This window comes from Nuphar pumila, chromosome 5 (assembly GCF_984573655.1).
Source record: "Nuphar pumila chromosome 5, dmNupPumi1.hap1.1, whole genome shotgun sequence".
Lineage (NCBI taxonomy): Eukaryota > Viridiplantae > Streptophyta > Magnoliopsida > Nymphaeales > Nymphaeaceae > Nuphar > Nuphar pumila.
This window is the reverse complement of record NC_143253.1, coordinates 95,333,312-95,395,326: the sequence shown is the minus strand read 5'-3', so window position 1 is coordinate 95,395,326 and position 62,015 is coordinate 95,333,312. Positions and strand designations below refer to the sequence as shown.

Sequence of the window (62,015 nt, the reverse complement as noted above, 5' to 3'; positions counted from 1 at the left end):
TCTCTTTTTCTTTTGTATGATGAGGTTAACCCTTGCTGATCACTTAGTGGGCCTATCCTCCTGCCAGATAAACCCTGGGTGGGGTCACTGATAACCCCAATCCCTTACAGAGCCTGCCAGTTAAAGGCGCCTACACATCATTCTCTTACAGCTATGAAAGAATGATTCACATTTTGAGCCAAGTAAACATTAGATCGGATCACCTTAACTAAGGGTGCACAATGAACCTAGTAGCTCAAGCTCAGCTCAGGCTCGACTCGAGCTTGCTTTTGTATTAAACAAGCGAGCTCAAGCTTAGTTGTAGGCTCAAAAGAAAATTGCTCATGCATAAGTCACTATATGTGTTAAACCATTCCCAGTTTGGACATCACGATGGCGGAAGATATGCATTATCACATGCATTATCGTGTTATCTTTCTTCCTTACTGAGAGATGATAACCAAAAGTGCCAGCCGATATTGGAGATCAAATGTGTGTGATATATGTGATGTCTACAATCTGTATCCTATATTCAAGGCAGTTCCTGATTTCAAAAACTCCTTTTTGTAAAGCATGTTGTCATTTGTTATGTAGATAGTTTTTCTATTTTTGTAAAGTTATCAGATCCTAAAATTGTGGGACGATAGTTATATTGGTTTTTCCTGATTGTATCATTTTTGACACATCGAATACACTGGATGTATTTTTCTCTAAGAATCCATTCTCTAACATGGTATCACAACATTGACTCTTCACGCTGCTTATTCCTGCATATAGAGCTTTCTCTTCATAAAGAGCTTATGTTTTCTCATCCACATCAAACATGAGCAGCAAAGACTCAGTTGGCAAAAGCATTGTCAACATGCGCAGCCAATCAGACTCCATTGATAATCATTTCTTCTTGCACCATTCCGACAATCCCCGTCAAGTACTTGTATCGAGCTCGTTGACCGGTGATAATTATTCATCTTGGAGCAAGGCGATGACTGTCGTACTTTCAACCAAAAATAAGATGGACTTTGTCAATGGGACTATCATCAAATCGGAGCCGTTATCACTGAACCTTGCAGCCTATACTAGATGCAATAACATGATACTTTCCTGGCTCTTAAATTCAATCTCAAAGGAGTTATCGAAAAGTATCATTCATGGAAAAACTACAACAGCAGTATGGAATGACTTGCGAGAAAGATTCTTGCAAACCAATGGATCGCGTATATTTCAAATCCGGTGGGCCATTGTGACCTTACATCAAGAAAACTTGTCCATTGCGATATATTTCACCAAGATGAAAACTTTATGGGATAAACTATCGACTCAGATAGTTCCTCCTGTTTGTTCTTATGGGACGTCCAACAAGAATAACTCATTCAATTCTTGATAGGACTGAATGAGTTGTATACTAGAATGTGCAACCAAAGTTTGATAATGGATCTAATGCCAATCATGAATAAGGCCTATATTCTGCTGCTACAAGAAGAGTGACAAAGAGATTTGTGTATTACTCCTACTCTTGAAGGAAACATGACAGCAGCTATAGAAGGAGGGAAACCTAATCATTTCCCAAAAGAAAATCATAGAAAAAGACCCTTCAAGGATCGTCCCAAATGCGATCACTACGGAAAGCTCGATCATACTAAGGACCGATGTTATTTTCTACATGGATTTCCTTCAAAGAATCCAAGTGCAACGCACGTTCAGGTAAAGAATACGTCAAGTAGATCGGTTCCTCAACTTACCATGGACCAATACACCCAACTCTTATCTCTCATTTTGGCAGATAACACCCAACCAATGCCAAATATGACAGGCACCCCTCACGCCAATATTGTCTCCTTTATTTCTAATTCATGGGTCTTAGATAAGGGAGCGATTGATCACATGTGTTGCTCTCTTCAAGCATTATCTTGTCTAGAAAAATATCCTTATTCTAAACATGTCAAATTATCTTATGGTTATTTTCTCTTGTCACACATATAGGCAAAGCATGCATTACTCCTAATGTTGAGCTTGATCATGTTTTTCTTATTCCTTTATTTAGATTCAACTTAATATATGTGAGTAAACTCATAAAGTCCTTAAATTATAACATCATCTTCTTTCCTTATCATTGTGAAATACATGACCCTCGATTAAATAAGACGATTGGAGCGGGTAGAGAGCTAGTCAGGTTAAACTTTCTCAATATGTCATTCTGGTAATTTTGATTTATAGCATTGGATATTAGGTCACTTATCTAGACACTGTTTGAAACTTTTATTCCAGACATGTGATTTTATTAATTTAAATAATTGTTATTGTCATATTTGTCCTCTTGCTATGCAAACTCGCTTGCCTTTCCCTTCTAGCGAGAGACGATCTTTGTGACCTTTTGACATTATTTATTTTGATATTTGGGGTGAACACTCTATGTCATCCATGACTGAGGCAAACTATTTTCTTACGATGATTGACAATTTTAGTAGAACCACTTGGGTCTTTTTGATGAGGTACAAATCTCAAACCAAAGAAATATTGCAAAATTTCATTATCATGATCAAGACCCAATTTAACTCTCAAGTTAAGGGAATTTGATTTGATAATGGAACTAAGTTTTTCTCTTATGATGTCAAATTATTTTTTTAATCAAAATGAGATATCTCACTAACATACTTATGAAGCGACCCACAACAAAATGGGGTGGTTGAATGCAAACAAAAGCATTTGCTTGAAGTTTTACGGGCATTTACATTTTCAAGCAAATTTGTCTATTAAATTTTGGAGAGAATGCATCCTTAATGCTACTTATTTGATAAATCATACTCCTATTATCATTTTGGAAAAAAAAATTGAGAGAACACCTCACAAAATGCCTTTCAAGATCAAACCCATTTATAAGCACTTAAAGGTTTCTCTATTTTTAATGTCTGGTCATTTTCTTTTTTGGTGTTTTGATCGAGTCTTGAGTTGTTCGGGTCAAAGAACTTAATCGAAAAGGCCTGTCTAGTGAGTTCTGATTTATAAAAATTATTGTATGAATCTGTAGCATAGTTTGTTTTTATATTTGCTTTGATTTGATTAAGTTTAGAGTAGTTTTAAATTAGAACTATTTTTTTTATTTTTAGCTTTAAGTTTTTCAAAGAAAGAAATTAGAAAAAATTAGGAATTTTTAATTTCTAGTGTTTTTCAGGCATAGTTTTAGGTTTTTCTTGAAATCTATAGGTATAGATTGATTTATTTTTATATTTCACGTGAATTTTCATTCAGTTTAGTTTTAGATTTAGGTTAGATTAATTTAAATTAATTTTTTAATATATAATATTTGTTAGTTTTAATTTTTTAGAATTTCTAAAATAGTCTATTAGGGTTTTTATAATCTTTTTTATTATTTTATTATTTTCGACAATTAGATCTAACTTTAATTCATTTATTTATGTTTAGTAGGTTAATAAGTTCATGTTAATTTATGTTTCTTGCATATTAGATTAGTTTTGTTTACTTTTAATTATCGTTAAATAGTTATTTGATTAAAAATTAGAAATTGATAGTTAATTAGATAGAATAAATAGAATAGTTTTATTTCAATTAAATAGGATAGTTTATTTTATGTATTTATCAATAGTTAAATTGTTATTTTATTTCCAGAAATTACTTTTTAGCAATTAGTTTAGAAAATAGATGTTTTAGTTCAATTATCATTTTTAGTTAAATAGTTTTTAATTTAGCTGATTTAGATAGTTGTAACAATTCTTTTTATTTAGCAATTTTTAATTCTTGTTAATTTAGTTTTATTTAAATTAGTTAGATTAATATTGTTTTAGATTCACATCAGTGATTAGTTTTAATTCTTATCTTGCAAATAGCTTTAGTTTTGTTAAATTATTCGTACTTGATTTCTTTAATTTCTTTGATTTCATTGTTAATTAATTAGCTTAGGTAATCTAAGATAATTTTTATTATTGTTCAGATTTTGTATTAGTTAGATCTTAGATTTCGTATAGCTGAATTAGTTATTAATTAGATAAATTAGTTGGTAGATATTCTTGTTCGTTTCATAGTTAGTTAAATAGAATTAGCCGATTCTTTATTTCTTTGTTTATTGATTAAGTTAGATAGATTGGTTATGTTAGTGTTTATTTTGTTATTTTCAGATTTGTTAATCAGTTAGGTTTGTTATTTTTGTACAGTAGCTTAGTTAGATATTAGTTGTTAGTCAGTTACTTTCTTTAATTAATTAGTTAACATGTTAGTTTTAGTTAATTTCTTGAATTCGGTTAAATAGTTTATTGTTTTCTTGTTTCTAGTTTAGTTAATTAAATTTTCTTGATTGTTAGTTAGTTCTTGTTATTTTTTAATGTTAGATTCGTTAATTAGTTAGGTTCTTGTTTAGTTATTTTATATTTTTATTATTTAATTACATTAGTTAATTTTAACAATTTAGTTAATATTAGAATAATCGTCAGATCCTTAGTTATTAATTGCCCTCTTTATTTCATAGTTTAGTTTTGTTGAATTAATCTTTATCATCCCTTATTTAGTTAGAATATATGATTATTGTTTAGAATAGGATAAGTTTCCTTTTATTTTTTTTTATATTACAGGTCCCCATATTGTGCTAGCATAAGGACGAGGGTGGGTTGAGGTGGATGCAAAAGAATATGATCATAAAGCTCCTTGGATTTTGCTAGAGGGCATGAGTATAGTTTAGATTTTTTGTTATTTATGTCCCCTTTGTTTTTCAATTAGCTTATAATTAAGAATAGTGCAATTTTCTTTTTCAGTTATTAATAAAGTGAAGTTCAGTGAATTATTTTGCCTAATTTTTTGTTCTCTGAGGAGACAATCCGACTTGCTACTCTGCATTCAGTGCAAGAACTGGTTTTAATATTATTATTTGGTGTGCAGTTCTTGGTTTAAAAATATAATTTTTAAAAATCGCATCGATTCTCATGCTCATATATGTGTGTTTGTGGGCTATCCTTTTGGTCAAAAGAGATGCAAATGTTTTGATCTTGAAATGCAATCCGTCTTTGTTAGCTGAGATGTGATATTTTATAAAAATATGTTTTCTTTCGAAAATCGAATGAGCAAATTGATCCATAATATTGTTTTACCTTTACCCATAAATAAATGATAACTTTGACCCTCTTGAAATGGCCAGACCCGTTGATGATGACCAACGAATACAATGAGTCACCTAACTGTGATGACATAATTAATGATTCAATCAGATCACAACTCCCATCTTAGTCAAATTTAAATCAAAATCATCATGAGTCTATCCCTGATGAAGTTGCTCTTAGGCAATTCAGTCAAACTAAAATTAGACTTGCTTATTTAGATGATTACCAATGTAATCATGCTGCTCTCTATGCACAACCATCAACTTCTAAATTGAAATGAACTATGCATCTATTGTTCTCTTAATTCTTCACCACCCATCAAGCCTTTCTTGTCTCGATGTCCTTACATGATGAGCGAGGGGATTACCATACGACCATGGGAGATGAGAATTGAAAAAAATCCATAGAAATTGATAGCAAAGCTCTTGAAACAAAGAAAACTTGGATGCTCACTCACTTGCCTTTGGGAAAGAAAGCCATCAGATCAAAGTATATATATCTTCAAAATTAAGTTCAAACTTGATGAAACTATAGAACGGTACAAAGCAAGGTCGTTGCTAAAAGATATACTCAACAAGAAGTGGTAGATTATCATGACACCTTCGCTCCTGTGGAAAAATTGGTTACAAAGCGGTGTTTGCTTTTCGTTGCTGCTAAGTCTCATTGGCCTTTACATCAATTGGATGTAAATATTGCATTTCTCCATGGAGATCATAATAAGGAGATCTATATAAAATTGCCACCAGGATTCTCATGTGAGGGAGAGACGCGTGTATATCAGTTAAATAAGTCAATATATGGACTTAAGCAAGCATCAAGACACTGGTTTGCTAAGTTCTCAAATGCTCTCAAACAAGTTGGGTTTAAACAGTCGCTTGTAGATTATTCTTTGTTTTTTATGATTTCAAGAAATAAACGTACATTTGTTCTCATACACTGTAGATGTTCTCATTATAACAGACAATGATGATAAAGTCATACAAAAACTCAAAAGGGATTATTCATCGTCGTTTTCATATTAAAGATTTGGGAAAACTAGAGTGCTTTTTGAGAATTGAAGTCGCACATTCCAAGCAGGGTATTTTTCTGAATCAATGAAAAAACACCCTAGAGCATTTAAAAAATATTGGATATCTTGGATCCAAACCTAGGAGCATACTGATGGAGCAACATCTTAAGTTGGATCATACTGGGCAAATTCTGAAAGATTCAACTATTTTCTGATGTCTCATTTGTTTAACTATAACATGCCCATGCATTACTTATGTAGTACACATTATGAGTCAATTTATGCAAGAGCCTAGAAAACCATATTGGGAGGCTGCTATGAAGTTACTCAGGTATTTGAAAGGGACGCCAGGGCAAGGAATTCTTCTAAGTTAAGAAGAAAATATGCAATTATATATCTTGCTATGTTGATTCTAAATGGGTTAGCTGTCCCTTCACTCATAGATCCACCATCGGCCACTGCACGTTGCTTGGTGATAGTCTCATCTCGTGGAAGACAAAGAAACAACCGACAACATCGAAAGCTCAGACATAATCAAAATATCGGGCCATGGCATGAGCTGTGGTCGAAATCACATAGCTGAGGTACCTTCTCAATGATCTTGGATGCCTCCAAAATTAACCGGCTCACTTATATTGTAACAATCAATCGATGCTACATGTAGCCGCAAACCCGATGTTCTATGAACGCACTAAGCATATTGAGCTTGATTGTCACTTAGTAAGAGAAAAAATTACAGCAACAAGAGATTGTTTCCAAGTTCATTCCGAGCAAACATCAACAAGTAAATATCTTTACTAAAGCTCTCAATCAGGATAAAACTTACATATTTATCGGGCAAGTTTGGCATGATCAATCCTCATGGCCCAGCTTAAAGGGGAGTGTTAAACCATTCCCAATTTGAACGTCACGATGGTGGAAGATATGCATTATCATGTTATCTTCCTTCCTTACTGAGAGATGATAACCAAAAATGTCAGCCCATATCGGAGATCAAATGTAGTGATATATGTGAGGTCTACAATTTGTATCCTATATTAAGTGAGGCAATTCCTAATTTCATGTAAAGTGTATGCTGTCATTTGTTACATAGATAGTTTTTCTGTTTTTGTAAAGTTATCCTAAAATTATGGAACGATAATTATATTGGTTTTCCCTGGTTGTATCATTTTTGACACAGAGAATCCATTCTCTAACAATATGCATGAGTTCCACTTAATTCTTTGCAAATTGTGTCATGCAGAGTAGGGTGCGAACAGGTTTAATATGATAGACCTGAATCCAAAATATGAACATTGTACAGCTAGTATCAATCCTAATCCAAATTAGATTTGGTACATTAGAGTTGAATTTGGATCCAAATTTTAAATGATAATATTGGATAGGTTTTAAACAAGGGCTTTCCTTGTAAACGGTGCAAGTAGATTGTATCTGATCTGAATCCAAATATTGATAAGATGGAATGTACCAAGACAAGTTCAAATCCATACCTAGAAAGTCCAATAATGTAGATTTGAAACTGATCCGAATATACATTCATATCTTATTTTAGGACTCATACGACATATAAGATTTGGATCAGAGGACTCGGTTTCCTAGGAAGTAGGGTGTCCAAGATAGTGGTAGTGGGTGGGTCTGGGGAGATGGTGCCTGCAAGGACTTGATTGTTGGTGACACCCACCTGGAGACTACTCGCTTCCGCGCGCAGAGAACATCATCAACAAAAAATGGACAAGACAGGCAATATTTAGGGGCATAAGCAGGTCGGACTCAGTTCAGATCTATGCATTACTGAGTCCAACATAATTGGAACCGATTTGGAGTAGGGGGTCGCCGGCATGGCCAGCGGGGTGGTTGTGAGGGTGCTGAGATGAAGGCACCAGATCAAACCCTGGCCACGGGTGTGTCCATAGCTTTCAGAGGTGGACCAGGGTGGTCATGGTAAAAAAAAAAATGGGAATCAGCTAAAACAGAATTCAGATTCGACCAACTTAAAATCTGACGCTTACATATAATCTGATTTGGATTCGCATTTTACTCATATTCTGATGCAAAACTCTATACTGAATCTTGATCTTACTTTAGCCACTAAATCCAACTGAGCGGACTCAGATTTGGTCCGATGTCAGACCTGAAACCCCCCCCCCTAACCATCGACCATTTGGAGTTCCCAACCAATATCCCCTTCTGTATGCCGGTGGCTCGGTAATTCTGTATCTAATATTTTAGAAACTAGGCTGTATCCATTATCAAATCACTGACAGTTTGGCCGAGTGGTCTAAGGCGCCAGATTTAGGCTCTGGTCCGAAAGGGCGTGGGTTCAAATCCCACAGCTGTCATTCCTTTGTTGTTCCCTTTTAAAGGGAGAGGTTAAGCAGATCCCCACCAGTGTTATATAATTCAAGGTTACCATTGGGTTTTGAACTTGCAACGTCCCACCACAAGGAGAAGCTTCTACCAAGGTTACATTGGTTTTTATTAGCTTCTTTTTTTATGGGCACTTTTCTCAATACATTTCTCGTTTTCCATACATGCCCCCATATTTTTTGCTGCAGCCTTATGTTGTTTTTTTCTCTTATGAACTCTTTTTCTCACAGCATAGTTCATATCGCTCTTCTTTTAGCCTATAGCACATAGTTTTTTTTTTTTTATACGAACTAACCCTCACCAGGCTACGGCCCATCTCCCTGCAAAGTAAAACTTGGGGTTGAGGACAACCCAGCCTTAAGTGCCTCAACGGCAGTCCCCAGTGGGATTCGATCCTGAGCCTTCAGCAGGACCCCAACCACTGCGGTGGTGCCTATAGCTCATAGGCATTGAACAAAGTGTAATTTATAGGAACATAATATATGGTAAATTTACATTTTAACTTTTAAGGTTTGAATTTATTCAAATACGGATGCATGAGTTATTTTACCCTTTAAAATTACTTATTTGCCCTTAATTATGACTCTCCTTTGCAACCAAACGTGTTCCATAGTCATTCCAACCAACAATCACAAGCTTTGCTACGACCTAATAATTACACATATAAAAGAGGACAATCTCGTTTCCTCTTCCAAATGCATAAACCCTCATCCGAGCTATCATTTTCCAAACACCCACCCCCACCAAGGTAGTTTGACCATGTATTTACCAAATGCATAAACTCCTTCCGTTTGGATGACTCCCAAAACCCGATTTTTTAAACCAGGTTTTTACATGAAAACCAAGTTTGGTGCATGTCTTAATCACACCAAACATGGTTCCAATGAAAACAAGGTTTTGCAAAATCTGGTTTAAACTTGGTTTCTAAAAAACTGGTCCTACCTAGTTTTTTCAAGAAGGGGGGGTAACCTGGTCTATTGAGTTACCCCTTCCAATACCCTCAAAGTCCCCCTCCCCACCCCTCTCCCTTACACCTTTGAAACAACTTCAGGTTGACCATTTCTGGCAAGTGGCAGGCCGGAAAATGGTCGGCCTGCCACCGCCCAACACGTGTGGTACTTTGCCTGCCATTTTTCGACCGGTGATTGGGCTTTTTTTATGTCTGTGTAGCCATGGTTAGCCATTTTCAGACCATCTACTAGCGGAAAAACGGTCGGGCCAGCACTGGTTAACACCAGACTTGCTAGCTTTGAGTTGTGGTCCATTAGAGAATGATTTGGAATTTGTCTCAATCTTTTGGCCGCACACTTGCAGGTGGGATATATTACCAACACTATGGATCTTCCTTGAAATGGTGATAATTGTTCCTGCTGATTAGGGTTCATTGTTGGCTTCATATATATATATATATATATATATATATATATATATATATATATATATAGAGAGAGAGAGAGATGCAACGATGCAACGATGAGGCCATCAATAAAGGCATTCAAAAAGATGGTCATATTCATCTAGAGTTAATATAAAATGGGAGAAATAAGGAATGATCACCTCCGCAGAACGAGGAAATGAGAAGGACTCCGATGCTGGTTCTGTAAGAAGATACAATGTTAAGATTAGAGAGCCACCAATAAAGCGAAAAAAAACATTCACCAAGAGTATAACATTTAATGGATGTTCAAAAGAAACTTAAATTTGAACAGATGCTGGTTATAGTTCCTCTTATACTATGTCACCTGGGTACGGGTGCGAGTGCGGGTACGGGTACAACATGGCAATTTCAAAACATGAGGGTACAGGGACACGGCTATATATAAATAGAGAGAGAGAGAGAGAGTTGGATTTGTCCAAACCTGGTCAATGAAACCAACTTGGTTTAACCAAGTTATAAAAAGGGGAAGGGTGTGGCCCTCCCCCCTTTTCTCTCTCTCTCTCTCTCTCTCTCTCTCTCTCTCTCTCTCTCTCTCTCTCTCACACACACACACACACACTCGCTCGCTCTTTCGATTTACCCAGCGGACTTGGCCACAAAAGTGATCCTGTACAAGCAGTTTCTCAACCTTGTTAAACATCCTCCTTCAATCATATCAAAGCACTAAATCTCCACCAACCACCATCTCCAAACCTTTTTCCAGAATTCTCCTCTGCCCTTCAACCATGTTTGAACTAGGGGAATGTTATGAGCCTAGCACCAACTTATAAATCATTATCCAGCTCGTGAAAGGGAATTTCCAAAAGAAACTATAAGATTTGAGACCATCTTGGCATGCTTGCACATGTGACATCTGTCATAAAAAACAACAGCTTGGAACCTGTTGACTACCATGAGACCATGATAGAGAAAGTCCTTCGGCAAGAATGAAGTCCACTTTGTAATGAAATACAAAAAGAACAATAAGATGTTTCTTATGGGCTTTACAAACACACTAAAGTGTGCATAAACAAGGACCACTTATGGGTCAAATACAAGAACATACAGACAGGGCCACTAATGGGCAAGAGATAAAAAATATAAATCATTATTAGAATAATTACTTAAGACAAGCATAAATTGAGAGGAGGGGGAGATCCCCCTTATATACAAGGAGGCTCAATAGAGCTGTTGGGAGCTCTCAAATAGAGCTGTTGGGATCTCCCAATAGCTTTATTTGGTCATTTATTGGTTGCAGAACAAATATAAATGGCAATGCAACTATTAATGTGACTCCACAACAGTGTTCTACCCCTATCACAGGTCGGATCCGTGGAAGAAACGAATTCAGATTATAGTTTGAAATTTTCATTTTTGTGTAAATAAGACATCAAAAAATGGTATTGTCACCAAAAGGATTAATCCAAGTGTATCATCCATCTACAGATCATTTACATGGTACCAAGATTCAAACAACCAATCTAATCTAAAGATGAGGAAAAGCTCATCAAAACTTGGAACAAAAAACCGCTTTTTTTATGACACGAAGAAGCCACATCAAAACGATGAGACCTAGTTGCACTGGGTTAGCCTGTTGTACTTAGGGTCGCCATCCTGGTAGCATAAAATTATGTGGGTGCACCCTTGTCTTGAAACCATAAAATTGCAGAAAATTTTCTTCAACCTTCAAACCCACCAAAAATAAAATAATCAAAATCCACTGTGAAATGCAAAGAAAAAAATGAAAATCCATCCAAAATAAGCAAGTTTCCCTACTTGAAAATGGTACTCTTGTCAACTAGGGTGTCAACGACCCAAACCAAATCCTATAGGGTCCGGGTATGATGATAAATATGAATACCCGATTAAGACCCGGCTCCAGACCCAAAGATCCAATTAATACATGGATTCAGGTATAGTTTATGAAATTTTATACCAGATCTGGGCCCAATCCGAGTTCCAGTTAAGACCCGCACTTTTTCAATGTAAAAATGATAAAAAATATTGTTTTACCGGGTATGATCCAGGTCGGTTTCATGTAGCTTTTATCGGGTCCGGGTATGGTTTCTCTTATAGTGGGTTCGATTAGACTCAGGTCCGAACCCGATACCATACCTGAAAATCGGAGCTAAATCTGGTTCCATCTGGGTCCAAACCAGACCCGACGCGTTGACACGGGTATTGTCAAGTGTCTACTTCATTTTACTAGAATACAGTGCTCTTGTCACCTAAGTACAGTAATTATATACCATACAATCTTGCATCTAGAACAGCACTGGATTTGGAAAGACAGAGTGGTATCCATCCTCTCTTGATATATAATAGGATCGTTTCTCTTTTGTACCGGTAGAGATCTGCCTAACTCAAGTTTGCTTGTCCAAAAAACAACAAATAAATAAGCAATTTTGATCTATCAAAATTATAAAATCCTACATGACATAGGGTTTTAATAGTTCTTGTAAGCAATTCACATGAAAAATCATAAAATCAATGACCAACCTTAAGAACTGTTATAGATAGGCATATCCCATATGATAAGTTTGAAATTTGAAACCCTTCTAAAAAGCGTTTAATTAAAAAAATATCTGAAGATAGTAAACAACCACTCCTGATTTCATTTTTTATAAACCTATGTGAAACTACGACTCAGAATTTCTTTGTCGTACTGTATACACGTACATATTTACGGACCTCCTTGATGATCTGATATACTTAAAGGAGATTTGCATGGTAGCTCGTGAATATGTGAATGTTTTCACACATTTAAGAACCTCATTGACGATCTGATCTACTTAAAAGAGATCCACATGGTAGCTCGTGAATGTGGTACCATATATATATATATATATATATATATATATATATATATATATATATATATATATATATATATGTTTGTGTGTAATCATTGTCCTCTTCCTCGTATTCCAATTCCTGAGCTTTACTTTCAATCCCACTCTACTAGAGAGTAAAGATACAGGAAGACACTGACACTGGCCTCTATAAGTAGCATGTATTATTAACATTAAAAGATTGCTATTTAACCGCATGAAATCTTTCTGAGAAACACCAAAAGTTGGTTAATCCATCACACCGGAAGGTTTTACTACGAAAGGTCATTTCCCAGTTTGCATCGGGGGAAGAACACACATATGAGCTCCAGTCTTACAAGTTCTGATTTTCATAAATACTATATATGCTGCATGCAATAAATAACTAATCCAAGTGTGTGACAGATGGCGTGAATGATAAGAAAAAGTTGAGCATACCACTAACAAAATTGTTCACTTGTGTGTATCTGAAGAAAGGCAAAACAAAATTCCTACTTTTTACATCTTTCCGCAGTAGATTGAAAGGCTATAGTGGTGGGACACTCAGCGCCTCTTAAATTTCATAGATTTCTTCACAGAAGCAAGATGCTTGTCTTCCTCTTCTTCATCTCCCCCATTTCTTCTCTTCCTTCCAGCTGTTTCTTTAATTTTCTGCACAATCCACAAGGGATCAAATTAAGGTGCTGCTGAAAAACTGGGAATGCATTTTCTCTTTATTATTGTTTGTTTAGAAAGGCAGCCCATAATTTCAGAATAAATGAAAATTTTCAGTACATTATCTTCCCGGAAAATAAAAAATTTATATTTTATAGACATTAAAACAACAATGTTTGGGAATTGATCTTAATACTAACATACATATCCATTCAAGAATACCATCAAATATCGATGAAAATAATGAGAAGGTAGTCATCAGACCACAGCTAGCAAGTGGAACTTTGATTATCGATTAGGTCAAACTTGGCAATCCAGATTGGCAGCATGGTATCACAATGCTAATTCATTCAGACATGACACTAAGATGTTTTTACTGCTTTTGTGACCTTATCTAACATTAAGACCCTAAAGCCCTACTAGGCTACTACAAATAATTTTTCTGACAAGTATCCATTCATTTCACTGATGAATGAGCCTTCACAGCTGGGGTAGTTGAAAAAAACATTCAAATAATGATCATAAGTGACATAACAAATACCATGTGAGAAATCCGTTTAGCCTCTGTAACACGCTCCAGTAGCAGCAAGACTTCTTCCTCTTCAGCAGGATACTCGGGCAGTTTCTTGTCTGTAGAAGAGAACAAAAGAAACCAAAAAATGAAAAAAAATGAAGAGGTGATCATATTGCACACTTTTCTCAACATTGAGGCAAAAGACAGTCGTACCAATAAGCTTTTCAATCTGCAAATACCACTCCACTTCATACTGATCCACTAGTGAAATAGCAACTCCGGATCTACCAGCACGTGCTGTTCTTCCTACTCGATGAATATAATCCTGAATATTCATATCAGATAACCAATCAGCAAGCATCAACCATGAAGAAAGGCAGAAATAAAAGCATATACAAAGGCTGGAAAGGGTGGGCGGGAAACATAAATCAATATGGAAAAGAGGTATTTAATGAAATAGAACCCATAACAAAGAATACTGCTCAGATAGAGGAGTTTATAAACATTTAAACATTTTGAAATCAAACAATAGTCCGATTAATGTAAGAAAGAAAGAATTCAGTCGAATATTCTAGAAATGTTTATGATGAAACAGCATAAAGAAATGCTTGCAAACCGAAAACTTAGGCCTTGATTTTAACAGCATTTAAACATTTAGAAGTCAGCCACACAAATGTAACAAAAATCTACTTGAATATTTTAGAGCCATTTATGAAGAAATACCATAATCAGTTTCCACCATCAAAATATCAAATTTTAACCAAGCTAACCTTAGAGTTGGATGGAATGTTATAATTGATCACCATATCAACCGAAGGAATATCAAGCCCTCGGCTTGCAACATCCGTGCAAATAAGGACGTTGCATTCTCCTGCTTTAAATTTGTTCAAAGCTCCCAATCTTTTTGGCTGCAAAAAAATATCAAAAGATGATGTTATAAGAAAATACAAACTATGGCATGAACAAATATTGAGCTATTAAACAAAACCAACCTGGCTCATTTGTCCACTAATAGGGATGGCCTTCAACCCAAGGTTGCGCAGAACCAAGGCCAACAGCCTTGTTGATTCACAAGTACGAGTAAAAACCATTGATGTGCTTCCAGTCATCTCTGTGAGAATATACACAAGATATGCATCCTGGCACAAGCATTATTTCAAGAAAATAACCAGAACCCGTTTAGCATGCTTCACAAATCAAGGCAGAGTCCAGAGTCCAGGAAAGAGAAAGAGACCCTTGGGCACTGTAGACTGTTAAATATTATATATATATATATATAAAATTTATTTTTTTTGTATTTTATTTTTTTGAACTAGCCATTTGGCATCCTGGCACAAGCATTGTTTCTAGAAAAGAACAAAAAAATCACGAAAATAGTGTTAAAATAGTACATATTATAAATGATATGTCTGTAATTTACTTTTTGAGTCAAGGGTATTTTGATCATTTCCCCGTGCAATAAAATATCCACTAGGGACTGCGTGTAGCCTTTTTTATTTTTTATTTTCTTCTTTTTGTCCTTGACCAAATGACTAAGGGCTCTTTGGTCATTGACCAAGTTGTTGGGAGGGTGCCTAATGGTCATATTTGTGACCATTAGGAGCTCCCAATGGTCTCCCCTTTAAAGGGGGTTTTGTGTATAAATAGGGGTAGAACTCCTCTTGTTTCTTTAATGCTTGTGTTAAGCATTTGATCAATAAAAGGATTATTTTTTTTATATTTTTCCTTGTTAGGCTTTTGTAATGTCCCATAGTGGACTTGTGAATGTGCACTTGTATGATTGTGATCTTGTAAGCTCTTAGTGGCTTCTGTTTTGTGCTTCCGCATATTTCGTTACAAATAGCGGTTCACACATTAGTTCTCATATTTCCAGTTCTCATATTCTAGTGATTCTATATATATGGGCATCTCTCCTATCGTAATATAGGGTTGCTCAAGAGCATTTTATTAATAAAATCAATATCTTTTAAGTCTTCCCTCATGATGTTGTGAGCGCGAGACTTGGTGCTTTTGTATTTGCCCTTGGTGGCTTGAGACTTTGCCTTAGTGGCTTGTATTTGGCTCTAGTGCCTATTGTGATCTCTTGTGCCTTTTAGAAGGTTGTTTCATCACATAGATGATACATAAGAATGTTCTAATGGCCTCATTACTGTAAAGCAAAATAAAACTAGGGCAAACCTTATACTTTGCAGGAACTAAGCGATATTGCTGCTTAAGTGTGTCAACAGTAGAATATTTGGAAGATGCTTCAACCTGAAAAAAAAGGACAAACAATTCAAGACAAACAGCAATACACAATTGAATATGAGAAGATTTCAGTGATTTAGACAACACAGATTCATACCTTTACAGGGTTCTTTAAGCATGCCCTTTGGAGCTTGCTCACCTACAATCAAGTTTTTTCAGTTAAAAGGTAAGCCATTTTACTTACCCTCCAAAACTTCCATAATATTTAACAGAATCAAAGTTGTAGATGATAGAAGTAGAAACCTTTTTTGTCATTGTAGCTGAATATAAGTATGTTTTTCTCTCCTTGGGGATATTATTCAGGATTTCGTCAATTTCCTTCTCAAAATCCATATTTAACAACCTATCAGCCTCGTCTAAGACCTGTACCAGAAATAACCAGTTTATGTTTACACACACACACACACACACACATGCATGAATGCAAAACTATGCACACACATAAACACGCACACTGCAATAATAAAAAACACACCCTAAGATTTTGATATTATTAAAAACACATCTAAATTTATGCTCCGTTAGTTACAAACACGTTGACGTCAATTTGGCTTGGGTTATCATTAACCTAAGCTGAGTTAATATGACAAAGTTACTGATTTGCCCTCAAAACAACAAAAAAATAGAATTTTTTATAAAAACACACTACAGATTTGGTGATAATCATAGTCACAAATATCGATATCAACTATACCTCGGCGAGGCTATTTATCGCGATATTTTAGGTTTGGTGATAAATCTCCTAGGGAATTTAAAATATAAAAAATAACAAAAATAAGTAGAAAAGTATCATGTTTAGACAAAAAATACATAGATAATAAAATAAATAAGTAAAAAATATAAAAGAAAGAAGAAAAACATATTTAAAATTTAAAAAATAAATAAAAACAGTAAAACTAATTGATAATATTGTGATAATATCAATTTTCAAAATATCGTGATATTTTACGTATATTATCGTTTGCTAAATTTACAGCGATAATATCATGATATTTTGAAAATATCATCGATATTTGTGACTATGGTGATAATATAAAACATGCCTAAGTTTTGGTAATTACAACATACATTGAAAGGCAACTTTGATGGAAATAAACCTTGTCTTTTCTAATTGACCATGAAAAAATTTAGGTGCATTTTTAACAACAAAAACTCAGGTGTGCTTTTTATTAGCGCCAAAAGTTTAGGTGTGTTTTAGAAAATTTTCCTTTTTCCTTTTCCCAATGTTGGATTTGCCAACATACCAAAGAGGCTTAGTATTCATCTGGGTACTCCATTTCCTTAAGTACTTCCTGAAAACTAGGTAAAAAAGGCATGATCCCTATATCTCAAGCTCTACTTTATCCTTTAACCAGCATTACTGACATTTATAATTCAGATCCACTTTAGAATAATTAACACCATTTTTAGCAGTAGAATCATGTATACTTGAAGAATGTACCATTAAGGAAATGACTTTGCTGTTTTTCACATAACATCTAGATAATTATGTGTTTTGACATAATTAATCATAGAAAAATCATATTCAGCACACTTGTATATTGTGGCTTACTAAAACTCCCTGAATTGTCTAAGATTCAACAAGTCAGATTAGAGCACCAAAAAGAGTTTGGTTTCCAAATGGAATTTTAAAGGCATGTTCCTTTTATACATCTAATTAATATTCTACACGAAGAAAATACATATTATTTTGCTTGTTGGCTTCTTAGCAAGTAGCTCTCAGAAGGGGATAAGAAAGGGAGGGAGGAGCACCCAAAAAGAATTTTATAAAGACTACAGGTACTGGCCGTGTATATCTAATACACCAAGCTGAATGTCGTCTTAAAAATGAAAATTCTTGAATTTTAAGCCATAATGATAATAAGCATTCAATAATAAAACCAAGAAGAATTGCACATAGCAATGACAAATCTATATAAGAACAAAACAGTACCAAAATAAAGGACCAAGATTGTAAAAAAAAAGGGAATAAATTAATACCAGATATTTCAGTGACCGAAGGCTGAAACCCTTTGTACTCTCAAGATGATCTACCAAGCGACCTGGAGTGGCCACCTATACAAACATAGTAACAAAATGTAAGATTTCACATATTGAAATGCTTACTAATGTAGAATTTTTCATGGGCAAAAACTTTTTGTAAATGCTAAGATGCCAAAAAAGTTAATTTTTTTTAAGCCAGCACTCATAAAACAATAAGGTACATTAACTTTATGATATAGCTACTTCTCCAAAGGGTTCAAATATATAAGTAATGTGAAAAGAGAAACCTCTACTTGTAAAAGAAAATCAGTAAAATGGAAAAACAAATGAATCACCCCCAATGATAAATGCATAGCAAGTCTTTCAGAATAACCACTGTTGTCGGTGTAACATGATGCCACCACATTCATGCGGTGCATAAACTCTAGTTGCCTTCAAGTTCACAGTTGACATAATGTTTAGAAGAATAGGAATTCAATGGAGAAGGTATTTCATGCAGGCTCAAGTAGATTCTCCGATTAGTTCATTAGCAAATTCATGTCATCCCTTTTTCTAATTCAACAGAGCAAAAGGGGAATATAACACAAACTGTACTCGCCCCAAGAGCACCCACTCTTTTATTCTTTAGTATAATAAAAGGGTTGGAATTTGTGGTTTCTAGACTGTATGGAGAGAAAACAGCAAGAGTAAGAAGAGAAGGAGATGAAGAAAAGGAAATGCTAAAATATTTTATCATTTGTAAGCAAAGCAGAATCCTTGCATCAAAAAGTTGCTTTGCAACAGGAAACAGTTGTGCTCAAATGCAGTAGTAAGCAGCATTTTCTGGCAGATTTTGGAGTTCATACTTATCCAACAAAATGTTGCAAAATAATTCATAGCTGAGTTGCAATGCAGCCCATGAAAACTTGAAGAAAAAATTATGATATGAATATATAATGTAACCAGCCAACGACTTCTCCAAGAAACAAAAGCAAGATTATGGGATGACAAAATGTGCTTGTTACGACATGCTTTAAATGTAAATCTAAATTATGTAGGAACAAAAGCATCAAAACAACCATTATTCAAATATAGCAGAGATGTTCGAAATGCAATCCTGAAAAGTAGCTAGATGAAATCTATTCAACCTGAAATCCACAGTCAAACTGATGGCTTTGGAAGAGATCATCTGAAGGTACAGAAGAACAAGGCATCGGATCCAATAAAAAAGAGGGCAGAATTATGCTACCTATTCCCTTGAAATTTCAGGCATCCATCTTATCTTTGAAAGATGGTTAGACTTTAGACATACCAAGAAGCGATGAAGAAGTATAGATTACCTAAAGTAATGAATGTTGAAACACAATATGACAAGTACTAGATGTAGTACTGCGGGAGTAATTCAATTTGCAAATATAGATTGGCAGGAGATCCATTAACAAGACCAGTTTCAGGCTGTTGCAAGAATCGAGCAACACATTTCATATCAGGAAGTAGCAGGAAAAGAAAACTGTCATCACATCTCATGAAGAAACCAAATGCAGAGCAAAGAGATTACAGCCAAGATGTGCTTTCTTAGCTGCTAGGCAAGGAAATATGAGTTCTATTAGGTCTTGAAACCTCGGTTTGTGGATACATGTGGAGCGAGAGTTCCTATCAGGTCAACGACAAAGCCACCAACTCTTGGTGATAAAACAGGGTAGAGATGACAAACCCATAAACCATCGGCCTTTTTGGGATTGTGGGGTACGTCATGTCTGACCAATCACAAGTAGCAAGACTTATTTTTTATTTCTTTGACAATTCACCATTACATCATCTTGACAAAATTGCAACAAATAACCAGATATACATTGCAATACATCTATCATGATGAAGAAAAATCACATCACAGTCCTTTTCTTTTGTAGCCTACACATGATACTTTTATCATACTATACTGACAGCAGGATTTTGAGATAGAGCAGTAAATATTAAGCTAGAGAAGAAAAGACTTTTATCCTCACTCCTTAATTATGGATTTTGAAGTACTTTCTTGGTTTCATACAAGGAAAAACACCTTGTCCTTAGCCAACATAAAATATTCCATCAGCTCATTGAAGAGAGGTGGAATCTAGTAGACTAAACATGTTCTACTCCAGATTTTCTCATTGAAAAGACTTGGAGATGACAATGCTTTCAAAAGACATCTCAAGCAACATAAAAACCTTGTCTTCTGGAAGTTTTTCCAAATTTCAGATTTTCTAATGATATACAATTTCAAGTGACAATAGTTGCATGATCTAGGACCAAACAAAAACCTTGAAGTAGCAAGATGAACCAAAAATACGAGAAAGCAGATTCAAATAGTATTCTACTATACATGAAATGTCAATTATCCAACTCCTATGCCAACTTTCTAACACCATTGGGCCAACAATCAAAGAAAAAATTGATTATTGTACTTATGGAAAACTTCCTGATTTATTAGTTCAGTAAGAAACAAAAATGGTTATTGAATCTATTCCAATGGAAGAGATCAGCCTAGGTAGCAACCAAAGCAGTCATAATTCTTTGGGAAAAAATGCCACGACTGTTCTTGATCAGCCACAACCATTATCATGATCCTTAGTCTACTGATTCATAGTAGAAGAAAGCCTATGTTGATAGCACAAACAACATTTAAATGGCCATGTAAGAAAACTTTCAAATTTCTTGTTTCCATCCACTTCTATCAGGGGGATCTTAGCAAACATAAAGAAATTGAAAAACTACAAGATCAAATACAAATTAATGTAGATAAATAAAAAAATTTGAAATATTCCCAAGAAATTAATAATAAAATGGAATATAGCACAATAAATTGTGATATATTCATTTTTAACAATCATCAAGCTTTCATGAGTTGTATTCCATCATTCCTTCCTATGTAGAGCGCTAAAATCAATCACCTTATAATTGTTCACATCCCCTGCCACAGCCTCTCCAAGTCTTCAATAGTCTTCTTTTCTAATTCCTTTCACTTGCATCATGTCAACCTTTTTTATTGGTACCATGACAAGTCTTTGTGCTACAAGTCCAAGCCATCATGAACGACACTTTTTAATTTCTTTGTTAGAAGACATTATTTTTTGTTACTCCACCCATCCAGCTTCGCATATGCATCTTCGTAATATATATTCTCACTTTTGTTGTTATTCTGTTGTCTAACGCTCAACACCATATAAGAATGTCAATCTTACAAGAGTCTTACAGAAACATCTATTGAATCGTAAAGTCGTTCATCTATCATGAAACACTAAAGTAGTTTGTCATCACTTCATCCAACCAATACAAGTTTTACTAGTGATACCTTCCTCAAAGCCATCATCTTGTTACATCGTAGAGATTGAAGCTTTTGGCATTACAAGGCCTTGTATCTTGATTCTAACATTTTTTTAATAATAAAGCTACTAATTCTGCATAATAAAGCTAGAATTAAAACATGATATGCAGAATGCCAAAAGCTTCTGTGCATATCATGTTTTAATTCTACTAATTCTTTAACATTTCCTTTTAGCTTCTTTCAAAGTTTCAGTTTCATTTATACTCTTCTCTATTTTGATAGAAGTACTAAATCTACAAATAACATACCCCAAAAGACCTCACTGTGGATAAAAGATGTTATTTCATCTCAAGCAAATCCTTGGTACAGCCCAACCTTAATTAGAAATATACTCATCTCTTTGCATGTAATTCTCACAGTTGTAAGTTCTTACAACTCAAGGATGCATCTTAAATGGTTTTAATATATTTAATGGGATTCTTTCTTGTTCAATACTAACCAAATCAGTTTCTTTAGAAACATTAAAAGATGTTTTCAAAATCAATAAAAATCTATGGAAATTGGCCTTTGCAAACCTTATGGTTCATTTCATAGACATTGATGCATTATTTTTACTCAAGGTTGGTATAACTCATAATTTAACACCTTATAACTATTGCAATTTTGAATAATACCTTTGTTCTAATTGTTAAAATATGTTATACATATATATATATAGAGAGAGAGATTATGACACATACACATATATATTACATACATATGTCTATGTGTCTATCTACATATATAAATATATATATTTCTTTTGTAATACCCAATAGGGGCAAATTAGTCTTTTCACATTATACACGCATATCCTAAAAGATATGTTTTTTTCTCTTTTCTTTTTTCCTTTTTCTTTTTACCTTTTTTTATTTTCTTTCTTTATTGGTTGAGAGGGGTCCACAAAGAGTCGTTGGAGGGGCTCCAACGACTCTATGGGGGCCCCTCCTTGGGTCCCTTAGTGTGTATAAATAAAAGGCTTGGCCCCATGTATTCTTTAAGCTTATTGTGAAGCCTTATGTGAGTGGAATATATTTTTTCATCTTATTTTGTGTTTTACCACTTTTGTGGTTTGGTGCAATCTTGCTCATTGGTGGCTTCTTGTGTATGTGTGTGCTTTCGTGCTTGCTCTTGGAGATATTGCCTCACTCATTTGGCACTTCATTACATGGTATCAGAGCCTTGGTTGAGAAATCTTCGGATCCTCTCTTGACAAGTAATATCACTCATCTTTTTTGCTTTCAAACTCTTTTCTATAAATGGCCAACAAGGATGCAAAAATCGACCTCTCATTCAAATTGGATGGGACCAATTACCGAATGTGGGCGGTCGCTATGAAAAATAACCTCAAAGGTAAAAAACTTTGGGGTTATGTGTGTGAAACCATTCCGGAACCACAATTGAAGTTAACTAAGTTTGAAGGAAATGAGGAAAGAGCATTAAACGAAGAGAAAAAAGAGAAGGCTATTCTTGACTTCTCTTCAAAAATGGAAGATTGGGAAAGTGAGCATGCTAAAATTCTAGCATGTTTCATGAATAATGTCGAATTAAAGATTTGTGCAAATCTTGCAAAGTTCAAGAAGGTTAATGAAGCTTGGTTCTTTATGAAAGGCATGTACACTCAAAGAGACCTTGCTAGGCATTTCTTTCTACAAGAAAAGGAAAGAGCTACCAAGCAAGGTGATATGAGTATTAGGGACTATTATAGTGCCCTATCTTCTTTATGGAATGAACTTGTTCTTCTCGAACCTCAATGAGAAGGTAATGCTATTGCCACGAGGCAAGAGCAAATGGAAAAAGAGAGGTTTTTACAATTTATTCATGGACTTCATCTCGAATTTGAGCAACTTAGAGGGTCCATTCTTCATAGGGATTCTACTCCTCTAAGTGACATTTTGGCCGACTTATGTCAAGAAGAAACTCATTTGGCCTTGAAAAGAGATGTTGATGAAGTTCATGCCGTGTCTAGACCCGACAACAATGTAAGATCATATAAACCACCCCATTTTTGGAAGAATAATGGTGGTAGAGGAAGAAAAATTATTTGTCATAATTGTAATGAACCGGGCCATATTCGTTCGGATTGCCCCAAATTCAAGAAGAAGGTGGCTTCCGTTGGTAAAATCCCTCCAAACACAAATGAAGATTCAAAGAAGGATGGAGACATAAAGGAGTCCATCGCTCATCTTACCGAAACTCTTCAACAATTTATAAAGATGAATTCCTCTACATCATCATCCTCACCCTCCACTTCTGGTGCCGCCATCTCCTCTTTTCCAGATATGACATCTTGGATTCTTGACTCAGGTGCCTCCTTTCATATGACTCCAAATGCATCACTTTTGTCAAAACCAAGTCTCAATAAATTCAAATCATATGTTTCCACCGCTGATGGAACATCCTTGGATGTTGAAGGCATTGAAAAACTTGAGAAGACTTATGACCAAAACAAAGATTTTTTTGTTCCCAAAATCTGAATTATTCCAAAACTTAATTTAATTTTTTTTTTTCGTTTTTCAATTTACCGATTTTGAATGTGATGTCACATTTTCACTTACCCATTGTTGTGTGCAGGATCTCTGGTTCAGGAAGCGAATTGGGAAGGCCATAAAAGAGGGGATCTTTATTATATGAATTTTTTGTCTTCGCCATCCAAATCATTTTGTAATCATGTTCAATCCAAAGATATTGAAACTTGGCATAAGAGGCTTGGACATCCTAATGTTTCCAAGTTGTATCTCTTTCTTTTTGGGAAAAAATTTTGTAATACAAATACATTTACATGCAATGATTGTATTCTGGGAAAGATTCATTCGCTTTCGTATTCGCATAGTAATTTTGTGTCAAAAAGACCTTTTAAACTTGTGTGTTCCGATGTATGGGGCAGCGGCACCCATTATGTCCAAAGGGAGATATTCCTACTATGTTACTTTTATTGATGACTTTACTAATATACATGGGTATACATTATTAAAAACAAATCTGATGTCTTCACTAATTTTAAAGATATTCATGTTCTTATTCAAAATCATTTTCAAAACATTATAGCTATATTTAGATCTGATTCTGGAGGTGAGTACATGTCTAAAGATTTTCAAAATTATTTCAAAATAAATGAAATTTTGCACCAACAATCTTGTCCTAAAACTCCACAACAAAATGGTCTTGCAGAAGGGAAACATAGACATTTAATTGAAACTACAAGAACACTTATTGTCTCTAAAAATGTTCCTAAAAAACTTTTGGGCTGAAGCTCTTCTTACCGCAACATATCTTATCAATCGTATGGCCTCTTCTTCTTTAAAAAATGTATCACCTTTTGAAAAATTATTTAAAATTACTCCAAATTTTAATAGACTAAGGATCTTTGGATGTAAATGCTTTGTACTTGTTCAAGGACAAGATAAATTATCACCCAAACCTCTTGAATGTGTGTTCATTGGCTATGGTGAAAATCAAAAAGGCTATAGATGCTATGATATTCGAAACAATAAACTCTATGTGTCAAGAAATGTAAACTTTCTTGAAGAACAAATGGTTTTTATATTCACACATCTAGAGAAGACATTGATTATTCCTTCCTATTTGACTTAGTTCCTAGAATTAAGTCCCCTAATGCAATTATTTGTGATAATATGTGTGATGGCATTTTACATCATAATGATATACCACAACATGGTAATGTTTCTCAAAATGAGAACCTTAATGATATAAATGTATATACTCGGCGGTCAAGAAATGAACATCAACCTGCTCTTGAGAGATATTCTCAAGACTTCTCTTTAGAAGAATCTATTGATCCACCTAGGAGATCTTCTCGTAATAATAGGCCACCACAAAAAATTGTGTCTTATGAATCTTTTTTACTTAATTATAGGACTTGTCTCATGTTAATACATTTGTATCATGAGCCTACTTCATTTAAAGAAGCTAAAGATCATCCACATTGGATTGAAGCTATGAAAATTGAATTAGAGGCTCTTAACAAAGCCCAAACTTGGAGCATTATTCGTCAACCATTAGGAAAAAAGGCAATTGGGTGTAGATGGGTATATAAAGTCAAAACCAAATGTGATGGATCTCTAGAAAGATACAAAGCTCGCTTGGTTGCAAAAGCCTACGCCCAAGAATATGGGATTGATTATGAAGAAACATTTGCCCCAGTAGCTAGAATGACTAGTGTGCGAACATTAATTGTCTTAGCCTCCATTAAGCAATGGCTGATGTATCAACTTGATGTTAAAAATGCATTTTTAAATGGAACTCTATGTGAAAAAGTTCTTATGGATCATCCGCCAGGTCTTAAAATTGGTAAAGGAAATATTCTAAAGTTAAATAAAGCTCTATATGGTCTTAAACAAACACCAAAAGCTTGGTATGATCTTTTTAGCAAAGTAGTTCTCGATAATGGTTTTTCTTTAAGTTATACTGATACCAGTGTTATTAAAAATGTGCTTCAAGGCGCAAAAAGCGCGCCTAGCATTTGTGCCTTGAGGCGCAGTCATTCAGCGTAAAAGCATCGAGGCGTACGCCTCATACGCCTCGAGGCGAGGCACGCCCCACCGTGAGGCGCGCACGCCTCACGGTGTTGGTCAAGTGAGGGTCAAAGCCCTCATTTGACCAACATTAAAAAGTTACCCCCGACCCTAATGAGGGTCGGGGCCCCTAATTTGTCTCTCGCAACCCCTCTCTCTCGTCTCTCACAGTCTCTCCCTCTCTCTCTCTCGTCTCTCGCAAACCCTCTCTCTCGTCTCTCACCTCTCGTCTCGGTCTCTCCCACCTCTCTCTCTTGTCTCTCGTAGTCCCTCTCTTTGTCGTCACTCGCAGTCCCTCTCTCTCGTCTCTCACAATCTCGCCCTTCTCGGCCTCCTCCTCAGTGTAAGCAGCCACGGCGCCGACAGCCCTTGCCAGACCCCAGGTAACCCCGACCCCCTTTATTTTTTTTCCTTCGTGTCTGCCTCCCTCTCGTCAATCTCTCCATCAGGTAGGGGCACGACCCCTGCCGTGCGATTTATTCCGGCAGGCAGAGCCCTTGGTCCCTGCCGATTGTGGTCACTGTGATGCAGGGGCCAAGGCCCTTGCTATTTATTGTTTTAAGCAAGGCCCAAGCGAGACCTGCGTCGGGGGGAGCCCTCGGACCAAGGGCAAAAACTCTGAACCAGGCTCCACAACTCATCATGTTGGTTAATCTCATATATTTTTCAGTTATGTAATCAGTTTTTTAGTTACTTTTATATGTTAATCTCATATTTTTTAGAATAATCTCATATATTTTAACTTTTGTTGGTTAATCTCATATATTTTTCAGTTATGTAAACAGTTTCTTAGTATATTTTTTCTTTTATTGGTTAATCTCTTATATTTTCCAGTTATGTAATCATTTTTTTAGTGACTTTTATATGTTAATCTCATATATTTTAATTTTTGTAGGTTAATCTCATATATTTTTCAGTTATTTCAGTTATGTAATAAGTTTCTTAGTATATTTTAACTTTTTTTGGTTAATCTCATATATTTTCCAGTTATATAATCAGTCTTTAGTTACTTTTATATGTTAATCTCATATTTTTTAGTACTTATTTGAGATTTTCTATTTCTTATTGGTTGTTATTTCATCAATAAATCATTTCTTTATTTATTTGTATTTTTAGATATTTTTTATAATTTTTTTAAAGTTTCAAAAAGAAATTGAGGCTTGCGCTTAGCGCATCGAGGCTTACGCCTCGCCTCAGTTTTTGGTGGAGCGCCTCGCTACGCATCAACGTTTTTCATAACACTGATTGATACTGTTTTGTTTGTTAAAACTTCTAATGAGTACATAACAATTTTGTTGCTATATGTTGATGACATGATTATCACAGGTAATGATAAAAAGGGTATTGACCTCATTAAAAATATTCTCAAAGAAAATTTAGATATGTCTGACCTTGGTTTTCTAAGGTATTTTTTAGGAATTGAAGTTACATACTCCCCCAAGGGGTATGTTCTCTCTCAAATGAAGCTTGCCTCCGACATTATTGCCTGGTCTGGGCTGACAGACGACAAGAAGATGGAGACTCCAGAAGTAATCAACGCCAAGATGAGAGTCAATAATGACACTCCTTTAGCAGATCCCACGCCTTATCGTCAGTTGATTGGGTCACTAACAAATTTATCTATCACCAGACCTGATATTTCTCTATGCGGTTCATAATGCAAGCCAATTTCAAATTGCTCCTTCTACCATTCACATGGCCGCAGTCATGAAGATTATCAGATATTTGAAAAGCACCATAACTAAAAGATTATTTTTACCATCTTCTTCACCTCTTACTTTACTTGCTTATACTGACTCTGATTGGGGGTAACCCCAATGATCGTATTTACACCACAGGTTATTGTGTGTTTCTTGGAGAGTCACTTATTTCATAGAGTTGTAAGAAGCAACATAAAGTTTCTCTCTCTCCTACAGAAGCAGAGTATCGTGTGATGGCCACTACCACCACTGAGATTGTATGGTTAAAAAGCTTGCTTAAAGATATGGGCATCTCATTCTCAACTCCTTCAAAGCTGGATTGCATAACCACATTGATGGTTCCTTCCACAATTGAGGTTGTTTGGGTAGATGCTTGACTCGCTGAGATTTTATCTGAGTCGCTCATCTGTCGCTCCAGATGCTCAAATCGTTCCTTGAACATCTCCAGCATCACTGCAAAATTTTGATCCATCACGTCGAATCATTCGCTCAACCCATCGATCTTTTGCTTATTAATAAATCCCCCTTCTTCAACATGATCAAATCTTTTCTGGAGATTTTGCACGTTTTGATCAAGACGATCAACAAGTGCTTCAACATATTCTACAAGTTCGCTCTCTGAAATGTGTCATGGCAATCGTCGAGTGGTCAATCATGGGCTCTGATACCACTTGATGCAAATTGGTTGCCAGATTTACAAAAATCTATGCTACGATCTACAATCTACACTATCAACTACAAAAAGAAAACAAGTACAGTTTAGAGAGAAGGGAGAAGAGAAAATCCCATAACAATGTATTTATACTTGAAAGAGAAAACCTTAGCCCTACAACAGCTAATTACAAATCCCATAACAATGTATTTATACTTGAAAGAGAAAACCTTAGCGCTATAACAGATTTCGAATAAATCCAAAATTCAAACAAATCCAAATAGAATGCAAGACTAAAATGAAGCCATTCGGATTCAAATCGGATCCCGAGACTAATCCTCCTCCAGCTTCTTGTCTTTCTTCTTCTTTCGGTATCGACCTGAATCCAGCTCCGCCCTTGCATCATATTGTTTCCAATAACACTAATTTGTTCTGCATTAACACCTTTAAAGTCCCATCTATGTCACAGGGATATGGCCAGACAGGTGCCACACCCACGTCAATGCGATGCGACGCGGATGCAGGTGCGTCACCCGGTGCAGTCAACCCAACCCTGGGTGCAGTCAACGCACCCATGGTCATTTTGGTCCATTTTTGGATTTTTATTTTTTTTAAAAAAAAATTGTCCTATGAAATGGGCTGCGAAATTTAAAAAAAAAAAACTTCGGGGGGCGCTGCCCCCTATAACCCCCCGCCAGGGGCGGCCCCCTGGACCCCCGCCCGCTAATCGCGCAGCGGGAACCCCCGGACCCCCTTCTATATATATATATATATATATATATATATATATATATATATATATATATATATATATGTTGCACCCCCGCACCCAAGGTTTTTGAAAGTGCCGCACCCATGTGACATAGAGTCCCATTACCTAATTCTTGAGTTTTTCTTGATTTCACTTCTTAAATCTTACTCTTTATGTACACATCCAAAGCTATCAATCTATGTTGGTAGTAATACACTCTTCTAGTATGGCCTCATAATTCCTGCACATTGTTAATTCGTGTGTTAATAGAAAGCAACCTATCTAGGTCAAGTGATTTCTGATCATGTATGTTATAAGACAACAATAAGATCACAATGTATTTAACACATAGCAGTCTTATTGGAGTTCTATCATTTGCTAAAATGTTGTCTTTTTGTCTTTTCAGAATCTTGCAGTATTTATCATTATGGATCTCCAAAAACAAGATGAAAATGTATCTTCAAGTCCAATAAAATCAAAGCAAACATCAAGTGGCAGTGATATTAGTCAACTTCCGTTAACAGAAGAATATTTTCATTAAAGCACATTTTTCATAAATAGATGGACAACTTGGCAGTTGCAGAATGGGGCATCAGCATGATGGCATTCCACACAAGACAGCTGTCTGCTGCTATCTTGTACAAATTATTCCCATCACATAATGGAAACAAAGAATGTGATCAATTTTAATAAATTGACTAGTTCAGTAAGTATGTATGTATATTCAAAACAGAAATGGTTATTAACAAATGAATGAGCAACATACTACCAAATTATCAACAAACCAACAAGGAATGTCTGGATATATGACAGATTATACATGTCATTATGTATTATTTCAGTATATGACAAAATCATCAACAAACCAAAATACATGTGATAATTATGTCTCCACGTGACTCTCAAAGCATTTATAAGCACACTAAATGGAAGCCGTATATGCAACCAACCTATCTAATGCGCAAATGCAAGCAACTTTAGCTGATAAAATTGAACTCCACAAAGAGTGGCAACACAGGTATGTTTCAAACTGATATCTACAGGGCCCAATTATTTTAGCAATAAAAAATGCACGATAATCAAATAGATAAAAAGAATACCAAAACATGAGGCCTTTTCCCAAGTGAAATTGCTTGATCGTTCATATCTATACCTCCAACAATCTGCAGAGAAAAGATCAAGAGAAAAGCATTTGACAATCAGAAAGAACTGGAATCTAGTTCAGCTTAAAAATGTTAAGAAATTGATTCCATTGTGATGCAGAAATAACATAATCTATCAATCCTTGGGGGACCACTGCTGTCTAGAGACTAAAGAAAAACTCTACATGGCAAACCATAATATGTATTCGGGTCATAATTATGCAACGTTATCAAATAAACAAGGCATGGCCTATGCAATCACACAAGGTTAGCATGAAAATTGCAATCATATGATTAAGTATATAAATCTGTGCTATTAAAACTATCCAGTTATACAGAAGTATTACATATAGCAAAACTTCTTACATAAAGACAAAAGATTAAGGTAGCATTAATCATTTCAGACTAACATAGAAACGTCCATCTAATCAATTCAATGGTTTCTTATGCCTATAAGGCCACAATCTTGTTAAGGTGGTACTCCATAGATCTCCTTCTAAATCCATGACACCACCAGGAAATGCACGGAATTTATAAGGTTTTCTGCAACCTAAGAAATCTCTTAAGCTAAACATGTCACTTTGGCAGGATCCCCAGGAAAGTTTCAATCACTTTCTCATACCAATTCAGTCTAATAGAAGGTGTTATCCAGATCCCCACAACAAAACTGCTACCGTATTTGAGTCAAAAAACATAAATACAGCATAAGTTATATATTTATACAATATATGCCAGTTTAGTAACATTAGCGAGATAAACAAAATTACTTTTGATAAAAAACTAATGATAGGTTGGCCCAAATACATGTCTCTGTGTACATTATATATTTAAACTACATATGCCAGCTAAGTAGCATACCATCACCATTTTCCGTTCAAGTGTATAAAACATAAGAAGAACAGAAAGAAATTATACTCATCACCTTTGCAAGGATAAGATGTTACAAACATTTCCTTAAAAGAATAACTAACTTTGTGGGTTCATCAAGGTAGAAGGCTAGACAGGATGCATGAGAGGTTGTCGAGTGGCAACTAATCAAAATGGACTAAGCTCGCAGTAGTTACTGAGTTTCACCATGCCCAGTGCACCGAAGTCCTTGTTAGTTTAAATAGCACTACCCCAGTATGTCTTTAGAATTCAAACAACTATGATAACATAAAACCAAGAAAAACATGAACATGTGCAAGTAAGTCATTCATGCAGTTTAATGTGAGGTTAATTCCTCAATAAGGGCAAGAGCGAAGGTGCAAAGAAGAAAAGGTGTACCATACAGAACATAAAAGTAAAAGAAACGGTAATGTAGCAGTAAGAAACAACTGAATAGTGAATAAGCAGTATCTATAGGGGAATGAAGGAAATACTTCAACTTGTTTCATATTTCCTCATTTCAAATATATATATATATATATATATATATATATATATATATATATATATATATATATATATATCAATTTCAAAAATCAACCACACCCAAACTGGACCTATGTAACACTCAAGATTGAAATAATGAACCATGATAATTGCACCATATGGGTTCAATCTGCACTACAAATATTGCATGTGGACATGCATGCACAGATGCACACACATAGATTTCCTCATTTCAACTATATATATAGCAATTTCAAAAAATCAACCACACCCAAACTGGACCTATGTAACACTCAAGATTGAAATAATGAACCATGATAATCGCACCATATGGGTTCAATCTGCACTACAAATATTGTATGTGGACATGCATGCACAGATGCACACACATGCATACATGCATCGCACATGCTCATTTATTTCTAGCAAAATACATTTCATGTTGGAATGTCATAATTATTGATGACAAGATAACGCCACATTTGTTCTTGACATAAAGGCCAGGAACCCTAACAAAAGAATCTCCACCATCTATGACTCGATCGACGTATCAGTGTGGTATGGTGATCAGACAATTGCTTTTGGGAGCATCTCTGGGTTCGTCCAGCCTCACCATAACACTACAAAACTGCATGCAATTGTAGTAGCTGATGCAATGCCACTTCAACCTAAGGCATACCATGATATGAGACAACAGTAGAGTAAGAAGCATGAACTCAATGATGTTGAAGTTAGGCTGATGTCTGAAACTCATTTTAAGGTTAAACGATGGAAGTCGAAAGAGGTATGCTTTGAGAGTATCATGTTGGATCAGTGCACTACCACTAGACTCTTCTTCAAGGGGCATTGACAGTTCTGACTGTGATGTCCAGATTTGATTTAGTGGATAAATCTTTGTTGATTATTCTGTTCATGGTGTTCTTCCTTTGTTAGGATAGTGAAAGGAGGGATGCTGGTAAACTTAGGGGTATCATTTTGTTTATTGTGTTATTTCTGATAAAGTTTTTGTTTCTTGTCATCATAATTAGTTATTGTACTTATGAATTTGAATGATATTTGACACAAAAGTTCTGCTTCTCACACTAGCTTTGGCTGGAACTTAATGCTAAAAATGACCGTACTGTGCTTGCAAAATGGTGCGCTTCCCGAAATACCTAACAATTTGATGAAATCTTTTGCATATCCAAAATACAAATGCCCGACCTCTTTAGGATATTTTTTCCCTTTGCACATACGAACCTGCTAAGATTTGCATGATATATAGGTACATTTTAGAAAATTCACGGCCTTTCAATAAAAAAAAGATTCTTCAAAAATCTGTAAATATAGTACGACATTCGCTAATACAGTACGACCTTCACTAATATAACTTACAAACCTCATTTAAATAAATACTCCTTAAGGAGCTTTGCAAATGTGTATGACATTCACAAATAGTTATTATGAATGTCCCAGTCTTCTGCACTCTGATGAGACCTCTAAAAATAAACTACGACCTTCCTGAATATAACCTGCGAACCTCCTTTAAGTAAATACCCTTCGAGGAGTTCTGCAAATGTTTGCTAACATTCACAAATACCTATTGTGAATATCTCAAACGTTCGCACTCAGATGAGACTCCGCAAATACAGTACGACCTTCGCAAATAGAGTGTGACCTTCGCGAATATAACATGTGAACCTACTTTAACTAAATACTCTTCAATGAGGTTCACAAATGTCTACTGACATTCGCAAATACCTATTCTGAATATCCCTGACTTTCGCATGCTTGCTAATTCATATATAAAATCATTGCGGTATTTTTTATATTTTTTTGTTTGTTTCTTGTTAGAACCCTCTCCACCTATTCCTTTTGTGGTGATATGTATGAAATCATCTTGCATCATTCCAGTGAGGTTGCAACATCATTTTGGTCAACTTTTTCATCTTTTGCATGCTTGCTAATACAATATTTATGTATGTTTGTCTGTGTTTTATTTAATATTTGATACCGAATTTTTCGTTTAGGGTTTACTATTTTTAAGATTTTTTTATAGATAATATATTTATTGTTGTTGTAGATGATTTGTGTTTGTTTTCTTATCCTTTATTTAATATTTTATGGTTTGTCTTGAGATAATGGGGTTAGAGTTTATTGTGCACAAGCATCAATTAGTGTGATGAGGTTGGGGTTGACTGTGGACAAGCATTCAATAGGAGTTAAAGCTTGTGTAAGTAGTTGGTTTCATAACTCAAAATCAAATTTAAATTCAAAAATAAATTTGAGTTCATATTCGTCATTTAAATTCTGATCCAAGCCCATAATTACAATTCAAGTTTAAACTCACATTTCAATTTTTGTTCAAAGTTTAAAATTAATTTGAAAATAAAATTCAAACTCAAATGAGTTAAAAGTCTAAATTAAAGCTTAAAATTTAAAATCCAAATTTAAGTAAAAGTTGTTCAAAATACAAAGTTCATAATCTAGATATCTTTTTTATAAAATTCAGTTTCAATTTCAACTCTAAACTCATAATTCAATTCCAACTCGAACTTTAAATTATAATCTTACAAATTAGTTATCTTACACATTCAATTCAAAATGTAAAATTCATTTGAAATTCAAACTCAAATTCACACCCAAATTAATTAATGAATTCCAAGAATCAAACTAATTATTTTGCATGTATGTGTATACTTAGACTAGTTATTCTAAAATATGCTTCAAGTGGGGGTTCACAATGAGTCAGCTCGAGCTCGACTCGATTAAACTCATCTAGGTAAGTAAACGAGCTGATAATACATTATATTGTATCACACATGACTTGGATGGGTAAAGCTGATCGTTGAAAGCAATATCTAGCCCCTCAAATGTGCTTAACAGGGTTTATAAGCTATATGTTCAGTCAAAACACAATAATGCAAACAGCCTGAATTTTTAAGATGAAAAAGAAAAAAACACTGCTTCAATTTGTGCTAACATTACCCTGTACCCATCTATTCACTCAATCTTAGTGCACCCGCATGATTCACTCAATCTTAGTGCACCTGCATGACAAATAGCTCATGTTGGACATATTCAATTAGTTAAAACCAGACTATAATGACAGGATTAGGAAAACATAAGTTGGGAACAATAAGGCATTATACTGATACTATTATACTACAATAGCTTAACTTTATAAATACGTACCACAATCAATACTGGTTCTAGCAATTTCTCAATGAGGCAATTCTTAGACGATATTCAAAAGTAATCATTTTTTTCTTAGAACTACATGTGGAGAAAAAGTAGTGATGATGTTCCAGAGGATGGTGAAGCATAAATGAGAAAGGTTTGTGCCCCAATCAAGTGTCCTAGTACTTCACATGCAGTGTGTGAATTTAACTTGATGGTGAAGCCTACAGGACAAAGGTCTGTGTCCTCCCCCAACCAAGTGTCCTAGTGTTAAAATAGAGCATGCGTATGGATCTGGATCCAGATCCATATGCACGATGTTGTTCAATCCATACGCACGATGTTGTTCAACGTGTGTGGGTTTTTCATTAATGGCATTTATGTGATATAGCCTCATTGTAACTTGTTATATATATATGATGTTTAGGGCTCGGTGGCTGTGTGAAAAATCAATCTTTAGCAGCCCCAGCCATTGTGCAGCTCTCTCTCTGTCTCTCCCTCTTCTCTATTTTTTGTTCTCTGTGCAGGATATCGAACTCGGCGATGGTTCCTCAGCACATCTAACATGGTATCAGAGCAGCAAACGTGACGGGGCGTGATCAGACGTGCATCTGTGCTATTGCTGGAACTGTTCCATTTTTCTTCAGACCTGTAACTCGACTATAACTTGTTGGGTCGTTGATTTCTGACTCGTGAATCTGGGATCTTTCTTTCTTGTTTTATTTTGTTCATTGGATCGTCATTTCCTGCATCGAAAATTTGGTCCTTTGGTCGTTACTTCCTGTATCGTGAATCTGACCATTATTTATGTCGTGGTCGTTATTTCTTTACTCTTGAACTCGTTCCTCGCGAACCTTGACAGCAGGTTCGACTTCCTCACGACCTTGAACAGGTAGTTCTTCCCCTCGTCTGCCTCCATCACCTTCATCTACTTATTATTATTTTTGTGTTTTTCTGTCGTGAATCAGGCTGTGAATCTGCCTTCTTCTTTATTTCCTGTGTCGTAAATCTGGTCTCTTCCTTAAATATCTTGAATTTGCTTATTCTTTGTGTCATAAATCTTATTTTGATTAATCGTTATTAAATCTGTTTATTCGTTGTTTCATTGATATGGATTCTTACTCGATGCATTCTAGTCCCTATGCTAATTTTTTAAATCAGCTCGTTACAGAAAAACTTATTCATACTAATTTCTTGACATGGAAGAGACAAATTCTTCCGTTCATACGGAGTCAGGATCTTGATGAACATTTGGATGGTTCTGTTCATGTGCCACCACGACTTATTTTGCAGGAAACCAAGAATGAGGTGGGTGACACAGTTACCAAATTTGTTAAAAATCCATAATATACAGTCTGGAGAAAGCGGGATCAGTCTTTGGTTGCTTATATTACGTCAACACTCTCTCAAGAAGTGTTGGTTACTCTTTCAGATGATTGCACTGCGGCAGATCTATGGAGTAAGTTATCTCATACATACTCTCAGATATCAGAAGCTCGAGTTATGTACTTAAAAAATGAGTTTCAAAATCTGAAGAAAGGCTCAATAACAGTAATGGAATGCATAGGCCGCATGAAGAGTATTATTGACCAATTGGCTATTATTGGAAGCGCTATTTCAGATAACGATAAAGTACAACTTCTTAATGGGTGGATTTAACTACAAAGGCTTGAACCAATATTACTTAGCCAATCATCTACTTGTACATGTGAACTATAATGAAAGCATTCTCAGCAAATTACAGGAATATCAAACTTCATGAGAGCAAAAAGCAACTGATTACATACAAAATAAATTAGAACAAATAGTTCCTATAAAAAAGACTTCATTTGAAGAAATGACATCCACCTCAGCAAAGGAAAGTAATCCCATTTAAATATTCCTTCAAAGGTTAGATATATAAAGTTAGTAACTCCAAAGTTATGTCACATGGATACTCCAATTTGACTCCCGTTCCATATCCCCTTAATACAAGTTGAAACTTCCTAAAAAGGGTCGTATCCCCGTATCCATAGCTGTATCCATGTGACAAAGCTCCAAAGAAGTTCAACCATAAATCTTGCAATCCTCAACATGAGCATTCAGTGATAATTATGCCTAGATTTTCTTATGTTTGAACATTCTGCAGTAACAAGAAAGAAAAAAGTTAGGAAAGTGATCATATTAACAGTCATACTCCAAAATGCTTGGACAAAAAACGTGACCTTGGCTGATGATTCTAGCATTAACCATTGCAATCCTTCAAATACATTTAACTGGCAGTCAGAACATAAAAATGTGCTTACTAATTATGGACAACCTTCACACTCTTTTGTCATGCCCAATAACCAAATATAATGAGGAACTAATCATATTAATAGTGAGATTCTCCATCATGTGTGACCCCTATCCAAAAGTAAAAGATTTAATAAAGTTGGCAATCCAATTGCAGCACAACACAAATTTGTAACATGGATATGGATGCGGGAATTGGACGACACAGATATGTTTTGAATGATACGACAGCTCTCAAACTTTAGGACTCAAGGACACAGATTTGTGTGTGTATGTGTGTATAACAATTTTAAATCACTATGATTGAGAACATCAAAATAGTAAAACTTGATTGAAATTGAAATGTAATTTAATTGATCATAGATTTTAAAAGAAAAAGAAGGCAAGTGAAAACAAAACAAGTAATCAAGATCATAAAAGAAAATAGACAAAGTTAGTGACATAATCTTGGCTCTGAGTGTCGTCATGTTGACATGATATGCAAGGTAAGTGAAGTGCCCATGCAACATAGAACAAAACCCTCACAAGCATTTGAATGAATTTCATGGAACTCGCCCATCAGCCTCTTTCAAAGATCAACATATACAAAATAGGGCTAACAAACAAGATTCGTCAATTCTATGCATTCCTATCACCATAAAAGAAAGACAAGAATTTCAGCATATCAAACATGCCCAAGAATTTCCATCCTTTTCTTCTTAAGTGGAAAGGACAGATTCTGGGAAAGAATACCACGATGCTCAGAATTATACATTCATCTAGCATGATCACAGGCCTTGCTAGCCTTGCCTGAAAACAAATTCACACAATTTTGAATTGCAGGTCATTAGTGACCCAACTTGTTGGCATCTCTCTCTCTCTCTCTCTCTCTCTCTCTCTCTCTCTCTCTCTCTCTCTCTCTCTCTATATATATATATATATATATATATATATATATATATATATATATACATGGTGTCAATGATAACTTTGTAAAACCAAAATTATACATAACGCATAGCCAAAGTTCATTCTATCATACACTACCCTTTGCTGCAATGTTCATGTCAATGGAAAATTATCACCAGTAGCAGGGGGAGAGTATTTGTGGAGTTCTATTCTATGAACACCTAAATAGATCCCTAGTCAACGTGGCCCCAACCCTCCTCAAAAAAAATTGCCAACCAATGATACGCCTTTAGTTGGTATTAGTGGAACCCACCTGGAAAAAATGGAAAAGCCTGAGCAAAAAGAAAATGTTCATGAATAGAAGAGAAATTGATCAAGTACTTCAATATGGATGTTAGGTAAGTTGTACCTAAACTATGAAGTTGACTATTTTAGTTTACTAAAGAAATCAATCTATAATAGAAAAAGGGAACAAAATATCCTTAATATCTACATGCTATGTCACAGGGATTCGGCTAGCAGGGTGTCACACCCCATCGACGTGACTCGATGCGGGAGCGAGTGCGGCACCGGGGTGCGGTCAACCCAACCCTGGGTGCGGTCAATGCACCCAGGGTCATTTTGGTCAAATTCTCGGACTTAAAAAAAATTGCCAAGAAATTTTTTTTTGCCCTATATGTCACAGGGATTCTGCAACTAGGTGCCGCACCCGCACCCGATGCGGTCAACCTGACCCTGGGTGCAATCAACGCACCTAAGGTCATTTATGTCCAACTTTTGTACTTTATATATATATATATATATATATATTATATATATATATATAATTTTTTAGATTTTTGCCGCACCCCCGCACCCAGGTTTTTTGAAAGTGACGCACCCGCACCCATGTGACATAGCCTACATGTGTGCAACATTACCATGTGTCACATTACCAAATGCACATAAATACTCCTAATCCTATGTCACATGGGTGCGGGTGCGGGTGCGGGCGTGGGTGCGGGTGCGGGGATTCGGCACTTCCAAAAAACCCGGGTGCGGGGGTGCGGCAGGGGCAAAAATGTAAAATATATATAAGGGGGTCTGGGGTTCCCCTGACGCGGGTTGGGGGTCCAATTTTTTTTGCTGGTGTGTTTGTTTGAAGACTCGTTACCCACGTTCTGCTTGTTGTGTACTTTGAGGCAACGGGACAAAATTGATGAAACGAAAAGATTGGCAATCTGATCGACCCAGCCTGCTGCATTCTGCTGACTGTCATGATTCAATCATGTCTGAAACTCCCTAGTCTTCACGAAAAAAAATATAAGCGCAAGGTTTGATGTGGTTTGTTGGAGAGAGAGTCTTCATGAGGCCTACGACTCCACTGCCACGCCATAGGATTCTTAAAATTTCATTTTATATACAGTTGCACGACAACTAAAAGAAATTTATTGGATTGGACATGTAGAAAAGAGAGGTCTACACAAAGCTACAGCTAGAGCACCCATCTTGTCAGGAGAACAGTGAATACTAATAGCCAGCAAGGCTACCACCATCATTATCATTTATTATGGAGAGAGAAAATCCTTTACGAAAAAGAAGGATCAGCAAGGCTATCACCATCATTATCATTTATTATGGAGAGAGAAAATCCTTTACGAAAAAGAAGGATCTGGATTGAAAAGGCTCTTCAATTTTAGATGGTTTTAAAAGTGCCCCCTTATAAAACAAGAGCAGCAGCAAGCAGCTGTCAGCAGATTTTTTTTTTTAAATTCCGCAGCCCATTTCATAGGGCAAATTTTTTTAAAAAAATCCAAAACCAAAATGGACCTAAATGATCCTGGGTGTGGTCAATGCACCCAAGATCGGGTTGACCGCACCCGCGTCGAGTCGCGTTGACGCGGGTGCGGCACCCTGCTAGCCGAATCCCTGTGACATAGCCCTAATCTAAAGAGAAAAAAAAAAAGATCAGAAAAGATTTTCATGCTTTTAATTTCTTATAAATCAACTAGAATTTACTCTAGGTATCCCCAGCCTCAACTTTAATAGGCGTAGATATATTAAGAAACATGGCATTCAAAATATGACTCCCGTTATTAAAATTCATGTGAGGCAACCACGAGAGATGAAAGAAACTTACTGATATGCATCTTAATCCAATTCCAGATCCTAGAGCTTGAAATTGTTCTGAAATTTGAATAGCCAATTCCCTAATACAAGCAAAAATAACATGTTAAAAGAAATGAAAAAAAATCCAAGTGTGTGATTAAAGAACCAATGTTACAGATATCACTGATTCTTTGAAAATATTGTGACATTGTCACAAATCAATAATATTAAAGATTGAATAGATACATCATCACAATATTTTCACAATATAATAATGCTATCACGATAACATGGCCAATATTATTGCGATTTTTTCAGATTTTTATTCATATTTATTTTTTATATTTTTAAACATAATTTCTCTTTTATCTTTTTTTATCAAGAATATTTATACCTTTTCTTTGCCTTAAAAATAGTAAAACCTATCATTTTCTTTTCTATACTTTCAAGTTTCAATTTTTTATGTACTAATATTTTCCTAAAATTCTTTTCAAGATTTATCATATTATCCCTTGCCAAGATAAAGACAAACCTGTATATGCAACTATGCCATCAACTAATCTAAGTGAATCCCAACACTTAAAGCAAGTGACATTAGAAAAATTACCTTGTCGGAGAAAGCACGCAAGCAAAAAATGCTTCTGGTTGCCCTTTGCGTTCTAGAAGTGCTTGCAGAATGGGAATAGCAAAAGCTCCTGTTTTACCAGAACCTGTTTCTGCAAGCCCAATAATGTCTCTGCCTGCAGTTATAAAATTATTGTGAGAGAAAGAGAGGGAGATCATACATTTAATCAGGAATGGTTAACCCATGCATATAACATTTTTAACTATTAATTTGGATAAGAGGCCGTAATTTCCATTACTTTGATATCTTAATCAAGAAGGATGATATCTGCTTAAGAGAAGGAAAGACAAATGAAGGAGAAGGAGGATGAGGAAGAGAAAGGAAGAAGCAGAACGAGGAAGGAAAGAAAAAAGAAAGGAAGAAGCACGACGAGGAAGAGAAGAAAAAAGAAAGGAAAAAGCATATGATGGTCGTGAAGGATGGACGGAAGGAAGGAAGAAGTACAAAAGCAGAGGAAGGAAGGGGATGAAGAGGAGAAAAGTGTGACCAAGGTACGTTAATCACCACTGTATGTCGGAGTGTACTGTTGTAGGTATTAAAAAAGTAAAATTACATAGAAAATCATATAGGAAACACAAAATATTCCATTTACAATGTCCAATGAATTCTGAGAGCATATTGTTCTAAACAATTTTTACAATGGGAAACTGTTTCTATTTAGAAACTCAGACCATCCTATGCACATATTCATACCTCTAAGCCAGCTGATACAAAACTCATACAAGCATAGATTAAAACTTAAACCAGAAAGATCAAGAAAAGGCATATAGAATTAACAACCTCATATTTTTGCAATTTGCAATAGAAAAGCAAAGAGGAAAAAAGACCTTCAAGAGCATAAGGGATCGTCTGTGCTTGAATCTTGGTGGGGGTTTTCCACCCTAAATTTCCGCATGCTACCAGTAGTTCTTCGCACACTCCTAATGAATTAAATGTCAACTCCCCATTCTCAGCCTCCATTTCCAAATGCTGAAGCAAAACTCTAGATTAATTTCACCAGCAAGTATGAAACAAAAGATCTTATAGCTAGAAAGCTACGGGTGCCGCACCTTCAGCCGAGGATGCGACAGGGTATCATAAAGGCAACAGTAGTGGGGCCCACCCAACTTGGTGGCGGCGAGGGTTAGCGAGCCGCCAGACTACTATAAAAGCCGAAAGAGGCAGGAGCAGGTGGCGCCTGCCTTCTGGCCAACAGAGGAGGAAGGGGGAGGGCGAGTCAGCTGCCAGGCCAGCCAAACAAGGGGGAAAAAAGACGGCACCTGAGCGGTGTCGCCGCCTCAGGGACATAGGGCCGGCTATTTCTCGGAGCCGGGTCTGGCCCCAAACGAGACACTGAGAGAACAGAGCTGAGCTCGGTTCAAAAAGAGGGAAGCCGGTGGCCGTCAGCACCGGGAGGCCGGTGGTGAGGCTACTGCCGACCACAGTGGCAGGCTGACAGAAAGGGGAAAATGGGAGGACAGTCGTTGTGGCGCCTGTATTCCAGCCAAAGGAGCAGGGGAGGAGGGAGGCTGGCGGCCAGGCCACTGCCGGAGCAGGCCTATAAAAAAAGAAGAGCGGTGGTGGCAGCAGGAGGAGGTGGCGTTAGCCAGCCACTCAACGGCGACAGCAGCATTGCTGCTGCTGCCGTCCTCAGAGAGAAAAATAAAAGAGGAGACTCGGTGGAGGTGGCTCGACCCCTCCATCCGGCCAAACCAAGCGAGAGGGAGAGAGACAGACGGGGGAAATGGCCTGGCCACGGTTGTAGTGGTCAGCCGAGGTGGAAGGAGCGACAGGCAGACGATCACAAAGAGAGAGAAAACTTACCGGTGAGAGAAGGCAAGCTCCGGCGAGCGGCGATCTCCAGCGAGAGGCGAGCCCGGGCGATTGGGGGTTACAAAAAAGGGGAGAGAGGCGGTGCGTACGAGGGAGAGAGATTCAAGGAGAGCCCGGGCTATTTGGGGTTGGGCCTGGAGATTCCAGGGAAGGAGTTGGGGGGGAGAGTGTTGAGGGGCGTGTTAGGGTTAGTTAAAAAAGAAAGCCCCCACCCGTGGGTAGGGGTGGTAAAACCTGACACGACCTGCCAACCCGCCTCTTAGGCGGGTTCAAGTTTGGCAAAAATGAACTCATTTAATAAACGGGTCGATCCGTCTAACCCGTTTATTAAACGGGTCGGGTTCGTGTTAGGGGTATGCCAACCCGGCTGACCCGTTTAATAAACGGGTTAGGCGGGCGGGTCAACCCACCAACCCGTCCTGCCAACCCGTCCGCCAACCCGACCCGCTAACCCGCCAACCCATTTACCCCACCCAACTTGTTTATGTTTATTAAGCAGGTTGGAGGGTCGTGTCGGGTTACCCGTTTAATAAACGGGTCGGGTTCGGGTTGAGGTATGCCAACCTGACCCGATTGCCACCCCTACCTTTGGGGGTTTAAATAGACCAACAAGGTTAGATCCAGTCAGATCCAAATCCTTTTTTTTAAGATCCATATAAAAATTTAACAACCTTAGGCAACCTCCTTAAATCCATTATATCCCATAAATAATAAGAACATTGTAAAACACCCACAACCAATAAAAGAAACAAGAATAAAGAAAAAGTAAATAAATAAAATGTCTCAATTACCTGTTTAATCCTAATAATAATCACCGAATATAAAACCACAAACATGCAAATTTTATCAAGAATACCATTGAACATTAATTGTTAACCATTTGTATTTTAAAGTTCAACAATTTTTTATAACCCTAAAGATTGCAGTATCACAAACTTGGAGTGTTTGGTTATGCACGCTACATATTTGGGTCAAAAGAAAAGAGTTATTGTTGCAATATGGTCGACAAGACCAGTGTGGTCATCGCAAAAAATTTTCTCTCGTAATATTCTCTCTTTTCCTTCTTTTTTCCTTTCCAACCTCTATTTCCTCCTTTTTGAAGGGAGAAAAGAAGAGAGAAAAAAGAGAAGAGGAACTCTTATGCGGGGTCTCATTTGACCTTAATTTTGAAAATTTTCAAGAAAATAACTCGCCTCCGTTTTTGAAATATTTGCGGGAAAACTGAGAGACGGGATCCGCTCGTCGGTACGAGGTTCGACCGTTCCTGACGCCTTTACCAGGGGTAATCGAACCAAGAGTCGAATTCATGCCTTTTGCTTTGCTAAGAAATTATCTAAGGATTTATTCTAAGTCGAAATGCACAAAGAATCATGTTTGTGCGAATGCAAAGATGTATGCTCCTTTTGAAAATGTTTTTGAAATATTTCAAATGTTTCTGAGATGAATATGATGATAGAGTGAAGAAAATGGTTTCTAACTTAGAACTTAAGATTTGAAGTTCTAAGTTTTTTGGAATAATCAAGAGTTTGGGAAAATAAATCTGGAATTGGAAAGAGATGATTTTGAAGTTTGAGATAAAAGAAGAAAGAAAATTTCAAAGTCATAAATGGACTTTGAATTAGAATTTTGAATCTGGATGAATGTTTGAAAATGGAATTGAATTCTAGCTTTGAAGCTTTTGAAATCAGAAATGAAATGTGGGAAATCTAAAGGGAATTGAGAAATATAATTGATTTGAAAGTTGTAATTCAAGACGGAATTTGAATCTTAAGCGTGGATTTTAAAAAAAGAATGGAATTCTGGATTTAGAATCCGAAAATTGGAATTGGATTTGAGATTTGGAATAAAATGGGATTGTTTTAAAAGATTGAGAATAGAAGTTTATTTAAAATCTGGAATTCAAGATAGAATTTGAATCCAAAGTCTGGATTCTAAATAGAGTTGAGAGAATTATGGGTTTAGAATCCTAAATGAGAATTGGATCTGAGATTTTGAGATCCGAGATGAGATTGAATTTCTGGATCCTAGAATGGATTTGGATCTGAAGTCTGAGATCCAATGTAGAGTTGGATTCTGGACCCTAAGATAGATTTTGGATCTAAATTCTGAGATCCAATGTAGAATTAGATTCTGGATCCTAAGTGGAATTTGGATCTGTAATCTGAGATCCAATGTAGAATTGAGATCTAGATCCTAAGTAGAATTTGGATCTGTAATCTGAGATCCAATGTAGAATTGAGATCTAGATCCTAAGTAGAATTTGGATCTGTAATCTGAGATCCAATGTAGAATGGGGTTTTGGATCCTAAAATGGATTTTAGATCTGTAATCTAAGATCCAAAGTAGAAGTTGAATTTTGGATCCTAAATGGATTGTGGATCTGAAGTCTAAGATCCAAGGTAGAGATTGATACTTGGAAATCTGGATCTAAGTTGAGACTAGGATCTAGCTTTGGATTTTTGGAATTTCAAATTTGATTTTGAGAATGAATTTCAAAGTCAAATTGGACTTTGAACTTGAATTTTGAATTTATAAAATGAATCAAGTTGAATTTTAAACTTTGAATTTAATTTCAAAGTTTTGGAAATGAGATAGAATTGAAATAGGAATTTGAAGAAGAGATATTCACAATCACTTGGATTTTAAAAGGAATTTTTGAAAATATTATGCAATTCTATCCTAAATGATGAAATGAATTTAAAGAATTTGAATTTGGAATTTTGAAAAGCTATTCCATTCTTGAAATGAATTAAAAATGAGGTTGAAGACATAATACATTCTTGACTATGGTCGCTGAATATATTATGTAATAACTACATTTAAATTCAAGTGAAGAATAAAATACATTTTAGTGCTTTTATAAAATTTAAAATGAAATTAACTCTCAATATACCCTGACTATGGCCATTGGTATATATATTGAGTTAGTTTTAGATTAAATTCTAATAAAAGAGGAGAATATTTACCGAAAACATAATGATTTTTGAAAAGGATCCAGTGTGGATCCAATGTTATTTTATAAAAGGTAAAAATACTAAGTCTTGTTTATATCCCGACTATGGCCGTTGATATAAATCATTAACTTAGAATTAATTACCTCTTATGAAATGGTGCATGTGTCATTCGTGTTTTACCATTGTGAGAATTTGAGAAATAAAGGCAAAAATGCATGAAAACAAGCAATTCATGATGTTTACAATGCTAATTCATTCTATTTAAGACAGGAAATGTAAATTCTCATTAAGATCTAATTTATTACAAGGTTTACATACAAATCTCAAGTGACGATGCTCTCATCATATTCCCTGCAAAATGCTTGATTAATATGAAAATGGAAGGGAAATGGCATATATCACATGGATATCTTAAAAAAAATGTTCATATACATAAGATGTAAATGATAGAAAGATAAAAAATATGGTATATATATGATTATACATATATATACACATGCATATATATATATAGACATATATGTCATGAAAGGGGAGATGAGCTAAGGGGTTATAGGTGATGGTTGAGGATGTAGGCAACTATTGCACAGGCTGTGTAGGCATATGAGGTATATGCCATGGCAAATAATGGAAATGGAAAGAAAGAAATGGATGCAATAATGCGAAAATGTTAAAAAGAGTGTAATGGAGGTGGTGATGTGGGATTGTGTGTATGCTGTTGTATGTGCAAGCACAGGGGAAGTGTGAATGGTAGCTTAGGCTATGAGAGCATTGTTGGAAGTGTAAAAAAAAAAAAAAAAGAAATGCAGCAAGGATTGTGCTGTTGTAATTACAACAATGGTGATGACAGGTGGTATGCTAAAAGGTATGAATGAAGGGATATGAATTACAGTTGACAAAACAAGATATACTGTGAGGGGTGCCTATCACAAAACTAGATGGGCCTGTGAAGCTGGAAGTGAGTGTGAATGGCAGTGGGTGCTGCGAAAGAACGCAAGGTGATGAAGTTGATGGTGAATATTGTATATAGCAGATGGAAAAAAAAAAGAAATGTATTATGTAATGGTGGTGAACAAGTAAATGGTAGGTGCTACAGCCAATGGGCATGTAGGTACAGGATGCTGGAAACTAGCTACTGGGTTGGGGACTAATACACTTTATACAATGAGTACATGGAAAATACAGTATGTGACAAACCCAAAACTTTAATCAGCAGACATGGCTGATGATACGTTAAAACCTAGTTTGAAGCTAACACTTGAATGTGTTTCCAGCGAAACCCGAGATCTGGTTTGAAACCTTAGTGAATCAAATGATCAATGTATCATACAACAAGTAAATGCGACAAAACACTTCTCAATAAAAAGAAGATCTTAATGGGAATGGCATCATCAATTTGAAAATTATATGAGGTGATCTTGCCTTTTGGATCAAACAGGGTATTCTTGCTAGAATCTGATTCTGACAAGGATGAGGGATCGTCTTTATAAGAAGGTCTCTTCACACTTCGTAACCCGAGGCATAAAGTCTGAGTTTGATATACCAGCGAACCCCAAGATGTCTAGTAAGAGTGCTGAGGAACAACCCTAATGAAGTGATTACTTGATCTACCCCTGTAGGCACTCTTCCAACGAGATGATTTCGAAGCTAAATTCCCAAAACAAACAAGTCCTGACAAGCTATTTTACATCAGTAATATGTCTTCCCAAGTTGAACAGATTGTCCCTTTAACTAGAGAATGAACAAATTTTAGTAATAAAGTCTGGATGGGAAATTTCGAGATAAATCAATATTATCCTGACAACAGATATGAAGAGCTCCACAGATAGTCTTACATGTATGCTTAAGTCAGGTGTTGGGATGGATCAGGTGCCAATGTAACTAATGAAGAAAGCTTGAGGCATGTCTTCTCCACTAAGCCTTGTGAAAATGCACTATCAATTGCTAGAATTAAGGGTATATACGATGAGGAACATGTACGCAATGCATATGTACATACCATGGGATATAAGAGATGAGGACAGTATTACAACATGGGTACAAATCAAAATTTGGAGATACCATCAGTGAAAATGAGATACGCCATAACAGAAAAAGTACAAACACAGATGAGCATGCTACGTTGTAGGTAAATTATAATGGGTATAAAGATATCAAACAGGAACATGATGCAAAATGGAGATGCAAAGGTTTTCTTACAAATATCCATATCAACACTATACTGTGGTCACCTGATCTTTCCATTGATAAGGAGCCTGATGCTACATTGACAGAAGCTTTGATTTTGGGAAAATTCTGTTTGCCAAGAAAAAGTTGGTTTCCCTCTGCTAGATGATTTGTTCTTTTCCAGGAATTGAGCTTTGCAAATTTCTCTTTTTAACAAATTAACGAAGGAGCACCATGGCTTTTAAGACTGCCTTTGGGTTCTTAGGTCCTTCCTGCCTTAACACTTTGTCTTGTAAACTTGCAAGATTGGCAGATTCTACCTGGATTGAGCCATATGTGGCTACCATTCATCGTAGAGATGATGCAATTGAGATTACGATGATGTAGAAATCAATAACGAACTAAAAGAGCTCAGTTTAGGAGGAAGAGAGATTTTTCTTCTGTGCCACTACCCGATGGATCAATTCCCTTCAGCCACTGAGTGAAAGAAGGAACAGGGAAAGGGAAGAAAGAAAGGGGGATTCAGAGAAGGAGAGAGACGATGGGGAGGTGAAAATCGATTGGTAGCCATTGTGACATTAATGGGTGATTGAATGCTAGCGGGAAGCAATGACAGGGCGTTTTGCAGTAGTGAGAGAGGGTAAAAAAAAGGGAAAAGGGGGAACCTCTTATGCAATAGTGCATCATGGAAGGACGATGATGAGGGAATGTAAGGGTTACGTGGAACCGATACTGACTATACATAATGCAAAAAGGAATCAAATGTGATCAGGGAACCAAAAGAAAAAAAATAATAATAAAAAAAATAAATAGATGGGAAATGGGTAAGAAATTGTGCATAACAGATATTCAAGATGGACACGGAATATCAACCGTGAGCAAATGTTCGAAACATGCGAAAGTCAGAGATAGTTAGAAATAAATTACAGAAAGGAAAGAAGATGTGGGAATCGATAGATTCCATTGATTTGCACAAGCATTTCGACACCACCAATGGTGCGTAAATGGAGTCAAAACAAAAAAATTAAAACAAAATCAGAAATAATGAAGGGGAGAAGGAACATTCACAGGACCACAGGAATATGAAATGTACAAAATAGAAAATAACAAGAGAAAATTGATATGTAGAATTTGCAAAAGGGAATCGAATTTGGAAAATGGTGCAAACAGAAATTTACCCCCACACAACTAAAAAGCAAATTCATAAATCTGAGGATTAATGTTGGAATCGAAAATTTCCATATGCTATCACACCAAAGGGGGGGAGGGGGGTCGATCCTGCTATATGCAGGTCGATCCCACCCGTAGTGCCGTGAAAGAGAGCAAAAGTTTAAACAGAAGAACGTAATAATAGGAAATTTCTGTAGAGAATCAAAGTAAAGAAAAAGGAAAGAAACTTATATAAAAAAAAATATCAGAATACAATAAGCAATAGGGAATGGAAGAGAAGAAGTCATTTACCTTATACTGCAGGGATTCCGAATGATAGTCTTTTAAGCAGGTTGCAGGAGTCTTTGGTGGTTGTTACTAAGACAAAAGCTCCATCGATCGATGAGAAACACTGGGGGAGGAAATGAGAAGGAGGAAGAGAAGATTGAGGAAGAAGGATACACAGAAGGGTGGAGGGGTAAGGGCGGTTCAGACGAAGCGTGAAAAGGGGAAGGGTGAAGACGGATCGTGAGTGAGAAGAGGCACATGGAGAGGTAGAAGTTGGATGGATTTCAGAAGCTCAGAGACCTCTTCTTAAAGGGGAAGTAGAGGGTTCGAGAGGAAGTCCGTTGCGGATGGAAGGTGAAGAACAGTGATGGCTGTTGAAGATCGACGGTGGTGAGGGTCCTCCTGTAATGGAGGCTTCCATAGGCAAAATATGCGGGAGAAGGGCGAGCCTGCGACCGTTTGCCATTTTCTCTTTTTCAAAAGGGAGGTCCATTTAAAAGAATTTTTTTTGTAAAATAGTTCAAAATTGAGGTTTTCAGCAAAAAGCTTTTTAAAACCTTTGAGAATCATTTGTTTTTCTTGTAGTTTTTTTCCAATTTTTTAGGTTTTTATGTTATTTTTCCATTTTTTTTTTGCATTTTTAGAATAAAATCCTAAAGTTTTACGAGAAACCAAAGATCAAAATTATTTTTTTTGTGTTTTGTAAAAATATTTACAAAAGGGAATTTTTCTGAGAATTTAAAAGCTATTTTGAGAAAATTTCTTCAGAAATGGGTTTGGATCCGGATTTTGAGGAAATATGGATTTAAAGCACTAGGTTCGGCTCCGAAATCAATTTTGAATGAAATTTGATCCAGAAAATTCGAAGAACAACTGAAAATTAGTTTTGATTTTCTCAGAAAACGGGGTTAGGGGCAAAAAGGGTCATTTTGTAAACCTTTTAAAAATTTAGGGTGTTCACAGATGCCCCTCTTTTCTACTAAGTCGGTTGAACGCCGAGCTTAGTGGCAAAGACAACACTCCAAATTTTGAAAATGCCCCAGTCAGCAGATCTGAACTGGGTGTGGAAGAATTTATTTGAAAGATGGCTTCTCAGGCTAAAAACCTTATCCTGAATGATTTTGAGGAGACGAAATCCTCGAAAATGATATGATTGAATAATAGAGGATGAGAAAATCGTGATGGGACTTTGGACGAAAATCCCGAAATGGTGGAAAATCAGAATTTTGATCAGGTCTCATGGATGAGACGAGATACTCTTTTTGGAATGATTCAGGTTTAACCCTTAACCTGGATGAGACGAAAACATATTAAGATGAATTTGAAATGAGGAAAGAAATACATGAGGACCTTGATGGGACATTTTTGGAAAATGGCTCGTGAAATGAAGCTCAAATATGATTCTTTCTTGGATGGATATACAAACCATGGGTTTCTTGATGGGAATAACCATGATGGGACTGAAAGGAAACATCTCGTCATAACGAGGAATCTCGTTGAAACGAGGCTCATGTTTAACCCAAACCTGCATGGAGGATATCTCACGAAGCGAGGTTCCGGGTCAACTCTTAGTCTGAATAGGAAATCTACCATACGGATTTCTCAAATGGAGAAACCATAATGGGACCTTTGGAACTTGGACGAACAAATCCGAAAGGGGTTTTACGAGAGGAGGAAAATATAGGGTTCCCTAAAGCTTTGAAAATGGGAAGAAATTGGGCGTCTTATTGTTGAGACTGAAATAACTTTTGAAATCTATGACCTCTCGCAGAGGGTTCAGGTTTGGCCCTTATCCTGAGTGGGGAAAATCTACCATACGGATTTCTCGAATGGAGAAACCATAATGGGACCTTCGGAATTTAGACGAACAAATCCGAAAGGGGTTTTTGCGAAAGGAGAAAATATAGAGTTCCCTAAAGCTTTGAAAAGGGGAAGAAATTGGGCGTCTCATTGCTGAGACTGAAATGACTTTTGAAATCAAATGATCTTTTGCAGATGGTTCAGGTTTGACCCTTATCCTGAGTGGGGGAAATCTACCATACAGATTTCTCGAATGGAGAAACCATAATGGGACCTTCGGAATTTTGACGAACAAATCCGAAAGGGGTTTTTGCGAAAAGAGAAAATATAGGGTTCCCTAAAGCTTTGAAAATGAGAAGAAATTGGGCGTCTCATTGCTGAGACTGAAATAGCTTTCGAAATCAAATGATCTTTCGCAGATGGTTTAGGTTTGACCCTTATTATGAGTGGGGGAAATCTACCATACGGATTTCTCAAAATGAAGAAAACACGATGGGACCTTCGGAATTTGGACAAACAAATCTGAAAGGGGTTTTTGCGAAAGGAGAAATATAGGGTTCCCTAAAGCTTTGAAAATGGGAAGAAATTGGTCGTCTCATTGCTGAGACTGAAATAGCTTTTGAAATCAAATGATCTTTCGCAAGAAGTTTCAGGTTTTTGACCCTTATCCAGAGTGGGTCGTCCATACAGAATTCTTTAATGAGAAAACTGTGATGGGACAGGAAGAGATACTTCCTTCAGAGGCAACTCTTTTTGGGAAATATAAACAATGCTAGGTTGCATCAAAATGGATATTGAATGTTTATTTCATTCTTGGAATAGCTAGAAAATTTTGCCAACAAAATAAAATTATAGCTGATTCAAATGCTTGGAAATGTGCATGTATGTACAAAAGATATTCCCTCTTTTACCTAGAGTATTTCCCCAAAATGAGGTTAACTCCTCAGTTCTAAAAGTCAGATTCAAATTTTTAGCGCTAATGATTTTCTTCAAGGAAGCTATCCATTTCCTCGATATGAGAAAAGAAGAAATATTCTTAATTTCATAAAAGCAAGTAATGAAGGGATATTGATAAAAGAATTTTGCATGAGAAAAGATGACTTCTGGCAACTTTGGCAGTTTGATATCTGGGTGTTTTCCCACGATGATCTTTTTTTGCACTCTTTTTGAGTCATTGGGCTTTCTCGGGTTTTTACATCATCCTTCATTTTGGAGATGTCCTGACTTTTCTCTCTTTTTCAGGGAAGGGTACGTCACAAACTCCTTCATCTTGGAGATGTTCTGATCCTTCTTTTATCTCAGAGATTCTATTAATGACATTGGATCAAAAGGTCTTTAGATGAAAGCAGAAATCAAATATCTTTTCAGGTTTGTCGGTAGGTTCATCGCACTCGCCTTCATCTCGACGGTGATCTGAACTTTCACTAGAAGGATCCTTCACAAACTCCTTCATCTCGGAGATGATTCAAATCTTCTTTGGTCCCGGGGGTCTAGCTCGAATATTCATCTTCATCTTGACGACAGTTGAGAGATCCCTTTTGCGGATATTTGATTGCAACTTTAAACGAATGAGAAGATATGGGTTGAGTGAATTCTTTCTATAGCTCGAGATATTTTCACTGCCTGATTGACAAAAAGTCTTTTTAATACATGCATTATAGTCATGATCAATATCAAATCACTTCTGGCCTTTCAACATCATTGAAGATTTCTTTCATTTGATCATATCGAGGATATTTCTTACATCCTTTTGGTTGATCAACATGAAAAGATTTGAATTTTACCTCTCTTTCGCAAAAGTTTCACCTTTTTGGAAATAATACTAGAGATAATCTGAGCAAATTCTTTTGTGTAATCAGATTTTTAGAATCAGCAAACGCTTTTAGCAAATTGGCAAAGTTTTCATGAATTCTTTGTGAAATAATTACTCAATATAGATTTTGATGAGACCTTGAGTTGCAATCTTTGATTTTGAAAATACATGACCAACAAAAAGCTGGAACCTTTGAAATACATGACCAGCAGAAGCTGGAACGTTTGAAATACATGACCAGCAAAAGCTGGAACATTTGAAATGCATGACCAACGAGCGTTGATCTTTTGGAAATACCTGACCAACGAAAGCTGGAACGTTTGAAATACCTGACCAACAAAACTGGAACATTTGAAATACATGACCAACGAGTGTTGGATGTTTTGGAAATACCTGACCAACGAAAGCTGGAACGTTTGGAATACCTGACCAGCAAGAGCTGGAACGTTTGAAGTACTTGACCAGAAAAAATGCTGAAACGTTTGAAAATACATGACCAACGAGTGTTGGATCTTTTGAAAATACATCAGATTTAAGTCAGATCTTGAATTTTGTAAAAGGAAAGAATTTGATTAGAACACTGAATTTAGAAGGTTACCGGTGCGAGAACTGGATTTTCCAGATGAGCTTAACATATGATTGAGAATTTTGAAAAATAAGATAAGCTAGGAAAGTAAAATTTGATGAGAGATTCTGAATTCAATGGACCATCACATCCTAACTGCATGTAGTCTGTTTTCAAGATTTATCCCCTTATCCTGAACTAGGAAGAAAAGAAATACCTCGTTAGCATGAGGCATCAGGTTTATCCCTTAACCTGAAGGGGGCAGGGGAAAAACCAGAGCTGAGACTCGGATAAAAGATAAAGAGAAACCCAAGTTTTGAAAAACTCGAATTTCCAAAGACCTGATTGATTTCCAATGCGAGAGTTGGATTCAAAAGGAAGTCCTGGTCGAAACTCAGAACTTCGAACGAAAAATAATAGAGGAAAAACTTGAGCTGGAACTCGGATTTCTAAAGAAATGATTGATTTTCAATGCGAGGATTGGATTCAAAAGGATGTCCTGGTCGGAACTCAGAACTTCGAACAAAAAATAATAGAGGAAAAACCCGAGCTGAAACTCGGATTTCTAAAGAAATGATTGATTTCCAATACGAGAATTGGATTCAAAAGGAAGTCCTGGTCGGAACTCAGAACTTCGAACGAAAAATAATAGAGGAAAAACCCAAGCTGGAAATCAGATTTCTAAAAAAATAATTGATTTCCAATGCGAGGATTGGATTCAAAAGAAAGTTCTGGTCGGAACTCAGAACTTCGAACAACAAATAATAGAGAAAAAATCCGAGTTGGAACTCAGATTTCTAAAACAATGATTGATTTCCAATGCGAGGATTGAATTCAAAATGAAGTCCTGGTCGGAACTCAGAACTTTGAACGACAAATAATAGAGGAAAAACCCGAGCTGGAACTTGGATTTCTAAAGAAATGATTGATTTCCAATGCAAGGATTGGATTCAAAAGGAAGTCCTGGTCGGAACTCAGAACTTCGAACGACAAATAATAGAGGAAAAACCCGAGCTGGAACTCAGATTTCTAAATAAATGATTGATTTCCAATGCGAAGATTGGAACCAAAAGGAAGTTCTGGTCGGAACTCAGAACTTCGAACGACAAATAATAGAGGAAAAACCTGAGTTGGAACTCAGATTTCTAAAGAAATGATTGATTTCCAATGCGAGGATTGGATTCAAAAGGAAGTCCTGGTCGGAACTTAGAACTTCGAACGACAAATAATAAAAGAAAAATCTGAGCTGGAACTCGGATTTCTAAAGAAATGATAGATTTTCAATGCGAGGATTGGATTCAAAAGAAAGTCCTGGTCGGAACTCAGAACTGCGAACGAAAAATAATAGAGGAAAAACCTGAGCTGGAACTCGGATTTCTAAAGAAATGATTGATTTCCAATGCAAGAATTGGATTAAAAAGGAAGTCTTAGTCGGAACTCAGAACTTCGAATGAAAAATAATAGAGGAAAAACCTGAGTTGGAACTCGGATTTCTAAAGAAATGATTGATTTCCAATGCAAGGATTGGATTCAAAAGGAAGTCCTGGTCGGAACTCAGAACTTTGAACGACAAATAATAGAGGAAAAACTCGAGCTGAAACTCGGATTTCTAAAGAAATTATTGATTTCCAATGCGAGGATTGGATTCAAAAGGAAGTCCTGGTCGGAACTCAGAACTTCGAACGACAAATAATAGAGAAAAAACCCGAGCTGGAACTCGGATTTCTAAAGAAATGATTGATTTCCAATGCGAGGATTGAATTCAAAAGGAAGTCCTGGTCGGAACTCAAAACTTCGAACGACAAATAATAGAGGAAAAACCCGAGCTGGAACTCGAATTTCTAAAGAAATGATTGATTTCTAATGCGAGGATTGAATTCAAAAGGAAGTCCTGGTCGGAACTCAGAACTTTGAACGACAAATAATAGAGGAAAAACCCGAGCTGGAACTTGGATTTCTAAAGAAATGATTGATTTCCAATGCGAGAATTGGATTCAAAAGGAAGTCCTGGTCGGAACTCAGAACTTCGAACGACAAATAATAGAGGAAAAACCCGAGCTGGAACTCGAATTTCGAAATAAATGATTGATTTCCAATGCGAAGATTGGAACCAAAAGGAAGTCCTGGTCGGAACTCAGAACTTCGAACGACAAATAATAGAGGAAAAACCCGAGCTGGAACTCGGATTTCTAAAGAAATGATTGATTTTCAATGCGAGGATTGGATTCAAAAGGAAGTCTTGGTCGAAACTCAGAACTTCGATCGAAAGAATAAAGGGAGAAGCCCAAGTGAGAACTCGGGTTTTTGACAGAAAGTTTTTAATCAAAAGATTAAGTTTTTAAAATTTGCCAGTGCGAGGACCACACCTAGGATTGAGAATGACCATTTAGAGGACTGAATTTATTTGCATGCGATCTAATTCCCCCCTTATCTTGACTGGGGAGGAAATAAAATCTGAGAAAGAACTGATGAGAAGAGATAGAAATTGATAGAAATTTTGACAAAAGAGAAGAATCAAGGAAATTTTATGGAATTTTATTTTTGTAAAAGAATTCTCACATGTAGCATTGTTGCTCCTATAAGGGGTTTCAGGATTATCCCTTATCCTGAATGGGAAAGGAATAAAATTTAGGCAAAAGTTGATGAAAAAGCTTTGATAAAGAATTGAAAGAATTAAAATTTAATTAAGAAAATAAAATTGATAAAATTGGATAAAGAAAAAGATTTAGCAGAGATTAATGAAGCTTTTAAAAGAGAAAGACATTCAGGACTATCCCTTATCCTGAAGAAAGAAGGACCTCGTAGGATGAGGTTTCAGGTTTATCCCTTAACCTGAAGGGGGGAAAAAGAAAGAAAAAGAAGAAAAAAGAAATACCTCATGGGAAAGAGGCATCAGGTTTGTCCCTTAACCTGAAAGGGAATTTTTTTTTTGAAATAAGAATTGACAAGAAGAATTAATAAAAATGGATGAATAAAGTTCAAATAAAATTTGATAAAGATAGATAAAACTGATAAAGATTGAAAGAAGATTTGAATTTTTTTTGAAAAGAGTTTGATCCTGCCTGCATGTGAGATCTTTAAAATGAGAGAAGAAGATGAGAAAACCATTTTTGGAAAGAGAGATTAACCGCGAGAGTTAATCTTTGAAAGGGGATCATTCATGAGAGATCATCATGAGGGTTAATTTTTTTTTAAAAGCAGTGATTTGAAAACCAGTTTTTAGAAAATATGATCAACACGAGGGTTGACATTTGAATGTAATGATTTGAAATCAATTTTTTAGAAAATATGATCAACACAAGGGTTGATCTTTGATTGCCATTGTTCGAAATCAATTTTTTAGAAAATATGATCAACACGCAAGTTGATCTTGGAATGTAATGATTCGAAACCAATTTTTAGAAAATATGATCAACACAAGGGTTGATCTTTGAAGTGCAATGGTTTGAAAACTAAATTTTTATAAAATATGATCAACACAAGGGTTGATCTTTGAAATGCAATGGTTCGAAAACCAAATCTTTAGAAAATATGATCAACACAAGGGTTGATCTTTGAAATGCAATGGTTCGAAAACCAAATCTTTAGAAAATATGACCAACACAAGGGTTGATCTTTGAAATGCAATGTTTTGAAAACCAAATCTTTAGAAAATATGACCAACGCAAGGGTTGATCTTTGAAATGAAATGGTTTGAAAACCAAATTTTTAGAAAATATGATCAACACGAAGGTTGATATTTGAATGTAATGATTTAAAATCAATTTTTAGAAAATATGATCAACACAAGGGTTGATCTTTGAATGCCATTGTTCGAAATCAATTTTTTAGAAAATATGATCAACACGCAGGTTGATCTTGGAATGTAATGATTCGAAACCAATTTTTAGAAAATATGATCAACACAAGAGTTGATCTTTGAATGCATTTATTCGAAATCAACTTTTTAGAAAATATGATCAACACAAGGGTTGATCTTTGAATGTAATGATTCGAAATCAACTTTTTAGAAAATATGATCAACACAAGGGTTGATCTTTGAATGTAATGATTTGAAACCCACTTTTTAGAAAATATGATCAACACAAGGGTTGATCTTTGAATGCGATGATTCGAAGTCAATTTTTAGAAAATATGATCAACACAAGGGTTGATCTTTGAATGTAATGATTCGAAGTCAATTTTTGGAAAATATGATCAACACAAGGGTTGATCTTTGAATGTAATAATTCGAAATCAATTTTCAAAAGATATGATCAACACAAGGGTTGATCTTTGAAATGCAATGATTTGAAATCAATTTGTTAGAAAAATATGATCAACACAAGGGTTGATCTTTGAAAAAGGTTGTAATAAAATATTTGAACTAAAATTTTCATAATTTTTGAAAGACCCTCATAGGTAATATCATTTCTCTCATGAATGATGTCAGGATTGTCCCGCATTTAAAAAAAAGAAGAAATTTAATGCCCCAATATAGCAAAAAAGAAGAAAGTATTGAATATCAAAAGATATAAAAAAAATCGACATTTCATTGATGAGCAAAAGTTGATAACAAAATTGAATATTTAGAAGTATTTTAACTAAAAGAAGTCACAAAGACTGGGCTGACTTGCCCCTACAAAGCGACTGACAGAAAGGGATGAAAGCGAAAAACTCTTGGCATTCTCAATTCTCTGATTGGTCTGGAAAAGGTTTGGTTGAATCTGCAGTCTGCTCTTCTCCTTCATCTGGTACCAGAAGCTCTTTATCAATGTAGTCCTGCACAATGTTTTTGAGGATGAAGCAGCGCTCCGTGTCATGCCCCCTCGCTCGATGGAACTTGCAAAAGCGATTCTTCCATTTCCCTTTGGTGACAGAGGGATCATCCTGCTTTGGGAGCTTGATCATTTCTTTCTCGAGCAGGTATTGGAGAACTTCTTCGATCGACTGACCTAGAGGGGTAAGCTGACGATCATAACCCCAACCTTCATGCTTTGCTTTCTTCGGCTTGCTTGACTTCTGCCGAGTGCTGACTCCTGCCTGGTAGCTGAACTGAGCTTGCATGTTTAGGAGATCTGGATGCCTTTCTTCTTTGTTTTTGCCGAAGAGATTCTTATCAAGGCAATCTTGAACGATATTCTTGAAGATGAAGCAATGCTCAGTGTCATGCCCTGTTACTTGATGGTACCTGCAGAACTGGTCTATATATTTTCCCATGGTTGTGGAAGGGTTGGCGGCTTTTGGCAGCCTGAGTAATCCGCTAGACATTATATATTCGAGTATTTTGTCGAGCGGTTCATCTAAAGGAGTGAAATCTCGATCCTTGCTCCAATCCTTACGCTTTGGTTCTTCTTGCTTCTTGCCTCTTTGTTGAGGACTGTATTGAAGAGGTCTATCACAGTTTTCACAATATTTCCCAATCCGGCTTTTATACTCTCTCAAGTTGCTGCTCTGGTTGCCTTGATTGCTGCTCCTGCTGGCTTTGGAATTTCCTATACCAATATTGTCGTGTTCATTCATGGGGAAAGTGACAGGTGCCTTTCCTTCTGTGAGAGCTTTTTTGCAATTGGCTTCAGCTTGTTCAGACAATATTTCAACCATTATCCTTTTGAATAATTGGTATATCGCGGGATCGATCTCACTTTTGTTGTCCTGAACTTCCTTTTTGACAAATTTTTGAGAATCCATTTCTTACTCTCTCTGCTTGTAACTGGGATGTTAGAGCAGTGTAATCTCTGAGCTTTGCCTAACTCAACTGATAGCGTCGATGCTCTCTGTAGAGTATAAATGGGTCTTTTAGAAAAGATCTAGGAAGAAATTTTAATAAAGGAGAAAATCATAATCTGAAAATGAAAACATCCCATTACGAGGGATCGGGTTGTCACCAAAATTTGCAACAACCGCACTGTTTTTCTGAAAACGGATAGACAAGTAAAATGTAAATAAAAATAAATTTTGAAAAGGACATATCCTGACAAAAGATGTTTTATTGTAAATGAGGGTAAGGGATAGAATATAGATTTTTTTTTTGAAGAATTGCAGGTAGGATAAAAAAGAATTAGAAGAAATTAAGAGAAGAAAAAGGAAAATACACCTGGGTTTTAAAACAAGGAGGAAATTTTGAATAATATAAACCCAGGGTTTTGGAAAATATAGGGAATATAAAATATCATACAATCATAGATATACAAACAAGGATGCACAAACAATAATCCCTAGAGGCTGACCCTAAATACAATATTTTGAAATGGCTTTGTAGAACCTTAATCCTAACTCTAGGGTTCAAAATCATCTGATTCTAATCAAGATATGCCAATATACTCAAGCCGAAGCTCGAAGTACGTGGCATAGAAATATTCCTCCGGTTCTAAAGTAATGGCTTCCCAACATCCTTGAGCACCTACCGATATACCTTGGACTATGGCCCTTAGGTACGTGGTAGGGGGGCGCGAACCCAAATAAGTGGTCCAGTTGTGAGGCTCTCTCCCAAACTATAGTTCAGTGAGATAGCCTAGCAACGTGAAGACCATGACAATATAGGTAAGGAGGTCTTCAAAGTATGCTCAACATGCGAAAAAATCAGATGGCTCTAATGCAAGTCCTAAAGAGATAGATTGAAATGAAGAGAAGCATACACTTGCATATATTGTTTTGCATTCAATCCCTAGAATCGAGGAGAGTTGTATTTCAGACCTAAGTCTAATGTGAACATGGAATAATCTCCTCAATATGGTCCTACCAAACCATACTTAAATCCTATTTGAAAATGATGTCAGCTTAGGACAGAGTCTAGGCTCCTAAGGTTTGCATGGAAATAAAGCTGACATTTATAGAATAAAGACTTAGATAATATTAAAGCAAAAGAAAAAGGCATTAAATTCGATCGGACGAAGACAAGTCCCATCACGGTCGCCAAATCTGTGGTCATCGCAAAAATTTTCCTCTCGTAATTTTCTCTCTTTTCCTTTCCAACCTCTATTTCCTCCTTTTTGAAGGGAGAAAATAAAAGACGAGAAAAGAAGAGAGAAGAGAAAAGAATAGAGAGAAGAAGAGAAGATGAACTCTTTTGCGGGGTCTCACTTGACCTTAATTTTGAAAATTTTCAAGAAAATAACTCGCCTCCGTTTTTGAAATATTTGCGAGAAAACTGAGAGACGGGATCCGCTCGTCGGTACGAGGTTCGACCGTTCCTGGCGCCTTTACCAGGGGTAATCGAACCAAGAGTCGAATTCATGCCTTTTGCTTTGCTAAGAAATTATCTAAGGATTTATTCTAAGTCTAAATGCACAAAGAATCATGCTTGTGCGAATGCAAAGATGTATGCTCCTTTTGAAAATGTTTTTGAAATATTCCAAGTGTTTCTGAGATGAATCTGATGATAGAGTGAAGAAAATGGTTTCTAACTTAGAACTTAAGATTTGAAGTTCTAAGTTTTTTGGAATAATCAAGAGTTTGGGAAAATAAATCTGGAATTGGAAAGAGATGATTTTGAAGTTTGAGATAAAAAAAGAAAGAAAATTTCAAAGTCATAAATGGACTTTGAATTTAGAATTTTGAATCTGGATGAATGTTTGAAAATGGAATTGAATTCTAGCTTTGAAGCTTTTGAAATCAGAAATGAAATGTGGGAAATCTAAAAGGAATTGAGAAATAGAATTGATTTGAAAGTTGGAATTCAAGACGAAATTCGAATCTTAAGCCTGGATTTTAAAAAAGAATGGAATTCTGGATTTAGAATCCGAAAATTGGAATTGGATTTGAGATTTGGAATAAAATGGGATTGTTTTAAAAGATTGAGAATAGAAGTTGATTTGAAATCTGGAATTCAAGTTGGAATTTGAATCCAAAGTCTGGATTCTAAATAGAGTTAGAGAATTATGGGTTTAGAATCCTAAATGGGAATTGGATCTGAGATTTTGAGATCCGAGATGAGATTGAATTTCTGGATCCTAGAATGGATTTGGATCTGAAGTCTGAGATCCGATGTAGAGTTGGATTCTGGACCCTAAGATAGATTTTGGATCTGAAGTCTGAGATCCAATGTAGAATTAGATTCTGAATCCTAAGTGGAATTTGGATCTGTAATCTGAGATCCAATGTAGAACGGGGTTCTGAATCCTAAAATGGATTTTGGATCTGTAATTTAAGATCTAAAGTAGAAGTTGAATTCTGGATCCTAAATGGATTGTGGATCTGAAGTTTGAGATCCAAGGTGGAGATTGATACTTGAAAATCTGGATCTAAGTTGAGACTAGGATCTAACTTTGGATTTTTGAAATTTCAAAATTGATTTTGAGAATGAATTTCAAAGTTAAATTGGACTTTGAATTTTAATTTTGAATTTATAAAATGAATCAAGTTGAATTTTAAACTTTGAATTTGATTTCAAAGTTTTGAAAATGAGATAGAATTGAAATAGGAATTTGAAGAAGAGATATTCACAATCACTTGGATTTTAAAAGGAATTTTTGAAAATATTATGCAATTCTATCCTAAATGATGAAATGAATTTAAAAAATTTGAATTTGGAATTTTGAAAAGCTATTCCATTCTTGAAATGAATTAAAAATGAGGTTGAAGACATAATACATCCCTGACTATGGTCGTTGAATATATTATGTAATAACTACATTTAAATTCAAGTGAAGAATAAAATACATTTTGGTGCTTTTATATAATTAAAAATGAAATTAACTCTCAATATACCCTGACTATGACCATTGGTATATATATTGAGTTAATTTTAGATTAAATTCTGATAAAAAAGGAGAATATTTACCGAAAACATGATTTTTGAAAAGGATCCAGTGTGGATCCAATGTTATTTTATAAAAGGTAAAAATACTAAGTTTTGTTTACATCCCGACTATGGC

The 62,015-nt window shown here is 35.9% G+C and overlaps 1 protein-coding gene and 1 non-coding gene across 2 annotated transcripts; one reads left to right on the top strand and one right to left on the bottom strand.

Moving 5' to 3' along the window:
* Positions 1-8,349: 8,349 nt before the first annotated feature.
* On the top strand, positions 8,350-8,429 carry TRNAL-UAG (transfer RNA leucine (anticodon UAG)). Its single transcript has one exon. It is a non-coding gene; the product is annotated as a tRNA-Leu (tRNA).
* A 4,521-nt stretch (positions 8,430-12,950) lies between these two features.
* Positions 12,951-42,639, bottom strand: LOC149837850 (DEAD-box ATP-dependent RNA helicase 10-like). Its single transcript, XM_090007515.1, has 14 exons — positions 42,417-42,639; positions 41,441-41,582; positions 40,596-40,728; positions 40,020-40,089; positions 30,164-30,226; positions 18,101-18,175; positions 16,364-16,483; positions 16,218-16,259; positions 16,052-16,126; positions 14,866-15,012; positions 14,644-14,781; positions 14,087-14,198; positions 13,901-13,989; positions 12,951-13,356 (listed from the first exon to the last, which is right to left on the bottom strand). Exons 2-14 carry the CDS (start codon positions 41,571-41,573, stop codon positions 13,249-13,251), a joined length of 1,305 nt encoding a protein of 434 aa, XP_089863641.1. The 5' UTR covers positions 41,574-41,582; positions 42,417-42,639; the 3' UTR covers positions 12,951-13,248.
* Positions 42,640-62,015: the final 19,376 nt, after the last annotated feature.

What these genes read in the sequence shown, in the direction of transcription:
- LOC149837850 (XM_090007515.1), bottom strand. Translation starts at nt 41,573, where the DNA reads ATGGAGGCTGAGAATGGGGAGTTGACATTTAATTCATTAGGAGTGTGC. An exon ending in GCTTAAAGAACCCTGTAAAG is followed by an intron (nt 16,127 to 16,217) that starts GTATGAATCTGT and finishes CTTTTTTTTCAG; the next exon opens with GTTGAAGCATCTTCCAAATA. An exon ending in GCAGATTGAAAAGCTTATTG is followed by an intron (nt 13,990 to 14,086) that starts GTACGACTGTCT and finishes TCTCTTCTACAG; the next exon opens with ACAAGAAACTGCCCGAGTAT.